Source organism: Clupea harengus, chromosome 4 (genome assembly GCF_900700415.2).
Source record: "Clupea harengus chromosome 4, Ch_v2.0.2, whole genome shotgun sequence".
Lineage (NCBI taxonomy): Eukaryota > Metazoa > Chordata > Actinopteri > Clupeiformes > Clupeidae > Clupea > Clupea harengus.
Genome location: NC_045155.1, coordinates 22,328,088 through 22,387,211, shown reverse-complemented (window position 1 = coordinate 22,387,211; position 59,124 = coordinate 22,328,088). Strand labels below are relative to the sequence as shown.

Genomic DNA, 59,124 nt, shown 5'->3' with positions numbered 1-59,124 from the left:
AAATAATATGTATTTATATAGCACCAATAACAATTGAAATGATCTCATGGCACTTTAAAGAGCCCAAACACTGAACCCCCAAGAGCAAGCACTTAGGCGATGGTGGCAAGGAAAAAACTCCCTTTTAACAGGAAGAAATCTTGAGCAGAACCCAGCTCATAAAGGGGGGCGCATCTGTCTGAGGCCAGCCAGGTAGAGAGATAGAGAGAGAGGTAGATTCTATCCCCTCTTGAGTATCACAATGCATCAATTTAAAAAAATGCCCTGACAACTGTTTTAGACACAAGTTAAACAAGCACTCATTTAATCTAATCTTTAATCTTGGATAACCACCCTTAGAAATCTGGTGCTTAATTTCGAACACCTGATCAAATTAGACACGTCTCAGAGAAAAAAAATGCAGAACTCGTCACCATTGCACCCTGTTCACTTTACAGGCATAAGCAATCGATTTGAGACGATCAGAGGCTAGATCTGGCACACTTGCTTTGATGGGTGACTCTGACAGATTTCATTATTTCATGGTACGTGATATATCAGTGATCATAAGATAAATAAATTACAGGATAAATAAGTGAATGCATGATGATCAATGATATCAAGTTTAAATAAATTCATTGAAATAAAGCAATTATTTCACATTTTAATTAATTCGTTTTGAGGGGCTTCGAGCTGACTTTTATTTTGGTACACTATAGTCTAAATTTGGCCGGAAGTTGGACTTTTGAAGGAAGCTTTGGTTTCACTCGAGCAGGTAACTGACTAGCGAGCTAGTTACCCTATTTCTGTAGGCCAGTTATGTTTGACATGTGTGACTTCAATTGAAGTACATGGTTTTTACAGTATCTCAGATAACATAAACAACCTTTGAATTACCAGTGTAACATTGCCGAGGATCTAATTTCTCCTGGCTCTTTTAATAGCATCGCAATTATGATTGAATAGCTAACGTTAAGTTATCGCTGGCAGTCCTCATCTCTGTCAGCTGTGACATTACAAAATAAAATATGCCTCTGATGGTTCCTCGACCAGTAACGTTATAGGAATAACGTTAAATCCTGACATCCTGAGGAATTCCAGAGCGAGGTTAGTTAAGTCAATTGTATTGTGTCAGATCAAAGCATGTTAATGTTAATGTTTTGTAGCCTCTTAGACGGCTAATGTTAAAGGAGAAGTCCGCGATTCTAATCCAATATGTTACACTTTGTCAAATTCAGCCAATTGCTACTCATAGTCTTCTAGATTTCCGTTTAGTGCGTGCGCTGAAAACCCCCGCTGTTAGTACACAGTCCTGGCTCTTTACAACATAGAGGCTCGGACCGAGCCATAAGCAATTCCAGCCAATCAACACCTTGCTTCACCTCCACAGAAGGGAGGGGTGTAACTCGATTGGCTATTGAGCTGAGGTTTCAACTACCTTTCCCCAGAATCGCACACTGCATCTTTACTATTAGCTAAATAGGTGTGTAGGCAGTGTTTACAAGGAATTGACATATGGCAAGCAAATCCCACAATGTTCCAAAATCCTAAAATGTTTCAGAGCAAAGACCATTGAATGAATCAGGCCCTTAGTTGCCACTAGAGGTTTTCACAGGTCCTCCTAAACCAGAAAAAAACAGAGATATGACCTGCCTAGGTTTGGGTCTGTTATTTTGACAGTGCCACTGACATGGGTCGGGTAGGGTATGCGCAAACACTGTAACCCTAAAAAAAAACAGGCTGCTTTAACTTTCATTGTAAATGGGAATTAGGCGTTAGGTATTAAAATGTGATTGTGATGCTCAAATGTAGACATACACATCTCTCCCTCTGCCTGCCCATATCATATGCGCTCACACAAATACACACATCTGCAGTTGAATGCTACAGTGAGGGAGGGCAAAGGGCCCAATGCTATTAGGATGGAGTCAACAACAGAAATGACTTTTCTGACCTCCTGGATGAGTCGTCAATGCACTCTTGGAGGAATTTTGGTTGGCCAGCCACTCCTGGGAAGGTTCACTACTGTTCCAAATGTTCTCCATTTGTACATAATGGTTCTCAGCGTGGTTTGCTAGAGTCCCAGTGCCTTAGAAATGGCTTTGTAACCTGATGGATGTCAAAGACATTGTTTCTCATCTGTTCTTAAATGTCTTTAGATCGCGACATCATGTACTGCTTTTTGAGACCTTTTAGCCTACTTCACATTGCCAGACAGATCCTATTTAAGTGATGTTTAGATTCAACAGGGCTGACAGTAGTCATGCCTGGTGCACCTGGGGGGAAAGCTGATCACTCACATGATACTGGGGGTTTCCTAAATTGTGTCTAACTTTATGGGGTTATCAAAGATTCAGTGTAGCCATTAATACTTGGAGTACACATACACCCTCAGTTTTGCATATTTTATTTGATTAATTCCATTTTATTTTCATATATCAACTGTGATTAATGGGAGCAGAGATTGACCGCACCTGTGTATTAATAAGTATTGATAAGAGGTACATCATATATACTCACATCTTTCTCTCTCATCTATCTATCCCTCTCCAACTCTTCTTGTCATACTCTATCTCTGTCTCACTTAGAGGCCCATTCAGGGATACTTGGTATTTTTCGCTAAAGTTGCGGAGTATAGCTAAGTTTTATACCACTGTCATAAATACAAATCGCCCTTCAAGACCCCTAATGGACAGTGTTCATATGTATTTGTTGACCAGGTGAAGGCTCTGGAACCGGCAAAGACAACGGCAGAAGCCAAAGAAGCATGTAGACTGACAAGGTAGAGTAATTTGTACACAAATATGACTCTGAATAGTTGTATTTATTGTGACATCGGAGACGAACGCAAACATAACCAAAGAATAACAATAAAAAGAATAGCAAATTTAAATTTAGCTGAAATGCTGCTCACGTTTTCAGCCCATATACATTGCTTTCTAAGCGTTTGAATGTGGAGTAATTGTAATCCAATATAATGTTGTTGGCGACATGTTTAATATAGTGTAACAATGTAATTTGTTAGGTTTTCAGGGTTGCAAACTTCCAAGGCTTATTGGTGTGAGATTGACGAAGACTGATCAAACTTTTTGACGTGAGATACATTTATTTGGATGCTAGCCTGAGACAGGACAAGTCGATCTTTTGTGTTGGCTTTGTGTTGATGTGTGATGGGGTGTTAACAGCACCCTCTGCATGGTTCAAGGTCATTAGATAGCTTTTGATGCTACAATGACAGGGTCCTAAATGTTAGATGGAGATTTGTTTGTTCATATATGAATAGATTGATTAAGAGCTTTGATCAATCGAGACAGTCCGGGATGGGATAAATGCAGAAGATAAATTCACAAACGACCTCAGGCCTGCGTGTGCGTGTGTGTGTGTCCTGTGTCGCCTCCATGTATTCACGTGTGTTGCAGTGTGTCGCTTGTGCGATTAAAGTCTGACAATTATTATTATTTAATGCTTATAGCACACCCAAGACCTTAGAGAATCACCTCAAGTGACCAAAACAGTTTGTCACTGGGGTGCAGTATGTTTTTGCACATATTCCAGCAGTACTTTTCACAGGATGATTAGTTGATAGGGATTTTAGAGAAAAATACAAATACCATATTTTCCCGACAGTTAACTACACCGTATATAAACAGCTTTAGAGTATTTTATGTAATTTTATAAAACAAACCTGTGCATTGACCACACCCGTGCATTAATAAGCGTTTATTTAATGTTACATCTTCCTGTCAGGTAACAACAGTAAATGCCATGTAGCTGTGGTGCGAGTGCTACTAGCTATTTAAAAGTTGTATGGGATGAGCATTTCAAGCAAAGATGCTACACCCTCTCCTCGCATGCACGCACATGCAACCATAGGCCACCTCATTCCCACTCACAGTGAAAACCATGCATTTATTAAGCTTTTATTAAGCGTTTATTTAGTGTTGTGGTTTTGTGAGGGACTGGACACTAAATGTTTATCCCCTGGCAACCACTAAATGAACATGCTCAAGAGGAGGGGGGAGTTCAGCCCCTTCATTCAATACCCTGATATGGTAGTAAGCCCTGGCTCCACTGATGTCCCATTATATCTCTCAGGGTTGTTTAATGTCTATGTGAAGCCATTTCCAACCCACCATCATCCACAAGATGTTGGGATCCCTCTGAACCCAAGACTGCCTTTTATTGGTGAGCTGATTTTGAGAAATAGACTTTGCTTCAGGTCATGCGGTCTTATTTGGTTGCTATGGTTGCCTAGTTGCTATGCTAGCCTACTATCTTGCCAGCAAAACTTTTAAAAACCTTAAATTGGTTTATATGGCAGAGTTCCATTTGCATGACATGATAGCTAGTTATCTAGTTGATGTTGCAGTCTCCTCTAAATTCTAATAGGAAAAGGTAGAAACCCTCAGGGTGCCTGTGCAGCTTCATATTAACATGAGTTCATATTCACTTCATATTCAAATAAGAGTTACACACGTTAGCAACTACTAACTGTTAAGATGGTTCCCTAAGCTAGAGATGGCAAGAATAGTTCATAGCTGACTTAACTGGTGTGAGACCTTGCATGTCTCATACACCTCTCGCAGAGGTCTGAGCTCCATAGCACCCCGTTAAATAGGCTGCAGTTGGGTGGGAATACACACACCAGATTCTTTATCGTTATGGATGTGAAAATAAGTTCTATCCCATGTTGTTTTTACCTGAATCATTAATGGGATTGACGTGTGAAAGAGGGAGAGAGACACATTCTACAGAGTTGGCAGAGGTACTGTGCGTGTTACTCATTCCCACGTGTAGACCGCACCTGAGTAGGGCGCAGGGCTGCAGACATTTGACCAAATCAATGTAGAAACCGCAGTTAAACTACTAATATACCATTGGACCTGATCTTCTAAATAAACAAGTACATGCAACACCGCAGTTAAACTACTAATATACCATTGGACCTGATCTTCTAAATAAACAAGTACATGCTCACCCAGTTAAACTACTAATATACCATTGGACCTGATCTTCTAAATAAACAAGTACATGCTCTTTTGGAACCCGTGCCCCAGACCCCTGGGGGTGAACTCTTATCTGTCTTGATGTCCTCATCAGGTCTCTCTCTCTCTCTCTCTCTCTCTCTCTCTCTCTCTCTCTCTCTCTCTCTCTTTCCTGTGCTCTCTCGATCTCACGGTCTTTACACAGCTCTCTCTCTCTCTCTCTTTCCTGTGCTCTCTCTATCTCACTGTCTTTACACACCTCTCTCTCTCTCTCTCTCTCTCTTACTTGTGCTCTCTCTTTCTTGTGCTCTCTCTATCTCACTGTCTTTACACACCTCTCTCTCCTCTTCCTTTTTGCCTTCCGTGTCCTTTGTCTCGCTCTACATGCATTGAAATGCGTTAAATGTTCTAATCTTTTACTTAGTTTCTTTTGAATTTAGATTTTTTTTTACTTCACATGCACTGGTATTTCCTTCAGGAAATGTATATCTAGTTTAATTTCATATGTATTTTAAATCAGTAAAACACATTAATAGTGAGGTCTGATTAAAGGTTTTGGTGATGGTCAAGTTGGCCCTCTGTGTTGTAATATTGTTTCTAATAGAGTATCAGATACAAGTGAGGATTATTTTGTCTGGGAACATCAGAAATATCCCTGGACTTATAAAGGACAAAGTATATACCTTAAGTCAAAAGTGTACTAATAAGACATAAAAAAATCATTGTGATATTTCAAATATGGAATTTTAGTAACTAGGCTATGTTTTTGTTCTACATGTAAGCTTCAGTACTTATTTTTGTGATGCAGCTCTGTTATGCCTTTCTTAAACAAAGAATAAAGTTCACCCCAAAAGCAAACATGTCAGTGTATTTGAAACGGCCGGAGAGCATGTGTGCCTGTGGGCTTTAGGCACAGGCTGAACAGACCTGTCCAGGAAAGAACAGGGCCAAGGTTGGACATTTGCTGGATTCCACATCTCAGAATGAGAAGGATGGAGCAGAACATAGCATGGCAGGAGTTTGGTAGGCTCTATTATTTCCACATTCTGAGAGAAGAAAACATATGGGATGCTCTATACGGGAATCTAGACTTAGAGAATATCTTAACTAGCTCAGGTAATGGATGATATATGTTCAAACTTGGTTATTGCCATGGCCAGAAATGGCTATACCAGGCTGATTTTAAGAATATTCTTGGGGTGTTTGAACTGCTTGTTAGGATTCGATAATCAGATTGATCAAATTCTGCATGTTTGTAGACTTCATACTGTACTCATGCTCTTCTTTGATGAAGAAAACAAACATTCAGACCAGTATAGTGTGGAACTACTTTTGTTCGTAGAACAGTGTGATAGGTCAGCGAGAATAAAGGATCAGTGCCATTCTGATCTTAATATGCCACATGTAGACACTTGGTGTATTGGTATCAGTGTCATTCTGATCTTAATATGCCACATGTAGACACTTGGTGTATCGGTATCAGTGTCAAGCTGTTGTACAGCTATATATTTAATAGTTCACACTTTCACCGTTGAGGTATTTATGTCAAATACAAATTTCATTTACATTTTATTCATTTAATATCACCATTAACAATTGACTTTGTTTCAAGACGCTTTATAGAGGCCTGAACTGTTGTTGAAATGTTCATGTCCATACATTCTCTGAAATGTCTGAAAAATATAACTAGAGAACTGTGTTTTTTAAGTTATTGTTATTATTCAGAAGTACAATCATAAGTAACTACTACTGTTAAAAGAAAATTGAAAATAAAATATATTTATAAATAAAATAGTTGACCTTACCTGGCCTCTTACTTCCCCTATATTCTACTTGTAGTACACAAATGACCCTTCAATCAGCATGGACCCTCGAGGGACTTCTTGTTTAAGCGCCATCTTTGTGCAAGACATAAGGTGTAAACATCAGGATGCAACAACGTGCTTTAAATTGTGCCTTAAAAAGTGCCACTTTTTACTTCACATATTTATTTCTCTAGTACTGCAACTAGACTGGGCCACGGCCACTGCTTTAGGGGGTCTCAAAGTGTTTACGACAGTGGTGTAATGTGAACAAAACACTGCTTTAGGGGGTCTCAAAGTGTTTACGACAGTGGTGTAATGTGAACAAAACACTGCTTTAGGGGGTCTCAAAGTGTTTACGACAGTGGTGTAATGTGAACAAAACACTGCTTTAGGGGGTCTCAAAGTGTGATTTGTATTTACGATAGTGGTGTAATGTGAACAAAACTCTGCAACTTCAGGGGGAAGTCAGTAGCAAAAAATACCAATTCTTGCATAATGGGGCTTTATGTTTGTATTGATAAGGTTTGGTTTTGTAGTTAAAGTTTGTATTGTCATCGTTGTTAGTGTGATTTGAAATAGTTTGTTTAAATGATCAGGGTATGGATACTGTCTGTGTGTGGACAACATCTCTATTGGGAGAGATTAGGACAGTAATAGTGCCTTCTGGTGTTAAACATGGTTGGTCAGAAAGGTTTTTGTAAAACTACTGTGATACACAGAGTAATGTCCCACATTTGGCACAAGACTTGAAATGATATACATTTTAAAGGGGACATCACAAAAATATGTAGTTTCTGGATCAATCTGGAGGATTAAGTTTTTCAGAAAAGTGCAGCAGAATGTCCTGGTATTTGCTTATGAGCTGAAGGTCAGCAGAGGGTGGTCTAGCAGCATGTCCATATATACATTTTTATAACATAGATGAAGATACACATACATAATCTTCAGATTATTCCATTATCAAAACAGTCATTAGTTGCAGCCTTAACTGAAAATATTACCATTTTCTGCATTTGTGTCTATGAAAAAAAAACGTCCCACCAAAGGGAATATACGAACTGACACCAACAACAAAACTGCATTTGCATTGTCAATTACAGTGAGAGGCTGTTTAGTAGTGTTTCAAACCTTTAAACCTTTTTTCTCTTCTTTCCTTACTCAGTGACCCCTGAACTGTATCTGGAAACTCCTCCACCATTCCTTGTTACATTCCTGAATCCAACGAGGCCCCGTAACTGGGGCTGTGTCCGGGGCCACCTGGTGGCTGGCAGCTGGCAGCAGCACAAGCGTTGCAGCATGGAGGTAGGAATGAGAGTGGTGCGCGGCGGAGACTGGAAGTGGGACAACCAGGACGAGGGAGAAGGACATGTTGGAACTGTAGTGGAGATCGGTCGGCAAGGGAGTACAACAACACCTGACAAGACAGTTGTGGTGCAGTGGGACAGTGGGACCCGCACCAACTATCGCACAGGTTACCAGGGGTCCTACGATCTGCTGCTTTATGACAATGCACAGATAGGTAAGAGAAACAAACTGAACAAACCCAAATATTCACGGTTCCAGTCTATAAGGGCAACAACTACAACAGGATTAGTAAACGTTTCTGTCCGAGCAGTGTGTGCATCTTGAACAACACAACCTTCTAATATGGTGTATGCTTCTCCTTGTCTGTTCATGCGAGGATTTTAACTGATTTATAACAGTAAACCAAAACATTATGACCACTCACAGATTAAATGAATAACATTTATTAGCTTGTAACAGTGCCTATCAAGGTATGGGATATGAGGGACTCAGATCCTTACATGTAAGGGACTTTGAGGGACTCTGATAGGACAGACTCCCCGTCATGCTTCACCATGAGCTTTACATTTGCATATAATACACCCATTTTCATAGCAACTTTCCTGGACATTGCCTTCTTGGTGTAATAAAATTACGAATTCTTCTCTTGATTTATCTTTAGTTAGAACTCTGTGTTTTTCTTTGGAATAACCTAAGATTTACCAGAAGTATAGTTTTAATGTTGGAAATGACAGCTGGGAACTGTGGATTTTTCTGATAGAATATCTACGTTGGAGTAAAAGGCCCACTAACTGCCACCATTACTCCTATGTTTCAATGGCATGTTATGTTGGCTAAACTTCAATTATAATGTTTAAAAGGCAACTTTGTGATAAGAAAATAGTTTGTGTGTCTGAAACTGTTGTGCTGTTCAAGGAGGCAATATAACTGGCCTTATTTGGCCTACTTGAGTATTTGTAGGATCAGCACTTTTGGATTTGATTATGGTGTAAAAATGGTCAGAAAGAAAGAAAGCTTTTCTTCATAGACACATCAGTCTAGGATTCTTCTAAGAACTAAAAAGAAATTGGCAAGAAACTTAAATCCTCATTATGTACGGATTGCTATTGGTTTTACAATTTACAATTTGGGTTGTGGGTAGTTCACTTTTAGACCAACGTCATAAATGCAAATGGTGGTCTTTATATGGACAGTTGTACATGTGCATTTGTTGACAAGCTGAATGATTTGGAACAGACTAAGAAGACTACAATCCCCAGTTCCAAAGTGCACAAGCTTTGCACAAGCATTCCTCAAGCATTTCATATAGTTAAAAATGGTAGGATTTGAATAACAAACACCTAGCTATAACATGAAGGTAGAAAGAGAGGGAGAAGTGGCCTGGCAGGGTCGTTTTACGTTCCTTGTGCTATTTATTGGGTACTTCCCAGTTTTGGGTTCGATTAAGTTCCCTGGTTTGGGTTAAGATAGACTGCGCTCCAACAGACCCTTAACTTGACTGCTGATCAATATAAGGCTTTAATCACCAAACTGACCTCTCCAATGAGAAATAGGAGCGAAGCAGGTGAGCGAGACCCAGAGAGCAAGCCTGTCTAGGCGAGACCTCTCCAAAAAGCCTCTCTCCCACAGCCTTCTCTCACACACATCCCACAGCCTTCTCTCACACACATCCCACAGCCTTCTCTCACACACATCCCACAGCCTTATCTCACACACATCCCACAGCCTTATCTCCATGGTGGTGCCGGAGGGTGGGAAACATTTAGTAAATCATGACTAGTTCCATGTGCACAGGAGGCTCAGCAGTGGTGTCTACAGGATGCACTAAAGAGGAATGTTGTTAGTCTAGACTTGAAGATGGAAAGGGTGTTCACTTCTCAGATGGAGACAGGAAGATTATTCCACAGAAGGGGGTCTTTAGAGCAAAGGTTCTGCACCATGGGAACAGAGGGGTCTTGGTGGGCAGTAGGGGACAATTCATTACTTGAGGTCATTTGGGACTAGACCGTTTAGAACTTAGTATGTTAGAAGGCATGTGAAGCCATTTAACATCATCCACAAGTGGTTTTGATCCCTCTGAACCCAAGACTGCCTTTTTATTGGTGAGCTGATTTTGAGAAATAGGGACTGCAGACTGCACATTTTGAAAATAATAGGCTGATTTAGCATCAGAAAGTGCTTTTTTTTAAACTTACAAGGCCATCCTTCCAGGTCAGGCAAAATACTAGTTTGGTTGAGTACCATTTTCTTTATAGTTTTTGAGTAGTTTAAGTGCATGGGTCTAGTCAGTGTACCATGGGGCCAGTCTTTGCTGTTTTCTTATTCTCTTTTTGTCAGCAGTGTGACAGTGTTGAGGGTTGTGACACTAACTTCTACTAGATCAACACGAAGTGGGGATGTGCTAGTACCCCCTTCTGGGAAATTCCACCCACTACTCAGGCACAGAAAAAGGCACTTGTTGACCTCAAGGTGGCGCTGCAATAATCAAGTTTACATTTTTGCAATTATCTCAAGAATGGCTTGGCCCAGACTCAAAATTCTTTCATCATTTCAATCTCTCAAATCCCCCAAAACGTTGCTTCAATGGTCTTCTGCTCTAAAAATGCAGAAACTCACAACTTTTTCTGGGCCAATTATCCCCAAAAAATTGTCAGGATCATCTTCAGGCTTCACTGACCTTAAGTCGTTACATTTCCATATGCCAATCAGTTTTGGTTATACAACCTCGATTATAGGAGATATTTGTGTAACTTGTAATTTGTAAACTAAAAACCAAAAACAGAAGACCATAGACAATAAAAAGAGAAGACAAAGTGAACCTTGGCCACCCTTGTGTGGCCAAACTGGCAAGTTCTCTCCTTGTGGAATGATAATATATATATATTTTAATTTCAAGATATTTTGTCTTATAGATGATGTTAGCAGAGAATATTTTTGTATAGGTTTCCCTAATTTATGTATAGATTTCCTCAAAAACTGGAATATTCTTTGACATACCCAGTATACTTTTAAATGTAATGAGTTTAAAAATATTCCTTAATCTTCTAAATGGCAGCATGATGATCGTTTTTCACATCCCTAGTTTCCTGTTATTTTTTCTTTTGTCTGTCCTCAATCCAGGGGTACGCCATTCCAATATCATCTGTGATGGCTGCAAGAAACATGGGATCATGGGTATGCGGTGGAAGTGCAAAGTGTGCTATGACTATGACCTGTGCACACAATGCTACATGAACAACAAACACGACCTTGGCCATCCCTTTGAGCGATATGAGACTGCACACTCTCTACCGTGAGTATGGAACCATGAGTGTGTTGAATTATATCACCACATGTATTGGTTTATGTAGAGTAATCATTTATTCTTTGGAGTGGAAGAACATAAAATCGTGATTGTATTTTTCGATTAAATGGTCATTATCAATGGAGAGATTTTCAGGAATGCAGTCAGGTCATTTTGCATGCATCTCTCTTCAGGCATTCTTACGGTATTGAAACTTGATCCTCTCAATGCTCAATGGGTACCACTTTTGTGTCCTTATATGGGGCATCACAACTAAATCAGTCCAGTGTTGCAAGATATGGCGATTTGAGACAAGAGTGTGTCAGAGACCGCTTTTCTTATTTAGCTGTAAATACATTCCCTAAATGCAGTGTAGGTGATATATCTCAGAAAATGTTTTTGTTACTTTTCTTGAAATCATCTTTACATCCCGATGTAAATGCTCTGACAATCTAAAGAAAAATATCTGTCGTCTATGGCAGCTTCAGGGCTGTACAAAGCCATCCCAAATGAAATGTTTGGATGGCCTATCTGTCTATCTGCCTGTCTGCCTATCTGTCTATCGGTCTATCTGCCTGTCTGCCTGTCTGCCTATCTGTCTGTCTGTCTGTCTGTCTATCTGCCTGTCTACAGTATACCTGCGCGCACTCTTCCAATGCACTCATTGGGCCTTGTGACTGCAGTCTTCCACAAGGCTAGGCAGACATATTGCTATAAAAGCTAGAGGGCTAGTTGCACAAGAATGGTACAGAATGTCCTAGTTCCACCTAGTTACACAAAGCATGAAACAAAAGAGAGAAGTACAAGGGATGTGTACTGAAAGGCCTCCATATTTAACAAACACAAACTTTGTTAAATACGATACGCTACTGATACATGGGTTAAGGGGGTTGTGCAGGCACAGTCCAACACCGCCTCCTCTCAGGCAGTCCACCCAGCCACAGAAGTCCTCAGGCAGCAAAGGAGATAAGGAGGAAAGGGTCTGAGGGAGACGAAGCCAGGCAGTGGTTTGTAGTTGGTGGTGTGGCACTTAGCATAGAGCTATAGCTTAGCTCTTCAACCCAACACCCTGGGAGATCAGGAGGTAAAGAAAAATGAGAGAGTTGAAGGGATTGAAAAGTGTTGCTATGGTTGCTGTATTTCTTTTGGACAGGTCATTTAAAATGTATAAATTAATTGTTTGTTTTTTTGTTTATTTATTTATTTATTTATTTATTTATTTATTCATTTATTTATTTATGGATTGATTAATTGATTGACATTTTTTTATTGTAGGTTAATTTATTTTTTATAAATAATTGTCAATGAGAGGGATGCCCCTTTTTTAACTTGAGCACCCCACACGATGCCTATGCACGGCCCTGGTTGTAACTGCATTTCAGTCAACGTTTCATTTCAATGTTATTGCATTTAGCCACCCCACTGGTCACTGATTGGTAGGCCTTTCAGAATGGCTCATTCATTTTGCGAACAGCAGTTCCTGACTATAGTCCCAGCAAAATGTTTGGAGCAGTAGGTGGCTAGATTTGGTATGCCCCACATTTGCTTTTAATGACAGCATGCATGCAAGCTCCAAAAGATTGTGCAAAACCTGATGACCTGTGGTATTGCAGCATGATCTGTCTTGATCGTGCAAAGAGTATTAGGCTTTCTGCTTTTGGCCTTCTGCATCTACACATCTGTCTATATATATATATATGGACTGTCTCCCCTGTGCAGTTAAACAGACTTCTATGCCCCTGAAGCAGGACTTAAGTCATTTAATACAGTTTTGCGTGATCTCGACTTGAATAAGATTGACACAAATCTCCAACCAATCAGGTGTAGAGAGCTGTGGTAACATTAGAAAGGAACTGAATAGAACTTTACTATTTATGTGCACATTTTGTAAAATTTCCTTTATTTTACTAGAGGCAACCTTGTTCGGGATAGTTGTTTACCTTATTCCAACTTTTAATGTGGTTTGCAAGAGACCGCTGAGACTGTGTTGATCAATGTTCAATGCATCTAACAGAAGTCTTTCCAGTCTTGATATGAGCCGAAAGTGAAGGCAGTGGGCAGATCAACACATCCTATCAACTTAAAGAGTGAGTGCGATAGTAAGCAGATTCTTTAACTTAAAATGTTACTATACAATCGAGTGGTAAATGGGAGCTTTTTGACTAAATGTAGCCTACCTCTGACGGTGTGGTATGTACTGATGTTTATAATTGCGCTGAAAGTCAGTCAGTCAGGGATGGGTGTGTGGTATCATTTGAGATATCATTTGAGCCAGCTCTCATGAGTCATTATCTCACCAGGCAACGTCACGCAAAATGCACGTACTCTTAACTGCAATTACTCATAAGTGAAGTATCGTAAAGCTGTCCTCATTAAAAGTACATTTTGATTCTTCAAATTCTCCCATAGGTCAAAGGTCATTTTGTTCAGAGTGCATTCTATTGTTGAATCAAAGGTCAAAGGCCATTTTGTTCACAGTGCATTCTGTTGTTGAATCAAAAGTCAAAGGCCATTTTGTTCACAGTGCATTCTATTGTTGAATCATAGGTCAAAGGCCATTTTGTTCACAGTGCATTCTATTGTTGAATCAAAGGTCAAAGGCCATTCTGTTCACAGTGCATTCTATTGTTGAATCAAAGGTCAAAGGCCATTTTGTTCACAGTGCATTCTATTGTTGAGTCAAAGGCCATTTTGTTCACAGTGCATTCTGTTGTTGAATCAAAGGTCAAAGGCCATTTTGTTCACAGTGCATTCTATTGTTGAATCAAAGGTCATAAACCACAAAATGCCTCAAAAAGCCAAAGTTGGTCTTCCTCTACTTTTCAGCAGTTTTAACAAGTCAACAAGGCAGAATAAAATCGACCACTTTCTTAGCAAAAATCTATACAATTATTAATATATATAAATATAAGATATATCTATTTATATATAGAGAGAGAGAGACAGAGAGATGAATATAAACTCTACGTGTACGCCAAAGTGCCAAGTCTGTAGAGAAGGGATTACTCAAGTCACTGTGTGCAAGCTGATTAACATGGCTATGTGGAGACGGCTGTTGTTGCTCAATCTTCTCTGTGCTCTTAGTGCAACATTGGTATATTTGTGTTTGTATATGTTTAGATTAGTTTATTTGTTAGGTGTACTATGTCTATTAGACTGTTCCATTCGTTCTATACACTTGTGTGCCATTTCTGCACATGATCATGGAGGTGTTTGTCAACAGTGACGGGTTTAGTGCACCTCTAGCACAGACAGCTCTGTTTGGAGAGCGTAGCCCGGACTATATTTAAACATCCACCCCGAGTGGCTTTGCTGTAGAAGAGGCTTAAGTGGGGAGGAGGTGTGGGACATACGTGATGTTTTTAATGACATGAGAGCGCGCATGTGTACATACATTTGAACTGCGTGGGGTGGAGCTCTTCTAGACGTTGAGGAGCGCAAAGCAGATCTACTTGAAATAAATCAGATGCACAGCTGCCAACATGGGAACCAGGAAGTTATGGATTTCTCTTTTAAGCCCCAAACAAGTCCTGTAACCATAACTGTTACAGTTCTTTTGTAGGCTGTTCGTTTTTAAATAACAAGGAAAAAGAGAACAAGGAACAAGCTGTTGAAGGCGGGAACAGATAAATCTGGCTATGTTTATCTGCTTTCTATTTCCACTGTGGAAGGCCAATGCAGGAAAAACTGTGGCCCTTTTGTTAACCAGGAAGGACCAGGAGCATTGACAGGAATTACAGATTTGTGTATAGTTTTGTCTCTTTGTGAAGAAGATATGGGAATAGGCAGCTCCTTTGCACCACCAAGATCAGATCAAATCTTTACTATAAGGTATGTTACTCCAGTGCTTGTGATCAGATCACATCTTTACTATAAGGTATGTTACTCCAGTGCTTGTGATCAGATCAAATCTTTACTATAAGGTATGTTACTCCAGTGCTTGTGCTGAAGGCATAGAACTGTTTGGAAATCGTTTACTAGCATGCTCATGTTCTCTACAGCATGTAGAGAGATTTACATTTAGTTTAGTTTATTCTCTTTTCAGTTTCTTCACTCTGTTCCACAGGATAGGATTTCCTCCCAGATATATTCCCAGATTAAAACATCTTAAATGACGTGACTAAATGGATATTACAGTGTAGATATTTTATTATTTGACAGTTGGAATAGATTCCCTTTTACTCCGAAAACAATCAAATGGGAATTCATTAATAAGGCATTTTGAAAGTTCAAAGACCGTTTGCTGTACCTATACATTTAGATAGAATTTGTTGTTTTTTTACAGTTCACAGTAGGCTGGGTGGTAACAGATGAGTCCACATGTAAATTGTCTTATTTGTAAGCATACAAATAATATGTCTGATTCAACCTTTTTCTGCCTGTATGTGCTTTAACAGAGTGAGCTTGGCACCAAGGCAAAATCTGTCGCGGATTATCCTTAAAGGCATCTTTCAGGGAGTGAAGGTTGTGCGTGGACCTGACTGGGATTGGGGCAGTCAAGATGGTGAGTCGGGCTTTTGAGAATGACACCACATGATGATTACCTCAAATTGTGCATGTGTTACATACAAATTGAAAACATTTCTGACATGGCATTCAAAATATTCAATTCAGAGTGTCAAGGCACTTGTTTTGTTGATAATATTGACCTGCAAAGCCACAGCTTTTACTTAAGTGTTCTAATGGTAAATTGTCTTTGAGTATCCTTAATTAATCAACTTTAAATGCTAACTGGTTATTAAAGGCATCTTTGTAATTGTGTTAGCACACTGAAAACTCAATATTGTTTGATATGAAGCAGGTAATGTTATATGAAGCAGGTAATGTTATATGAAGCAGGTAATTTGTCAGTCCTTGGGTGGTAAGGCACTGGCATTCCTAAAGATCGGTTCATTATTCAGAAATGGACACAAAAAACAGGTTTCCCAAGAAACTTGTCATTCTGTTGTTGTTTGTGTGTGTGTGTGTGTGTCAAACATTCAATCACATCTAAACCATATAAATGTCCAGGTGCATTTAATTGGGAGCCAACTCCGTTCAAAGTAAAGTAAGGTGTGTAGTGGCTGAGGGTTGGTGCTGATTTAAAGTAAAGTAAGGTGTGTAGTGGCTGAGGGTTGGTGCTGATTCAAAGTAAAGTAAGGTGTGTAGTGGCTGAGGGTTGGTGCTCAAAGTAAAGTAAAGTAAGGTGTGTAGTGGCTGAGGGTGCTGGGGGTTGATTTATTGTAAGTCCAGATTGGGGTGACAGTAATGTATGGGTAGCCTGGCCTGACACTAAAGTGAACAATGGCAGTTTGGAACACATGACGAGATTGACAAACCCAGAGGCCAAAGAATAACACAATGTTATGTGTGTGAGGTGTTTAGACACCGAAGGTATCACTTTGAAAGGTTGGTAATCATTGCTATGTGCCTGTGTGCGTACTCAGCACATTCAAATATCTCTGAGGAATGTCACAACCACCTCCTAAAGCAGAGGGGTTGGTGCTTGTGACCTGGTGTCCTTTTAAATCCTACTTTTACATCCATTTCTACTGCTTTTGTGGCATTTTGGGTTTTTTGCAACTTGCACATATTGATTTGCACTTTCTGACTCTTGACATAATGATGTGATTTTTCTTTCTTTAGCTGAATGGATACATTTAGGTGTCATCCACCACTCTTTCACCTTTCCATTTTAACCCTTCTTACCAAGACACACAGTTTTCTAATAGAATTTCTTGTCCTGCAAGTTTTCTTTGCAAGTGTTTCTGTGTTTGTGGGGGCCTATGTATGGATATTATGTGTGTTTGTGGGGACCTATGTATGGATATTATGTGTGTTTGTGGGTATGCCCTCACACCCTCAGGAGGCGAGGGCAAGGTTGGCAAGGTGGTGGACATCCGTGGTTGGGACACAGAGTCCGGGCGCAGCGTAGCCAGTGTCACTTGGTCTAACGGTACCACCAATGTGTACCGGATGGGCCACAAGGGCAAAGTGGACCTCAAATACGTCTCTGATGTGCAGGGTGGATTATACTACAAAGAGCACCTTCCAAATCTAGGTACTAATGTGGACAAAATTATTCTTTTTTTCTATATAATTTTGTTGTTTGCAACTTTCAATTGCTTCTTCCCTGAGCTCTGCCAGCCTTTTCACTATTTTGTTTTTCCTTCTGTGCTTGGGACTGTGTGTCTCCAGGGGAGCATGCAGAACTGCAGAGCCAGGAGAGTACAGATGGGCATGTCTTTCAGCAAGGAGACAAAGTCAAGTGTCTCCTGGAAGTGGACATCCTTAAACAAATGCAGGAGGGACACGGCGGATGGAATCCCAAAATGGCTGAGGTACATTCACCTGTTACCTTCACCTGTTACCTTTACCTGTTACCTTCACCTGGTGTGTTTTGTGAGGAAAAATGTTTAAGTTAGAAACCCTTGAAGCTTTTCATTATCAAAATGAATGAGTTTATTTCCACGTGTTGCATTGCATCCTGAGTAAGCACACTTATTTTGACTATTTACATTCATTTTCAGAATATAACTGAATGACAGCAGGCTGGCTATGGATCCTGGCTAGATAGCTATGTAGCAATTTATTCCACAAAGCAAAATTAGTTATGCTATGTGTTCCTGTGGCTGAACTGGTAGAGCAACTAGTTGAGCAAGATGCTAGCATCATCAAGAAAATGTACAGATATACATTTAAAGAAGCATTATGGAGTTTTGGGCTAGAACTAGCAAAAATCTATCTACTTAAAAAGCATGCAAAAAAGCTTGCTAATGTAATGGTAGCCAGTGGGAACAGTGCTGTGCAGTGAGTAAACCTCACTCACCGCCCCTTAAGAGATGTGCTAGCGAACGAGCGCATGAGTGCACTCATGAGTTTTACCCTCCTCGCTAGCACATCCTTCCTCCCATGTCCAGGATTGCTAGTCAAGGCCGGTGAAGGACTGTGCTGTCTACACAACACAGGCTACACTAGCATGATACATGCATATTTTGGCTGTATAGTTGGCGATGTTGTGTAGTGTGTTTTTGCAGGCTTTTTCCGTCCTGAACCATAGAACTACATAGTGTATATCCTGGACAGCTAATGGGAGTAACAGGTGTGTTTATCTGTCCTTCACATGACCATAAAAAATGTCTTGCTTCAGACAAAGACAAATCATATTCATCAGAGGAATAATGTGGTCGAGAGGGGGAATAAATCTGAATTGGATGGGTCATCATCAGAAGAGTTAAATGTGCCCTCTTTGGCGAATCAAAGACTAAACGCGTGCCGTATTCTGGATCATCTATGGTGTTCTCACCACACATGCAGCCAGGTCCGCTAGAATAATATCGCTATAGTATAGTCAAGAAATGACAAAGGCTTGTCCAAGGAGTTGTGTGGCATATTGTGTGAATTGTGAGAGTATAGTAATTTGAATAGTAATATAATTTGTAGGTGAAACGGGGGTTATTACATTAAGTTAATTAAATCAGTCTCATAAAATTTAATAATCATTACATTTAGTATTTAATATTTTATAATTAAACTACTAAACAATGGAAAGCTCTAGTTGTATCACTATGCTACAGTCTAAGTATGGTATCACAATACTAAAGTACTACAATATCACTACACAGTCTATAACACTTCATGAAACAACTAGAAAAGTGAAGGCATTTGAAGTACTTGATTGGCGGAAAATGGCTTTCAGTGTAATATTGGAACAATAACAGGCAAGACAATTGTTTAAGTTTAAAATAAACAATTTATTAAAAGTAACAAACGGTGATTGATAATAATATAAAATCAGGTATAATAACAATACACTGGAGTAACAAAATCGAGCAAGGCACAAAGTGGAGTTGGGAAATGAGTTACTCTGTTTCAGCAAGGCAGAGGAGGGTGCGTTAGCTTCCTCGTCTCTGTCTGTGTGTGTGTGTGTGTGTGTGTGTGTGTGTGTGTGTGAGCGGGTGCGTGCGTGTGTATGCGCAGTTGCGAGTAAACGCGGTCAAGCGCTCAATGGTGAGATGGGGGAAGTGAGAGGAAGGCTATGCGCAAGCGCACAGGTGAGGGATGCTTTGTGCGTGAAGTCAAAAGTGTCTCAGGCCCCAACTAGAGTTAGGATAGTCACCGGATGCGGCTGCGGGTCCGAGACAGGAAACTTTAGTTTGCTTAGGCGCAAATTTAGTTGCGGGGGAGGTGCACGAGTATAGACTGCCTGGAACAAAGGATTTTGCCTTAAGGACAAATCCGAGCTGGGCCTTAATTCAATACTAAAAACTTCAACAACACTGAGATTGCAATGTGTGCGTGTATATGTTCAGGTGGTGATGTAAAAGGGAGTTAGAGAAAGAGATGGAGAGATGGTGCATGCACAAACCTATCTAATTAGCAAAAGAACCAAGCAAGATTATCCACGGTCACAGACCGTGTAGATTGTGAATTTCAGTTTGCATTTAAATCTTAACGAAATAAAATAACAACACTTATCACATAGAATAAAACATACATATAAAACTAAGTTCTGCCCAGATAGTGAACCGGTCGCCTTCTTGTATTCAATAAACTGTTGGGCTGCAGTGTAGTACTACCGATGTAAACTCAGGTTGCAACTAACGATTTCAAGTAGATTGGAACTTTGATCAGAAGTTCTATGGGCTACGTCGTCGTGTCGTCCTTTGTCCTGATGAGAATTCTTCTGTAGGGTATCTCTATTTGTGAATGGAATTCACTGCTGCAAAAACCACCGCGCGCGAGAGAGAGATTTTCGTGTTTGGTGCCGTTTTAAAGGGGAAAATGCGTCACCCGGTTTTATGACCTTGTTGCGGCCAATGCAGAGTCAATGAAAGGTAGATAAGGAATGAAAGGTGATAAGGGACCTCTGGGTAATGTAGTCTATGGTTAGACCACCTACACATTCCATATAGTTACACAATACAGGCCATCAACACATTTTCGTTATACACAGAAAAAGATGTTAAGTTCCTTCATCTATTGTTTGAGGACTCCCCATAGCGGCCAATATTCTCACTGTCACATGCAAGTACTCGTACCCAACAACCTAACCAACATATATAACAACTGCTCAACCATGAGCAGCAGGATACAACAACAATGCACAACTGGCTCGTTTTTTCAGCAGCCTAAGATAACTCCTTTAAAGTTCCTTTGAGTGACCGTCCTCAAAAACCAAAATCCAACAGAAGTGTTTTGGTTAATTTAGCTATAAAGCTTCTAACACCTATCTCCACTGTCTTGTCTATAGAGCTTCTAACACCAACTTCATACACAGTCAAAGGCCATCTTGCACATGGCGTAAGCCCAAACTGCAAGCATCACAATTTTTGTTTACCAGTTTACTTCATCAATAGTACTGATGGCGTTATTGTACCACCTGCCTAAACTTTTAACAGGTTTTTCTACAATAGAAGGACCATCAATCATTTCATCCTTGCCCATTTCAGATGGTCGTTCAACTTCCTTAGATATTTCAAAACATCAGTCACTTCCTTACAGACATGATACCCCTTGCACAACGCACAACCTCTTGTATTTCTCTCCACCTGGGCGGGCCGTCGTCCATTGGTGAACCTCTCTAACTGGAGGTTCTGCTAGTAACATAAGCTCCTCATGCCTGTATTTAGCTCTTGAGGATACTCTTCTAGGTTCTTTCTTTTAACTATCAAACTATCACGTTGGTGGAACGAACTGCCTAGTACTACCAGAGCAGGGGCGTCCCTCTCTACCTTCAAGAAGCTTTTGAAGACCCAACTCTTCAGAGAGCACCTCCCTACCTAACTGGCACCTGACTAGCGCTTAACTTGCACTTCAGCAGTTACATTCCTGCACTTCTTTTTCCTTTTTTCTAGGTCGTTGTTTTTCGAATTCTCATGTAAAGTAGTATTTATTGTTACACCATGCTTTTTATTGCTCTTAGCTTGACTGTTCTCTCCCTTGTACGTCGCTTTGGACAAAAGCGTCTGCTAAATGACTAAATGTAAATGTAAACTTCATGTTTTCTCTTAAGTAAATAAAGACTTCACAAACTTAAATGGATCCTTGTAGAATGCAATCCTAGTTTGTTCTTTCTTCTTCGTCTGAGGACCTCCGCCCTCCTTAACGTAACTACTCTTTAAAGGCCACCGTATGCCCATTTTACCACAAGTTGATATGGTTCCTTGGGGTCTTAATAAAATGTCTGTAACATACTTTGGTCAAAATACCACAAGGATCATTTAAAACAGCTATGCATATGATAAGGGAATGGTAAATCACGCTCAAAGTTGCGTTCATTTTATTAGGGTACATACGTCGGCGTTTGGAGTTTGTTGTCTGTGCAGAAATAAGTATTAGGCTCCTGTGAAGTAATTAGGTTTCTTTAAAGAACGCCAGCCATGTTCACAAGCCATTGTCTTTGACAGATGGGCCATAAGCAGTGACAATGGGGAGGGGCAATCACAGGTCTGTTCACACCTAACTCATCAATATGCATTGTGTAGGGAATCTGGTTTTGGAGAATAAAAGGTTACTCTGAAATTACTAATATTAAGTAGTGAAACCACACATGCATGTGGCAAGGGTTGGAATGGGGTCCATAAGACATGATGGATGACTACGTTGAAGAAGGAGAATGAATGTAGCGATGCTCCAGTGTCCAGACAAGGTCACCCCCGTTTAGGACGATCGGAAAATTGGGCACTAATGGTGGAGGTGGAGATTCTTGAAAGTAGAAAATATTCCTCCTGTTTGATGCATTGTTGACCTTTTCTTGGTAGAATTCCTTTTGGCAGCTGTGACTGTAGAAGAAAAGGCTGATAACAGAGACAGAGTTACCAAGATCATTGGTTTCTCTGGATTTACGTCATTTTCATAGTTGTGTGAACGGTTAATGATGTCTGTTTTACCACTGTAAGAGTAATACAATTATGAAGGCACAATTAACTCAAAGTTGTGAATTTATAAAGCCTGTTTTTTATTTAATTTTAATGTTTACATTTTCCTGAAATACTGAAGCACTATGTTTTCATTCAGGCTTCAGAAATATGGCTTTAGCCTACGATATTTCTTTCATGTTTTTGATTTTTTTACCTTACAAACTAAATATTACACCCTGGACGTTTTCCTCTAGACCTAGTTTTAAAATATAATTAAATCTAAACATAAATTTAAATAAATTATTTTCTGAGCAATATTTCTTTTTGAATAACTTGTTTTTACATTTGTCAGTACATTTTCAGAATCGGAACCGTCCACAGGATCACAGAAAGGGGTGATGTTCGTGTACAATATACCAATAATATCCGCTGGACATATCACCCTGGAGCTCTTACCAAGGTGAGAGTCCTTTATTTTACAAGGTGATCATTGCAGTCTGTACCTCGTATGTTGATGTCTTTTATATGGAAAAATCATGTTGGTTTTAGATGTACTCTGTATCCACTCACATACAGTATTTATTTTAAATGTTGTTGGATCCGGGTATGTGAGAGTGTAAGCTGGAACACCACAACGAAAATGCAAGCAGAGGCACAAATGTGATGTTTTGATGAAGCTTTTGACTAAATATAGGCCACTTTCTAATGGCATTATAAAAAGGACTTTATCCCTGACATTAACAAACATTTATCCATTTGGCAGACCATTTATCCAAAGCATCTTACAATTTGATATGGAACCAGCATCACACCTTGGACAGGCACATCTGAGCTCGGCATCTGGGAGTGTAATATTGACCATTCAGTTATGAAATTGACAGCTCATATAACTGAAGAGAATATTTCACTGAATGGCTACATAGGCAATGAAGTTTGGCCCAATAAGACAAAGGGCCTTAGTTTCCATGCGCGCGCATGCGTACTGCTGCACCCAAGAGGAGATGGACAAAGGGCCTTAGTTTCCATGCGCGCGCATGTGTACTGCTGCAAAGGTGGCGCACTTTAGATTACCGCTGCTGGGAGGTATAAGGGAAAGTGGGTGTTCGTCGCAAAGAGATGGGAGGAGATGGGTAAAGTGCGCCTAATTATGTATTAGTAACGAAACAAGAGGTGTTTCAGCATGACATATCAGCTGCTAAATGAAAACTATGTGCCTGCGAGAAATTTGAAAAATCCGAACATCAGAATTTTTTTTTTTTTAATGTTTATATTTGATATATCATTTAATATAGGCATATACAAAATTGTCCCACCAGCTAGCTGTTCGGCCACGCTTTACCCAGAATCGCCGCTCATTGTATGGTTTACTTTAAACCGTAATTTTCACCCATAGTTCAAGCAAACCGAACGTCTGAAAATTTCAGTTTCCCCTGCCCTGTCCACGCTACAATCCAGTTTTCAAATGTATCTGCCTAGGGCAGCGTTTTTGAAAAGCATGGTTTTCAGTGTTGGAATGCGCCGTTTTAAAGTATGTCGTGTTGTGTCGTGTATTCCTACCAGACTATTTAACGGGATGCTATGGAGCAGTTAACCTGGCTAACTATCCTGGCTATCTCTAGCTTAGGGAACCATATTAACAGTTTGCAGTTGCCTGTGTGTGATTAACTCATGTTAATATGTGTGAATATGAACTCGTTAATATGAAGCTGCACAGGCACCCTGAGGGGTAACCATAGCAACCCAGAAACTCAATGTTCGCTGAAAAGTTTAATTTCCCAAAATCAGCTCACCAATAAAAGACAGTCTTGAATTCAAAGTGATCACAACTTTTAATGTGGACGGAAGGACTAAACGGAGAAATATTTATGAGTTTCTATATTTACCTGGGTTAGTTTGCTGTAACCTCGTGAACCAAAAGCTCTAATTCTAATTTTAGCTCATCATCCATGGTGGTACAATCAGACTCTTTCTTCCCTATTTTAGCGGAGCGCTAAATAACACTACTGAGCGGTGTTAGGCGCAGATGACACGACGAGGGTTCTTGTTTGATAAATAGGATGCAAAATACCGAGCGCTATATGCGGTTTGGCAAAGGCGCTGATTGCGCTGCGGTCGCAATGTTAGTAAATGAGGCCCTAAGTGGGCAGAGCCAGGCCCAAGTTCATTAGTGAAAGGTTTAGTTGAAGCTGACCAATGGCACTGTTGACAGTCCCTTTAAACTGAATACATCAGACACCATTACAATGTGAGGAGATAGTAATAGGGCCATGGGTTCTGGATAATGTTTGCCAGGAGCGCTTTTACAAGGAATAAACTGTAGGGCTTCTTCTGTTCACATTCTGTTCTTAATTGTAGCTTGTCAGACCTGTTTTAAAATGACCTAGCCACATCCCTTCTGAATGTTCTATTGTTGTATCAGGGTATGTGATGTTATTTTTGTTGAGATCAATGTAGCCTTGAAATAGAAATGTCCAAACTTGAGTAACATGTGATACACATTCAATTGAATATTCTTAATTCCTCTAATTAAACATATTTGCAACTCTGGAGCTAGCTACTGAAATGAAAACAAATGTATAGCTTAGGCTACATCTATGCTGAAATGTTAAATGCTTCAGCACACATCGTGGCAGTTGCTGAGGTGCGACTTATGAGAGCAGGAGAGGTCAACTCTATTCTATGGAAATGAAAGCTTTTGGATGGAAACCCATGTTTTCTTAGAAGACTACTTTCATTCTTTTCCCCAGTAGGATAGTCTACGTATGGTATGGTGATGCGAAAGAATAATCTTAATTTTTTATTGCAACATGGATAACTATGGTATTTGACGTTAATTAGATTGAAATTGTATCCTTTACATTGAAAAGTGTATTTGGTGCAGTTGATGCATCTGAGAACAGCCTGTCCAAGAGCTATTGTTCGTTGATGGCTTTAACACCAGTTCAGCATGACATCACAAAACTACAGGACATACATCATTAAATGAAGTGAAATGAAATGGAAGTCCAAATCAACTTGTTAACTGCATCTGCATAGCTGTTATGTTGTTTTTTCTGATTAATTGCAGGTGAACACATTTGGTGTGGGTGAGCTGGTCCGGGTGTTGGAAGACATTGAGAGTGTTAAGCGGCTCCAGGTTGGCCATGGCGAATGGACGGACAGCATGGCATCTGTATGTTAATCCCCTTCGACAAGGGCAAACCTGATTAAATCTCTGTTTTTCCTGAATTCCACACAATCATTTCCTTCAAGCTGTTCTACATAAACCTTAGCTAAAAATGAGTGTTAAAAAATTTAAATATTGAATCACAATTAATCGCAAATTTGTATCTATTCTAATTGTCCCTTCATTCCCTTCATAAGGACTCAGCCTATAGTGCAGTTAAACCATGGCTTAATATTTTCTTTTTTTCAAGTTTGCTGGGAACATAGCAGTCAGGTCTCTTATTTCAGAAACAATGAACCATAACAGTTAGGTAACCAATAAAAGGTAAGCCTACTACTTCTTTGCTTTCAGCCAGCTACTCAAACAGACAAGCCTGTTGACATTTTCAGACAACAGTGAAGCTCGCTTCTTTTGCACAACACAACTTTTAAAAGTAAACTTTCAATTCAGAAGCTTTTTATCATCCATTTCGCTGTATCGCGCTCACCATTCACTTAAACCGTAACGTTAGCCTACTACTATTGGCCGGCTTCCAAGCCCAAACGGCGTGCCTATTGTTTTGCTTCCGGTCTAGCTAGATCCAGCGTGGTGCTGTAGTTTTTCTAAGGTTACTAGTTGTTGCAACAGCAGTTGAAAAAAAACTACACAGTTTGCGAGGCCAAAAAGAACGTTAATCTAAAAAAAAATTAAAATGTTTAAATAAATAATAATAATAAAAAAAAAACTTTAATCTCGCGATAAAAAAATTGAAGTCGTTAAAATGGGTTTGCCCTAACGCCGTTAATAACGCATTAAACTGACAGCACTACTAAAAATACTATAAAGAGTTATTTAGATTTTAACGAAATGCAGTCAGTTGCCATAATGTTGTCAAAGCTGCTGTTAAACAATGTTCATGATTATGTTGATTTTTTCCAATGATTTGATTTATTCTAGTTATGCCTATTAGCATGTAAACATAGCTAATTTAAGTGTTTTACAAAAGTATCACTTTAAGAACTCGGATCAGTCTTAAATATGATGATATACCCTACAGTTGCAGTTGCTAGTCATTGCACAGGTGTACTCTCTTTTAGCTCATCAGGCTCTTTGTTTGTCCCATCAGGCCCTAGGGCAGGTTGGTAAGGTGTTGAAGGTGTACGCTGATGGGGACCTGCGCGTGGCCTTTGGCAGCCAAACATGGACATTTAACCCAGCATGCATTTGTGCCCAGCCAGTGGAAGTAAACGCCAATTTGATGACAACTGAGAACCCGAGTCAGTCAGGATGTAAGCACAGTTTGGGGAAGGGCACTTCTTCTTCATCTCCTTCTGTGATCCACATCATCTCTGCGCCTGTGCTAACACCCGTTGCTTCTGCAGCTTTCTTTTTCAGCATCATTTGGTTTCACATACTTTCCAGTGTGTCTTTTAAAATGACAAAATGCTAACTCATTTATATGAATGTCTTCTGTGGTGTGTCTTTCTCCTGTTGTGTAGCAGTCATGTGCATGCTTGCGTTGCGTCCTAAGAGTTATGAATGATTATTAAGTTGTTTGTTCATTGTTCACTGAAACGCCTCTCCTCAAGCTTCATGTTGTTGTTTGTTTGTTTGTTTGTTTTTTAATCTGTTGTCTTCTTTCCAAATGGTGCACATTCTTTTGTGTTTGTGTGAATCAAGGAAAACCTTGTGTTTTACTCATTCTGTTGCTTGCTGCATTCTGTTACATCTGTGGCCCTGCAATCCATGTATACACTTCTCAATGTTTAAAACAGCATTCAAACTTACCATTCTTTCTGTTATTCAAATATTAACTTTATCTCTTCTCTTTTCTTTCCTGGTATTCTCTGTGCATAGGCCGTGTCATCTCTGTTCTAGAGAAGCTGCTGTCCCAGTCGACAGAGCAAGACAACCCCAGCAGGCTAGTGATTGAGGCTGCACGTGGCAGTGCCACCAAAGTACAAGAGCTGCTGCAGAAATTCTCAGACAAGGTAAGCTCCATTGTTCCCTCTAATTTCTCATGCTAAATAATTTCTAAACATAATCCCACTGAACCCAGAACCCATACATGATACAGAGTCTAGAGTGGGAGGATAAAACACTAGTGTGGGATATTGTGAGGGACCGGGCGGTCACCCCACGTTGTTTTGGGAGGTCGCGACTGGACTGGGTGGTGTTGTTGAGAAGAAGGGTGCAGCAGATGGTGGCTTGTATACAAAAATATATTCTTATTTATTTCCCTGGGGATCCTTTTAGATCAACCCCGAAACAGGTCTATACAATAAACAAACATACATTTATAAACACAAAAGATGGCCACACTCAGAGTGCTACAGACATAAGGGAGAACTAGGCATATCATAGAGCATGCTAGGCACAGATTCACAGGTCACATGGACCATATTCAAAGGACAGGTTCAGAAGGAACATTCAATACACCAAGCACAGGTTCAGGAGGAACACATTGACAAAGCACAGGTTCAGGAGGAACACATTGACAAAGCACAGGTTCAGGAGGAACACATTGACAAAGCACAGGTTAGTATCCACACAGCTAGATACAATTACACTTCACCTCACAGCAGGCAAGTGTTTTCCACGCAAGCGCCTTTCACAGTCTCTCTCATGCCTGTTCGTTAAGTTCTCCCATGGCCATCTCAAGTGGTAAGAAAAGTCTGTCCTCATGAACATGAGGCGCCTTTTAAATAGGGGCCACCAGCTGAGTTCAATTGAGCCACTTTGGTCTTCCGGGTCCAGCCACTATGGCGGGGGTGCCCAGATCGAACCATTGTGGCGGGGAAGTCCACCCCCCACCAGGGCCAACTCCTCCTGAGACAGTGAGAAGGGGAAGAAAATGTCACCTTCTCACAGATATGTACATGATACAGTGGAGTCTAGAGTGGGAGGATAAAACATTAGTGCACATGTGGGATATGTACATGATACAGAGGAGTCTAGAGTGGGAGGATAAAACATTAGTGCACATGTGGGATATGTACATGATACAGAGGAGTCTAGAGTGGGAGGATAAAACATTAGTGCACATGTGGGATATGTACATGATACAGAGGAGTCTAGAGTGGGAGGATAAAACATTAGTGCACATGTGGGATATGTACATGATACAGAGGAGTCTAGAGTGGGAGGATAAAACATTAGTGCACATGTGGGATATGTACATGATACAGAGTCTAGAGTGGGAGGATAAAACATTAGTGCACATGTGGGATATGTACATGATACAGAGTCTAGAGTGGGAGGGGAGGAAAAAGACAACGTGAGTGGACAGACTAAGTTGCCTTATATGTGTATATGTAATTTAATACATATGTATTATTATATAACAGTGTTGTCACCGCCATCAGCACTTGCAGGTAAAAGACCTACCGTATGGGAGAGAACAGAGACAGATTAGAAATGGAATATCAAAAAAATTGTTATAAACACACTAAATAAATAAATACATGACATACTACACATTATTTAAACATCAAATTCATTGCACTGTGGCATCCCACAGGCCATCAAGGGAGGGGGTGATCCCCTCGGGGTCAGGGTAGGGAAAGGGACTGGGGCGCGTAGAGCCCTTGGGCTAAACCCGGATTAGGGTAAGAGAAAGAAACCCTAGAAAGCCTCGTCACCTTACGTGCTCAAAGAAATATGGCCCTTTCATCTGTATCAACGACAGTACAATATGATGCGTAGAAGGAGAGGGAGAAGTTGCCCGGCATGGTCATTTCAAATTTGTGTTACGCACAGGAAAATATGTTTCATTCCTCGTGCTATTTATTGGGGACTTAACCCAGGTTTGGGAATGTGTTCCAACAGCTCCTTAACTTGACTGCTGAATTTGTGTCAATGCCAATGGTAAATATAGGGTTTTAATCACCACACTGACATCACCAATGAGAAGGAGGGGCGAAGTAGGTGAGTGAGAGCGCGAGAGCAAGCCTGTCTGGGCGAGACATCTCTTTCAAAGCCTTCAAGGCTTATCTCACTCATCCCCACAGTGGAGCCAGAGGGTGAGAGGGTGGACCACCATTTGTAAATCATGAATAGTTCCATGTGCACAGGAGGCTCAGCAGTGGTGTCTATAGGATACACTGAAGAGGAATGTTTTTAGCCTACGCTTGAAGATGGAAAGGGTGTTCGCTTCTCGGATGGAGACAGGAAGACTTTTCTACAGGACAGGGTTCTGATAGCAGAAGGCTCTGCCTCTTATTGTGCTTTTTGATACTTGGAATTACAAGAAGACCTGCACCCTGGTAACGAAGGGGTCTAGGTTGGCAGTCGGTGACACTTTGTTGTTCGAGGTCATTTGAGCCTAGGCCATTTAGAGCTTTGTATGTTAGAAAGAGTACTTTGAAATCAATTTTATTTTTGACAGGGAGCCAGTGCAGATAGGCAAGTGCAGGTGAGATATGTTCATATTTTTTAGTTCTTGTAATTGTGTGGGCATTGCAGTAGTCTATTTGAGAAGTAATAAATGTGTGGATTAGTTTTTCTGCATCTTGAATGGATAGGACTTTTCTGATTTTAGCAATATTGTGTATATCTGTTTTATGTGCGAGTGAAATGAGAGGTCTTGATCGATAATTACACCTTGGTGTATACATATATATATTACACCTTGGTGTATACATACAGTGGGTACGGAAAGTATTCAGACCCCTTTACATTTTTCACTCTTTGTTTCATTGCAGCCATTTGCTAAAATCGAACAAGTTCATTTTTTTTCGCATTAATGTACACTCAGCAACCCATCTTGACAGAAAAAAACAGAAATGTAGACATTTTTGCAAATTTATTAAAAAATTAAAACTGAAATATCACATGGTCATAAGTATTCAGACCCTTTGCTGTGACACTCATATTTAACTCACATGCTGTCCATTTCTTCTGATCCACCTTGAGATGTTTCTACTCCTTCATTAAAAAAATTAAACTGATTGGACTTGATTAGGAAAGGCACACACCTGTCTATATAAGACCTTACAGCTCACAGTGCATGTCAGAACAAATGAGAATCATGAGGTCGAAGGAACTGCCCAAGGAGCTCAGAGACAGAATTGTGGCAAGGCACAGATCTGGCCAAGGTTACAAAAGAATTTCTGCAGCACTCAAGGTTCCTAAGAGCAGAGTGGCCTCCATAATCCTTAAATGGAAGAAGTATGGGATGACCAGACCTCTTCCTAGACCTGGCCGTCCAGCCAAACTGAGCAATCGTGGGAGAAGAGCCTTGGTGACAGAGGTAAAGAAGAACCCAAAGATCACTGTGGCTGAGCTCCAGAGATGCAGTAGGGAGATGGGAGAAAGTTCCATAAAGTCAACTATCACTGCAGCCCTCCACCAGTCGGGGCTTTATGGCAGAGTGGCCCGACGGAAGCCTCTCCTCAGTGCAAGACATCTGAAAGCCCGCATAGAGTTTGCCAAAAAACACACGGAGGACTCCCAAACTATGAGAAATAAGATTCTCTGGTCTGATGAGACCAAGATTGAACTTTTTGGCGTTAATTCTAAGCGGTATGTGTGGAGAAAACCAGGCACTGCTCATCACCTGCCCAATACAATCCCAACAGTGAAACATGGTGCTGGCAGCATCATGCTATGTTTTTTTTTTTCAGCTGCAGGGACAGGACGACTGGTTGCAATTGAAGGAAAGATGAATGCGGCCAAGTACAGAGATATCCTGGAAGAAAACCTCCTCCAGAGTGCTCAGGACCTCAGACTGGGCCGAAGGTTCACCTTCCAACAAGACAATGACCCGAAGCACACAGCTAAAATAACAAAGGAGTGGCTTCGGAACAAGTCTGTGACCACTCTTGACTGGCCCAGCCAGAGCCCTGACCTAAACCCAATTGAGTATCTCTGGAGAGACCTGAAAATGGCTGTCCACCAACGTTCACCATCCAACCTGACAGAACTGGAGAGGATCTGCAAGGAAGAATGGCAGAGGATCCCCAAATCCAGGTGTGAGAAACTTGTTGCATCATTCCCAAGAAGACTCATGGCTGTACTAGCTCAAAAGGGTGCTTCTACTCAATACTGAGCAAAGGGTCTGAATACTTATGACCATGTGATATTTCAGTTTTTATTTTTTAACAAATTTGCAAACATTTCTACATTTCTGTTTTTTTCTGTCAAGATGGGTTGCTGAGTGTACATTCATGCGGAAAAAAAATGAACTTGTTCGATTTTAGCAAATGGCTGCAATGAAACAAAGAGTGAAAAATTTAAAGGGGTCTGAATACTTTCCGTACCCACTGTATATATATTACACCTTGGTCTATATATATATACAGTATATATTACACCTTGGTGTCTACATATATATATATATATATATACAGTGCCCTCCGCAATTATTGGCACCCCTAGTGAATATGAGCAAAACAGGCTATAAAAAAATATGTCTTTGCTGTTTATCCTCTTGGTCTTTCACTCAAAATATTCACAAAAATCTTACCTTTTCATTGAAGTAAAACTATTGAAAGAAAAAAAAACTGTTGACATTAAATAAATATTTTCCCCCAAAACATGTGTGCCACAATTATTGGCACCCCTTAATTTAATGTTTTGTGCAGCCTCCCTTTGCCAGGATAACAGCTCGGAGTCTTCTCCTATAATGCGTGATGAGGTTGGTGAACACATGGCACAGGATATGAGACCATTCCTACATGCAGTATCTCTCCAGATCCTTCAGATTCTGAGGTCAACGTTTGTAGACTCGGCTTCAGCTCATCCCACAGATTTTCTATGGGGTTTAGGTCGGGGGACTGTGATGGCCATGGCAAAACCTTTATTCTGCGGTCGGTGAACCATTTTTGTGTTGATTTTGAGGTGTGCTTCGGATCATTGACCTGCTGGAAGGTCCAACCACAGCCCATTTTAAGCTTACTGGAGGGGGCTGTTAGGTTTTCATTTAATATCTGCTGGTATTTGATGGAGTCCATGATACCATGTACCCTAACAAGATGTCCAGGGCCTTTGGAAGAAAAACAGCCCCACAACATCAAAGATCCGCCACCATACTTCACATTGGGTATGGGGGTCTTTTCTGTATGGCTATGTTTCTGTCTACGCCAAAACCACCTTTGATGTTTGTTGCCAAAAAGCTTTATTTTGGTCTCATCTGACCATATAACTCGGCCCCATTGAAAGTCTGACTTACATTTGGCAAACTGTAGGCGCTTTAGTTTGTAGTTGATTGACAGCAGAGGCTTTTTTCTGGCAACCCTCCAAAACAACTTGTGGTGATGTAGGTGGCGTCTGATGGTAGTTTTGGAGACTTTCTGACCCCAAGACTCAACTCACCTCTACAATTCTCCAGCTGTGATCCTTGGAGATTCTTTTTCCAGTCGAACCATCCTCCTCACGGTGCGTGGGGTCAATGTACACATACGTCCGCTTCCAGGCTGATTCTTAACATCTCCTGTCGCTTTAAACTTCTTAATTATTTCCATGATAGTGGAAATGGGTATTTTCAACTCTTTAGAGATTTTCTTGTGTCCATTTCTTGATTTGTGCAGCTCCACAACTTTCTGTCACACATCGTCACTGTGTTCTTGGGTCTTTCCCATAGTGATGAATGACTAATGGAATTTGGCCTGTGTCACCTCATATTTGTACGCCAGTGGAACAGGAAGTCATGGTTGACCTCTTAAGACTTCCTTATCAAACAGGTGAACTTAAAAATGTAAAAAATGACTGTAAATATACTTCAGTTAGATTTTAATTATAAGATTTGTCTAGGGGTGCCAATAATTGTGGCACACATGTTTTGGGGAAAAATATTTATTTAATGTCAACAGTTTTTTTTTCTTTCAATAACTTTACTTCAATGAAAAGGTAAGATTTTTGTGAATATTCTGAGTGAAAGACCAAGAGGATAAACAGCAAAGACATATTTTTTTATAGCCTGTTTTGCTCATATTCACTGAGGGTGCCAATAATTGCGGAGGGCACTGTATATATATATATTACACCTTGGTGTATACATATATATATTATACCTTGGTGTATACAAACCGTAAATCCTCAAATAAAGACCAGGATTCAATTAGAGGCCGGGCTTCAGATAGTAGCCGGGGGCGTGGTCGATACGGACAAATAAAGGCCGGGCCCCGAATACAAGCCGGGGGTAAAAAAAGGTACCGGTAGCATATTGTAACAAATCAACAAATATTACAATATTTTACTGTAGCCTACCAGAATCAGTCCATCAGCACAAAGCAGACATCACAATTTAATTGAATGCATTTCATAAATACATGTTCTCCTCATGTTGGCTAATTTCATGGCTGTTTGCAATAAAAAAAAAGAAATGTTTCAGCCTACAAGGCGAATTTGTTATTATACAGTTACTTGCCTAAACGATAGAAGACATTCCTCCAAAATACCTCTTTTTAATGATTTTGTTGCCGTTTCTGATTTCCGCTGAGAAAAAGATATTCTTCAGGCGAATAGAACTTTAACATTCCAGGTGTTGCGTAGCAATCCATTACTTGCTGAGTTACAATGACTTTCCGCTACGTTAAATGACCGGACTTCTTGCGGAATGATATGAAAGATGTGAATTAGAATTGCCAATGACAGCGGTCATTAACTTTTCGCAGTGGTGAATATCAAGAAATGATAGACCTGCTAACGTTGGGGTGCCCCATTCAAATCAACTGAACTTTTTTGAACATTCTGAAGAGCCGTAAGAAATAAAGGCCTGCCCCTAATACAAGCCTGCCCCAAATACAGGCCGGTGCGCTGTGCAGCCTAAGTAAATAAAAGCCCCGGCCACTATTTGAGGATTTACGGTATATATATTACACCTTGGTGTATATTTATATATATATATATATATATATATATATATATATATATATATTACACCTTGGTGTGTACATATATATATTACACCTTGGTGTGTACATATATATATATTACATCTTGGTGTATACATATTTGACGCTTGTGCTGGATGTTTAGGTCCTACAATCATAATCTCAGTTTTATCTGTGTTAAGGAGCAGGAAATTATTATTATCATTCACGCTTTGACATCTTTCAGACAAGCTTCTATCTTAGGTTGTTAGGATAGGTATAGTTGGGGGCAGGGGCGGACTGGGGGGAAAAAGTGGCCCGGGAGTTACTGTCAGACCGGCCCACTCAATACACGGCGTGCGGCCCACTCAGTACACGGCGCGCTGCTCACTCAATACACGGCGCGTTGCCCATTCAATGCATCGCACGTATCGACCAGTCAGTGTCCTACTTGGAAAAATACCCATACACTTAACATTATTTTACATTTACATTTACATTTAGTCATTTAGCAGACGCTTTTGTCCAAAGCGACGTACAAGGGAGAGAACAGTCAAGCTAAGAGCAATAAAAAAGCATGGTGTAACAATAAATACTACTTTACATGAGAATTAGAAAAACAACAACCTAGAAAAGAGGAAAAAGAAGTGCAGGAATGTAACTGCTGAAGTGCAAGTTAAGCGCTAGTCAGGTGCCAGTTAGGAGGGGAGGTGCTCTCTGAAGAGTTGGGTCTTCAAAAGCTTCTTGAAGGTAGAGAGGGACGCCCCTGCTCTGGTAGTACTAGGCAGTTCGTTCCACCAACGTGGAACTACAAATGAAAATAGTCTGGATTGCCGTGCTTGCACGGACGGCAGTGCCAAACGACGCTCACTAGACGAGCGCAGCGTCCTGGGTGTAACATTTGCCCTTACAAGAGCATTTAGGTAGGTGGGAGCAGAACCAGTAAGCACTCTGTAGGCAAGCATAAGTGACTTGAACTTAATGCGAGCAGCTACTGGCAGCCAGTGGAGCTCGATGAGTAGCGGGGTGACGTGTGCCCTTTTCGGTTGGTTGAACACCAGACGCGCCGCCGCGTTCTGGATCATCTGTAGTGGTTTCACCACGCAAGCCGGCAGGCCCGTTAGGAGGGCGTTGCAGTAGTCAAGGCGGGAGCTCACCAAGGTTTGCACCAGCAGCTGGGTGGCATACTGGGTTAGGTACGGCCTGATTTTGCGGATGTTGTATAGCGCAAAGCGGCACGACCTGGAGACAGAGGCGATGTGGGCCGTGAAGGTCAGTTGGTCATCAATAATGACCCAGAGGTTTCTTGCTGTTTTGGATGTTTTGGATGATTACAAATAAATTACATCATTTATGGGTTTTTTTTTAACAACATTTGGATCCACCAATTTGCCTGGGTGGACACATGGAATAAAATTATACTGGCTATTGTAACACTCCAAGGTTGGTATAGTTTGCTAGATGAATAGGCTTAACTCTGGGCTAGTATCAGATGGATACGTATAACTACAGAACATTAAGGAATGAATATCCACACAATAAAGAAACTGGAATCAGAGGGTAGAATTAGTATGAACTATATTGTAGAAATGAACAGAATAGAACATACGATGGGGTGTGAACATCAGTGGTATCAGTAGTGTTGCATGCTGGGTGTGCGATTGTGTGTGTGTGTGTAGGGGTGTTGAAGGTGCATAACAAAACAATAAGTTAAGTAACAGAACCTAAACTAACTCTGCTGGCCCGGGTGCATTATAGGACATGATAATAAAAACAATATCAGTATACTCATGTGTTATTATGACCTCACTATCTAATCTAGATAACATATTAACATTGTTTATAATGTTAGTGTTGTGTGTAACACGGTGATCTTAGCATAACAAGCTAGCTGGTTACCTTATTTTACATAAGTTATTAGAAATTATAAGATTGCCCTCTTTACAACTACCACCATGGATTGCTTGCTCATTGATTGTAAACAAGTGACTACGGCTAACATGTTTAAATAGATCATCTCGATGATGACAACAGCGCCAGCTTGCTTATTTTACCAGATCATAACGTCTCAATTTTGGACATTTATCTACCTAACATTAGCTAGGCTAGTTGGTAGTGAACGTTACCTCATCTGTGAAAAGCAAGCTAACATTGGCCAAGTCAACGCCACAACTTACCTTGTATCACTGTCACTGTCACGCGAAATAACAGTCCTAAATGGCCCAGAGTTTTCTTAAATGCAATTCCTCAAAACTACCAGATGCCCCACGGGCTGCTCGTGTTAGAAGGGCTGACGGCACACGTCACTACGGTAGCGTGCCCTGGCGGGGCGTGTATGCAAATCCAGGTGCGTTTAATTTAAGAATCCTCATCCTCAATCCGCACAGCTGAGAACACTTCGGCTGTGTAAGAACCCATTTTCAGGTGTTCATTAATAAGGTGGAGATCGTTTCTTACGTTGAATTTCTGAATTCAGAAGACACTTCAGAACATTTTCGAAAAATAGGCACCATGAGTGTGAATACAGATCGCGAGGAGGAGTATAAAAATCAGTCAGTGATTCAATTATTTTAGATAATAGAGGAAATTATACGGGTTCTGAGTAGTATGGAAAATCGTTGAAGGTGCCGGCGGTGTAAGTTGGAAGGCTGGTTGGTGATGGCAATAGGCCGGTATTTTGGACCATCCCAACCTCGTCGGCCCACCGGGGATTCCCCCGGTATCCCCGATGGCCAGTCCGCCCCTGGTTGGGGGTCATCAGCATAAGAATGGAAGTTATTGCCATGTTTCCTTATGACAGCACCTAAGGTTAGCATGTACTAAGAGAAGAGCAGAGGACCAAGCACTGAGCCTTGGGGAACCCCATAACTTACCTTTGTATGACTGGATGACTCATTATGGACATGTACAAACTGAAGACAGTCAGGAAGGTAAGACCTAAACCAGGATAGGGCACAGCCTTTGATACCAACATGGTGTTCAGTCTCTGTAGTAAAATATGATGATCTACAGTGTTGAAAGCAGCAAGAAGAACCACTATTGCATTGATCAGATTGGCACTCTGAGATTCTTTGGAATGAAGAGTGCGTTACAAATAAAATGCATTATTATTATTATTATTATTAATGAGTAGATACACATTATGAACATTTTTAGATTTTTTTTGTGCAATCTGACTTGTGAGCAATTTCTGAGAACTCCAATTTCATTGTGATTAAGTGGAAATAAAATGTCATGCCTTGAGTAGTCCTCTATTATTGTTTAAAGAAAACTGAACAGAAAACATGATTATTCAAAATTTGTTGACCATTCCTGGCCTTACTTCGCGATATACGATATACTATTGAACTCATATTACCCTTCAATAGGCCTATGCATCAATTTAGGAATGGCCTTTTATTTTGAAATGCCATCTCCGCAAAACAAACGGCAGAATAAATAGTTGGACACAGCAGCATCATTTTTATTATTATCGAACACTATTTGCAATTTCACAACGAGGCAGAATCATTTTTTTTTAATTAGGGTAGTTCATTTAACTTTGAATGAGAAATAAATGGGAAATGAAGCAGTGGCAGTGGTTGAGACAGACTGAACGTGACCTTCTACCACCATCAGGAGGCCAGAAGAAGCATCAATAAGTTGCACTTTAGCATCAAGGCTGATTCCCTGCAATTTTATGCACAATGTAAGCGGTAAATAAGGAAATAGGCAAATCTTGGTGGGCAATAGGGGACGACTAATTCCTTAAGGTAGTTTGGAGCCGAGTCGTTTAGGGCTTTGTATGTTAGGTGTAGTACTTTGAAATCAATTCTACTTTTGACAGGGAGCCAATGCAGAGAGGCCTTAATGACTGTAATGATGTGTCTATTCTATTTATATGCATGGTCTTTTACAGTTTAACACAATTCTGTCCGTTTTTATGTGCCCTGCCTACATTCTCAAACATTTTGAATGATAGACATTTGTGATATTGGAATGATTGTGTGTGCAGGTTGATATACAGAACCAGGGGAAGACGGCACTGCAGGTGGCGGCCCATCAGGGACATGTGGAGGTGGTGAAGGTTCTGCTGCAGGCCAACAGTGACATCCAGCTGAAAGATGAAGATGGAGATGCTGCTCTACATTACACAGCCTTTGGGTAAATACAACCAGAAAGTTCCATTTATGTCTCTGGGGTTATTGTCCCTTGCTTAAACAAAGCAAATGTTCATGATAGATACACATATACAGTCTAAAAATCACATATAGAATCTCTGATTATGCTACTGTCTAGTCTGTGCGACAAGGTCTAGTCAAGGAATCCAGTTTTGAAGTTATAAGCATTGGAGTAATATATACTGTGTGTATATATTTATATATGTATATACTTACTTTTATTTATTTTGAATATACAGTACATATAAATATATAATTTCTAATTACTAAGTCAAAAGGTGTCATCATCATTATTCTCATTATTAGCCTTGTCTTGTGCTATTAGCTATTAACTTTCTCTCTTGTCCCATCAAACCTTTTAATAGAAAAAATTGTGTTGTTCTGCATCAAGCCAGGTCACAGGCAGAGATTTCAAGGACTGTTGCTAATGATGTTAAATCAGATTCAGAATCTGCTTTCTTGCAAAGGGGCGGGATAGCCCCCCGAGGTTACAAACCCGGACTAGGGTACCGAAAGAAACTGGGATACGAACCCTGGTCACCTTAGTCACCCAAACAGAACAAGTAATACGGCCACATCAACAGCATCAACAACATCGCACAATATGATGTAGAGATAGAGAAAAATAGGTTGCCTGGTATGGTGCATCAGAAGTATTTTGCTGCAGGTGCCGGATCTTGATGCATTATTTCTAACTATGGGATGCAGTAAAGGGGACATGTTTTGTCTAGACTTAGTAGGATAGTGGATAGTAGGGAACAAGTCATTCCTTGAGGTCATTTGGAGCTTTGTATGTTAGGAGGAGTACTTTGGAATCAATTCTACTTTTGACAGGGAGCCAGTGCAGAGAGGCAAGTACAGGTGAGATGTTCATATTTGAGCTCTAGTAATTGTGCAAGCACAGTGTTTTCTATCAGTTGGAGGCTCTTTAGAGAGTTGGTGCTACATCTGAACAGGGGAGCTCTGCGGTAGGCTAGTCGCAGACTACCACACACAGTCATATGGTGTGTGTGGGTTGGGGGTCTGACCACCCACCTGACCTTCCTCTGCCTACAGCTTTGAGCTGAAGCTAACACATTAGTCTGGTCCACAGTGCGTATGCAGGTTTCTGGTTCATTAGTCCTGACTAGCTAGTAATTTACCTTTGTCAGGTCATAACCGCTAAAGGAAGCTGTGGAATAACTAAATATCTGACATGCTGGGCATTCTTGAGTAGTCAGCTAGGAAGCTTAGTATGAATTAGCAGAAAAAAACACGACAGATATTGAAATATATATTATCACAAAAAAAGTGATACATGTGTTACAAGCAGTTGTAATGAAAACTGTCAGTAAAAATAAAGTGAAGTTAGTATCCAAGGCTAGACTGTGGCGCAAGCTAATATCAGCAGTCCAACAGCAAAATCAACCAAACTGGAAGTGATGCAATGCGCTGATTCAGGCACAAACAAATCAACCCATGAGGGCCCTATGAGATTTGTTTGAATTTTTGGCAAATTCCATCTTAGCGTTTCCATGTTTTCTGAGAAACCTTCTGGTGTCAATATAAGCCACTTGTGTTATCTTAGTATAGATTTAAGTCTAAAAATGTTGCCTATAATGCTGGTGAATGTTTTTTGTAATTTCCACTTGAATTACTTAATTCCGGTATTCCATCTGTTTTCATAGGGCCCTGTTAATCAAAACTAAAAATATTCTCTCACCAGGCCCCAACTTGAATAACCTTCGACTTGTCTAACAACCAACATATGCCACACATCATTCATGTCATGACCACACTCCACTCACTAGCCATTATATTTTTATTATAAAATGTATACACACAAACTTGCCTGTTCTGGGGTAATTCAGTGCTACCATGCTTCAGGTCAGCCATGCATTGTAGGCTAATTCAGCAATCACCAATCTACCAATTCCTCACCAATCCAAAGATGCTTTCCTAACTTTCTCACCTTTTCCTCAACCAGCAACTGTGTCCTTGGCATCCCCTTAGCCCTCTTTAGCCTAATGGGAAGTTGACCAAGTCTTTGGTTATCTAGGTAGCACCATTGTAAAATGAAAGTATGTTTTTATCATTGATCAGATGGTACCAACATCAACAATCAAATTAATTTGACAGTACCACAAAATGATGTAAACCACACCACCTTGTTGGTGTCATGGATTGGTCAATTCCAAGGAGTGATTGTGTCAGCTAATGGAAGTCTGTGGTACAAAGAGAGAGTCATTGGAGAAATAAAGGTCATTCCAATCTAGTGGAGAAGTTTTTGAAGAAACTTACGGTCACTTTGTGTTTTGTCATCATAATAAAAGAACAACAATCAGACTTCATGACACTTGTTTGTATGTGTGTCCCAATGTGTGTGCAGGAACCAGGTGGAGGTTGCACGGTTGTTGTTGAGTAAAGGGGCAGATGTAAATCTTCTGAATAACTCCATGTGTACCGCCCTCCATATCGCTGTCAACAAAGGGTTCAACGAGGTGGTCCAGGTTTTAACTGAACACACAGCGGATGTCAACCTTCAGGTTAGTCTTTGCGTGTCTGTTCTATATATGCATGTGAGAGCTACCTCAAGAGTCAGCCTTATTTGTGTAGCACATTTAGAAACACGGTGCTGGCAGCATTGACCGGTCACTGAACGGACTCTGGACCTCCCTCTAGCAGTACTAGCCAGTTTTAGCACACGGCCTCAAGAATGACCAGTTTGAGCTACAACCCCCTCTCGAAATAAACATACTCAAATAGAGTTATGTCCTATACATTTAATCTTCTTTGGATAAGCCACCTCACAGAACATTGTTAGTTCTCTGATATCTGATTCTATCAATTCCATGAATAACATGCTGTTCAACTCAATCTCTCAACTCCAATACAGCGACATAATAACTGGATTTTCCTGGTGCACATATCCTTCCTTTTCCACTACCCATTCAAAAACTTGTGAACCATTGTCGGTTAAGCTAAAATGTGCTATCGACATTCTACAATGTAGGCGTACCACAATTTGATATTTGATAATCTTTCCTCTACACACCGGTAACCTCCTTCCCGACACAAATGTCATGCTGCTGTTACTATTGGTTATTTTCACACTATGCCATGCACACAGACATCATTGATTCTGAGTAGGTGATTTTGAAAATGTGGGCATGTCTTTGTACTAGGGAGAAACAATACAAACAAACAAGCAACAGAAGACTCCTGTAGCCTAAGACTATGAACATTTTATGTTCTTCCCCCCCCCCAAGTACAGGACAGTCACATATCCATCTAAATATTCAATTACTCTGTGATTGTGTTGAAGGAGTCTTTGCTTTAGAATATTTTTTTTTTATAATGTTTTATAAGCATAGATGTTTATGTATGCTCATTTAAAAGAGTTCATTCTTATTTTATTGTGCAACAATGCAATAACAATTAAGGCTATAGGGCAGGCCAACCAGTATTGTACTTTACACCATGTTTCACTTAACACGTTTGTGTGGTTGTCATAAAGTAGGCTATAAATTCTTACTTATAGGTAGGGATGGGTATCGAGTAGTGGTACTAACTAAGTATCGATACGCTCCTGGAGAAACGGTGCTGCTATCTGTATTTATGTAACGTTGATTCACTCTAACATAGCTGACATTTTGAGGCATTTATTTGACACTCTGCTCTGTGTAACAAACTACTTTTTTGTCATGCTTTTTATCATAAAATTAATGGGGTTTTTTTCCGTCTTTTAAGCGGTGCTTGTTTCCAAAAAGTAACTAGCTAGCTAGAAGGAATGTATGTAACATCTATCTATTAGGCTACCTGTAGATTCTGTCTACCATTTGTATCCGTAACGTCTTAACTATGTAGGTTTACGTTATGTTCTCCAACTATTTAAAGATGTGAAGAACCTCATAGGCCAGGCCTGCAACTCGTTCATTCACTTACCCAGCTGCTGTAGTTAATCAGTCATATCACTAACCATCCCTAGTGTATGGGACATTTCAAGCATGTTCGGGCTAAATGGGCCTGGGATTTCCCACTTTTGTGACAGCCTATTTTATTTGTTCTGTGCAGTGCTAAACATTTTGAAAGTCATTTAACTGAGATTTTATACCTGCTTTCATGTTCCGTATGTGCAATACACTCTAATTTAATAAAAGCTAGGTAAATTATATTCTTTATAGGTAAATCAATATTTTGAGTCTTAATATGGTTGTCACATGTGCTCTTCTCCTTGAACAGGACTCTTATGGAGACACCCCACTTCACGATGCCATTGCTAAAGACTTCCAGCATATTATTGAGATCCTCACATCAGTGCCCAGTATTGATTTCACCCTTCAGAATAACCGTGGTTTCAACCTGCTGCATCATGCTGCTCTGAAAGGCAACTTGCTGTAAGTTATGAGCCCACACTACACACTGTTTGTTATTTGAAGGAATGATATCAAGTTTCATTTCAACTGATGATTTGCCGCTGCCAGTCTAGCAGTGTAAAATCTAACAATGTTCTGTGCATTTTTCAGCTCAAAACGTTTAATGTAAAAACTTAATTTCATAGGTCTGGTAAATGACACTTGGGGTGTGTCATTTTTCTACACTTAATATTTTTAAGATATTTAAGTCAAAATTGAAATGAATGGTGAAATCAGTGTGACCTCAAACTTCTATAATTGCCCGTAGAGTGTGGGAGTGACTGTCATATTTTTTTATGCGGTGGATTAGTATTTTTGCACATTCCGGTTTTAAAAAGAAAATGAGGGAATGAAGTTGTGGAAAATTGACAAGATAACACCCATGGCAGTTAACTAGTTTAACCTTAGCTCTGTTAAGCTCTGCTTAGCATTATCAAACATAACTGGACACTACGCAGATATACCGCAATGTGGTCACATTCAGTCATGGAATTTACGTACATGTGATTACCTGAAATAGTCTGTAAATAGATGTGACAGCATTTACATTTGTGAATGACGTGACATTTATTTGTGAACCACAAAATCCCTTTGTGAATCACACGATTTGGGAATTTTGAAACTATTCGGTAGAGCGCATACCTCTGCTACAGGCAAACGCTAGCGAAAGTGAAACCAAATTTGGGCTGGCATCCCATGAGTCAAATCCGTTCTAAAATGTAATGGGTTCTTCCTTAGTCCATATTACACCTTTCCATGAAAATCGGGCCAGTAGTTTTTGCTAACAAACAAACAGACATGGCTGAAAACATTACCTCCTGAGCGAGGTCATTATAAGATACACATGAGAATAAAGTACATAAGAATAATGATTATAAGATACACATGAGTATAAAGTACATAAGAATAATGATTATAAGATACACATGAGTATAAAGTACATAAGAATAATGATTGTGATACATAACTCTTTCAATCTGGGATGCCACACACCGCTATTGAGCCTTCTGGAGGTGTTATAATTAAACAAAACACTGGTGAAGTGCTGACAAAGGTGTCTTTGTTGTTGCTGTTGTTAAGTATGGTTGTTGTGGTGTACCTTACTATGTTATAATACATAACCTAGGCTGTTTGGTATGATTAAGAGGTTTGTATATGTGTGTGTGTGACAGCAATGAGATTATGTGTTGAAACCTCAGAGGAGTTTTTCTTTGTAGCCCATTTCATGAGGCTAAACTAGAGTAGGGGTGATTGGTGAAAGTTTTACACTAGCTTTTGTGCACACTCAGTTTTCACACTGGATGCGAGTGTATGATGTATGATTCTAACTGCTAATACAAACAATAGCATTTTTCCAGTGTAATCAGTGTAATTATTACTATTTGCTTTTTCAAATTCAACATTTTTCATTTAAACTTAAAACTTCCAATCCTGAGAAAAGTTCTGAATATAACTAGATACTATACTACATTCTACAATATACATGAATGAAAACTGTATATTCATTAATATACTATCATTACTGAACATGAGCATGGGTGTGTTTGTGCTGTAAGGGCAGCTTATGTTTACCTGCTTGTTTCTTTATTTATTTACAGTGCAACAAAGACTATACTAGAACGGGCACGGCAACTAGTGGATGTGAAAAAGGATGATGGTTTCTCAGCATTGCACTTGGCTTCCCTCAACAACCACTGTGAAGTTGCTAAAATTCTCATCAAAGAGGTCAGGCACACATTTTTTTTTTTTGTGGGTGACAATGACTATTTCCTGTTTCCATAATATTCACACATAATGCTTGCCATTATAGTTTTATCACATTCTAGACTTAATTATAGTAGTAGTAATATACATACTAAATTGTATTTTTGTATATTTAATAAACAATGCTGCAAGCATAATAAGTAATAAGAACATTATCTACCACTTGTGTGTACAGTAGAGAATGAAGAATTAAGGCAAGGTAGCATATATATTTGTTAACTATAAAAATAAACTTGCTTGAGACCAACACTAGGCTAATGTTGCCAAATGAAAAAGGGCCGATATACATTAGCAAAGTTGGCAATAAAACGTTTCATACATTGAAGTGTAAAACTAGCTGCTAAATGAATGAGAGAGCCTAGACTTCACCATGGCCAGTGTTCACATATTTAAAGATGCTATGTGTAATTTGGGTTTAAAACAGTAAAAAATACAAATAGCAACAGAATATAAAAAAATAACAATTTTGATGTAATATCAAAAACGCTGTGTTGCCCAGATATCTACTAAAGTTTGCATTCTAACCAGCTAACCCAGTTGTCTCAGCCTCTCTCATAATACCCAAAATACCACTTTGTACTGCAAGAGGCAATAGCAAGTCACTGGAGTGAAAACAGCAAGGGGGCCCACACTGTCAGGAATGTTTTTTATTAGCTCAAAGTCCTAATCGAAGGCTAAAACGATAACAGTTAAAGTGTTCGTGAATGTGTTTTATAAGCTCAAAGTCCTAATCGAAGGCTAAAACGATAACAGTTAAAGTGTTTGTGAATGTTTTTTATTAGCTCAAAGTCCTAATCGAAGGCTAAAACGATAACAGTCAAAGTGTTTGTGAATGTTTTTTATTAGCTCAAAGTCCTAATCAAAGGCTAAAACGATAACATTTAAAGTGTTTGTGAATTCCTGGAGAAATTTTATTAGCGCAAAGTCCTAATCGAAGGCTAAAGCGATAACAGTTAAAGTGTTCGTGAATGTTTTTTATTAGCTCGAAGGCTAAAACGACAACAGTTAAAGTGTTTGTAAATGTGTTTTATTAGCTCAAAGTCCTAATCGAAGGCTAAAACGATAACAGTTAAAGTGTTTGTGAATGTTTTTTATTAGCTCAAAGTCCTAATCAAAGGCTAAAACGATAACATTTAAAGTGTTTGTGAATTCCTGGAGAAATGAAGCACTACATTTTTAGCTGCAGCGTGTCAATCCATTCTCACAGAAACAGGCCTAAACAAACTTTTAATTACAATGTGCAACTATTAAAACTAAACAAACAGTCTGCACCTACCACTGGTCATCAAACTTACCACTCCAGCTCCCCGGGCCCTGGATAGCATGAAAGATGAGCCAAGGGCACGAACAGAAGAGTACAGAACAGGACTGTAGGACACACTGGCAATGCCCAGTGCCCACTGCAAGCCCAAACATGAAGCAGAGGAGTACGTTCAGTGGAATTACACACACAGAGCTGTGCAATGGGCAGACTCATGAGCCTTTGTCCCTAAGGCCATTAGGCCATTGTGTCATTTCACAATCATTTTGCACTGCGGAAATTATTTATTTACTCTATCAACAATCTCCTTTAGTACAGGACCTTGTAGTTTAAAGTGTTTGGTATCTTATGTGATAGTTCTATTCTTATTGTTTGTATTTCATTTTATGTCGTATAAAGCTACTGGATAGCCACATTTCTTAATAAGCGTAGTTGCACAAATTTCTTTAAGCAGCACAAATCCGAACAAAGTTCAAAGTACTTTATTTGTCATTGTCACTAAAACAACGAGACAGTAGAGGCAGCAACAGACAGCTAAAAATGTAGGTTGCTGTGGACATTAACTGCCACAGCTAAATAATAATAAATAACAATCAATGAATAGATAAATAAATATTAAATTAAATTAAAAAAGAAATATATACATTGAGGTGCATCAATAGTTGCAGGGTGGAGTGTTAAGAGTGCAGTCTATGAGGGCGGGCCGGGCCGGGCCGGGGGGGAGGTGGGGTGGTTTTGGGTGAGCTGTTGAGAAGCCTTATTGCACAAGGGTAAAAGCTCTTTGCCATTCTGGAGGTGCGCGCTTTTGTTGATCTGAACCTTTTCCCTGACGGGAGTAGCGGGAACAAATAATGGGCAGGGTGGGAAGGGTTCGTGAGGATGCGATTTGAACGCTGCAGGCATCGGGAGGAGGAGATGGAATAGATGTCGGGCAGCTCTGCTCCGATGATCCTGCCTGCTGTTTTAATCAGCCTCTGGATGGCTGCCTGCTCCGCCTTTGTGCAGCTGGAGAACCATACGTTCAGGCAGTATGTCAGCACACTCTCTATAGCGCAGCGGTAGAAGTTGCTCAGTAGTCTCTGAGGAAGGTGTTCTTTCCTCAACTTCCGGAGGTAGAAGAGGCGTTGCTGGGCTTTCCCCAAGACGGAAGCTGTGTTGTTGTCAAATATCTTTGTTAACAGACAGTTGCACTTAAAATGGCTGCTGCTCTCCTTCTGTAGGGTCGCTGTGAGGTCAATATCTGCAACAACCGCCACCAGACACCTCTACAGCTGGCAGTCACCCAAGGTCATTCAGAGCTGATCCAGCTGCTGGTGGTAGAAGGGGCAAGCGTGAACATGGAGGATGAAGAAGGGGACACCGCCATGCACGTAGCGCTCAGCCGAGAGACACTGGCAAATGTCATGATCACCGCAGACGGAGAGGGTTCCTCCTTGCTCAGCCTGGTGAGTTTACAGGAGATGGAGATTGATCTTGATATTGATCACATGGAAGAGATTGATATTGATCACATGGAAGAGATTGGAGCCTCATGTATCAACGGTATATACACTAAAATAGCATTTTTCTATGAATAATATGATATTTATGAAAAGATCCTTGACAGGAAAACCTGCATACCTCTACGCATGATCTGGAGGTGGCATACACATTATTTGTGTGACACCAAGAGGGACTAACTATGATCAAAAGTAGTGCACAGCCCTAAGATGAACACATGGGGCCCTTCTTATGATGAATTACATTACCCCTGATGTCAGATGTGAATAGATGTCTTTTATTTAATGTATTATATTACATGATACATTATAAGTGTATTGTATCATACAGGTATGAGTCTTCACTGGATTCATGATTTTGTTTTGATTATGATTAAAAAGGTAATGATTCAATTATAAAACAATTATCGATCTTGGATCTTGTCCTCCATATTTGTATTTATTAATACTAGGACTAAGTATGGATTTCAGCTTTTATTAAACAGCTGTTTTTAGGGAAAATTAGAATGAGTCACATTACTCAGCCTCACTAAATATGTGTGATGCATTATAAATATTCTATTAAAAATAATTGCATTTTATTGATTGAATAGGCCCTATAACATAAAAAAGACCGCCTCCTGTGAGATCAAATAAGATCATACATACCACAAGGTAGTTTGAACAGAAATGTATATGCAGCTTGTAAAACATATTTAAAGAACAATTGAGTGTATATGGCTAATATGACATCAGAGGAAGTTATAGCAAGTAGAGTACTAGCATAATGATAGCTAGTAGGGGTGTAAAAAACCCCCGATACGTATCGATATCCGTTTTTAGCGTGTAAGATACGACTACATCGATGCGTGACGTCCCGTATCGGTATTAAAATGGCATAAACCGGTCTTTGCCCGATTTAAAAGTTATGAACCGGTTCACAATCGTTTGTCTCTCCGTTAACTTGCTACGCAAAACACTAAACACTGGCTGACCTGTTGCATTTGATCTCAGTCAGAACAATGACAGCCTGTCATTGGCCAAAGCCCGCATAGCATAAACCAATCAGGCTGTATTCTCACAAATAACGCCAAGCCCTGGAGAGAATGACAGATTACAACTCCCATTCATTTTAACGGCCAATGCTATGCTAGCTACGCCATTCATTTCGATGGCCAATGCTATGCTAGCTACTTCAGCCAAGGAAGATACATCGTTGTTGATTGCGTGATTCTACAGACATCCTCGGATTTAAATAATTATAATAATAATAAATAGGAGAATATTTGTATCATTAACAATTATGTTTAACATTTATAGTCATGATTCCGAGACCGAGCCATCATGATGTCCTAACATAAATAAAAGCACTATATTGTAACGTGCCGGCATAGTCGCCCCATAATGCCGTGCGGCGGGCGCATACTTTTCTCTATGTGATGCACTAGCGCAGACTGTTCTAATAACTTGTACCAGGGCATAAACCCCGTGCCATTTTTATATTGTGTTGTGTTTAGTGTTTAATACAAAGCCATAACAAATATTCCGCACTTCCGTGATTTGTTACAATATGAACACTGGTAATGACAGTGAATAAGTAAATAACCACTAAACTTAATCGCGTGGATATAGCCATTGTGGAATAGATTTGACATATCTACATTCTGCAACAGTACCTCCACCTCTGCCCTGGTGAAATTAGGTCTGGGTTTACCAGTGCTTGCTTTGAAATGATCAGTCTCTGAAGTTGCTTTCGCGTTGCCTGTGGAGTGTGGCATAATAGCATGCCCTTATAAGGAGCTGGCGGGGCGTTTCTGTATGCAAGTTCAGGTGCATGAGAAAGCGCATTCAATTAAGAACACATTTCCAGGTGTCCATGAATCCAGCGGAGATCTTTTCTGAGGTTGGTCTTTTGAGGTTGGTAAGAAGATATTTAATAAGACAAGTAAGAAAATGTTTCGAGAATGAGGTCCATTGTTTCCTCACAACTCAGTGTTTTCAATTATTGAACTGCATCGAATCGCATCGAATCGTACTGAATTGTTTTTAATCAACATGCATCTTTTCTTGTATCGTATCGTGCCCATGTATCGAGATACGAATCGGATCGTCTTTGTCATGAGAGATTTACACTCCTAATAGCTAGCAAAGCTATACTAAAGCTGCGTGTACATTCACTGATGTGATGACCGCACAATACAAATGCATTTTAAATATTATCAAACAAATGTTGTAAGTACTTGGCTACCGTCACATCACCCTATGATATGTGTTCAGGTAGGATGTATTGCCAGTGTTATCTGTAAGTTAACTTTTCTTAGTTGACTAATTGTCTTATGGTTTTCTTGTTATATGGCTCTTAAGAATACTGCAGAAAGTTCCATTGAATTGAATGGGCCATCCCAATGTTAGGAGCTCGGATATTGAATGGGCCATCCCAATGTTAGGAGGTCTGATATTGAATGGGCCATCCCAATGTAAGGAGGTCTGATATTGAATGGGCCATCCCAATGTTAGGAGCTCTGATATTGAATGGGCCATCCCAATGTTAGGAGTTCTGATATTGAATGGGCCATCCCAATGTTAGGAGCTCTGATATTGAATGGGCCATCCCAATGTTAGGAGGTCTGATATTGAATGGGCTATCCCAATGTTAGGAGCTCTGATATTGAATGGGCCATCCCAATGTTAGGAGGTCTGATATTTCTTGATAATGAGTGCTGAAATGAATAATGACAGCTGCTATTGCCAACAGGTTTTGTGCTTCTGAGTCCCATCTTTAATATCAACATATTATCCCAGTACATCTTACATTTGGGAATGGCCCAACGTCTTACTTGAAAGTTTATTCAGAAATGTTCGGGAAAGATAATGCCGTTGTGTACATTTTGTTGTGTGCAAATCCTAACTTGATTGTGTTTGGATGTGGTAAAGCTAAGCAGATCTGGACTGGTGGGTAACACAGAGCTGAATCTGGGCACTGCCATCGCCTGCTTCCTAGCACAAGAGGGCGCTGACATCAATTATGCCAACCACAAGGGCAAGAGTCCACTTGACCTGCTCACCAATCCCACTCTTCTGCAACTCATCAAGAGCTTCTCTGAGAAACACAGGTATGTTTACATGTGTGATGGTGCTCGACACACTATTTATCATAGGGTTCCCTTCTGTCATACAATATCAGGTCAGAGATCTGCATGAAAACTTGTTTGTTTCACTGCTTTTCAGAATTTGAACAATGTATTTTTCTAAACATGGCTAAATATTAATTAATTGTAAACATAGAGATAATGTGGATATGTAGGCTACAGGAGCCCTAAGAGACACTTCAAATTTGAATTAGTACACGTTACAGCAGACCTATAATCAAGCAATGTGAGGTTTGGAAAGTATAATAAAAAGCTGAAAAAAACCATAGACATGCCATCTCACCTAGTTAGTGTATTAAAGTCTGATAATATTGGATAATTTTGAGACGGACATCAATGGCCAACTTTACAAAGGTTATTTAGCCTTTGTTTTTCTGGTCAACATATAACCCTAAACACTTATTAAACAGAGCTTGTAGGCACACAGCTAAACAGCGATGATGAATACAATTTACAAACGATGATTATTGCCCATTTAGTAGTCCACGTCTAACTTGTCTAATTTTCTGAAACTTTATAGCACCACTGTATGTATTGCCTACAAAATTAAGTTTAGTTTAAAAGAAATCAACTTGTATAGATTGTAGTACTCCTTTCTTTAGTCATGGACAAGGATAATATTGGATAGTTTGCTTGACTACGGTTGTTTCCACGGCTACGGTTGTTTCCACTGTTCGAATCCTTTGGATTGCTAACTGACTAGTTCGCTATTTCTCCTCATAACAATGTTTTTTAAATTCCTCGGGTTTATACCCAATGACAAAATGAGAGAACAAACTCACCAGAAGTATCTGTGGGTAGTTCTACAGTGATTAAACTTCTGACCGGAGTTGCCTCTTGGGTGTCCCGATATATAGAAATATCGGACACCTGCTGTCATCGGGGTAGTTAAAGTTAGAGACACTGAGCAGAGATCAGTTCTTTTTACTGTTTGCTGTTGCTTGCCTTGAATAGACATTAACAAATGAAATTCATATGACATTCACATACAATTCTCGGTATCTCCACTAAACTAGAAGTTGGTGGAAATTCACAGAAATTATTTTGGTTGTGCTTTTTTCTCACACGAACACACACACACACACACACACACACACACACACACATGCAGTGTAAGGTCTTCTGAAGCCTAGGCTGTTAAATGTTAAAATCATATTTAAATGTTTGATTATTACTGTGTATGTATGTATGTATGTCTGTGTCTGTCTCTGTCTGTGTGATAGGTTGCAGCAGCTCCAGGCAGTCACATGTGGTACCAGTGGCAGCACTAGCAGCTTGAGAAGGGTTCATACCACACCTAATACCATGACCAACTTGGCCATGCCCTGTACTCCTGGCCCAAGTGAATGCCTCATTTGTTCTGAACTGGCACTCCTTGTGCTGTTCTCCCCCTGCCAGCACAGTGTGGCTTGTGAAGGTTTGTGTTCACACATCACACCTTAATTGGTTCCAGATTTGTTTGTGATGTTTCACAATTTCAATTAACCTGAAGTAGACTTAAAAAAAATGATTTGTAGTACCATTGCTATTTACAGTTGGGTCCATACATATTTGGACATACATTGTGTTTTTGTTATAAAAATGACATTATATATATATATATTAATTATATGAATATGGATCAGCACCTTTGGTCTTTCATAGTAGTTAACTACTTCAGGACGTATTGGCAGAACCATGGGCAGAACCATCCTGAATCGCACATTTTCCACTTTTAACTCCGTGATCCTATCATTAACATAGAAATGGTATCTCCCCGACCAGTAATAAAGTCAGCATTTCATCAAACATGAACTGCTAGCTATGTAGGATTCTAAAACCATTAACTAGCCAGGTGGCCGTATCCATGTCAACAAGGCAACATTTCCGTCATCTAATCAGAGTTAGCAAAGAAAACTTTAAACGTCTGCACCATTTCCAAATTTTGGTTTGGTTACACTGTGCTTTTATGCCATTTTATGTCCAGCGACTATAAATTGGCCTTTAGTGTTCTTGGATCCTGGGGTTTGGGAGAATAAGGTTTAAATGGATGGACAGTGACCACCTGGCTTGGCGAGGGTTTAGGTGCTTGGCCTTTTTGTTTTATTCCAAGATCTTGTGATCAGTGACCGTGAATGGATGAGTGACCACTCTAACTACAGACCTCTAATGCTAATTTGATGGGCAGCTTGTGGTTTCATATCATACCATAATTCTGTTCGGCACTGGAGAAATGTTGAGGGAAGAAGGCACAAAGCTTAACCTTAACATCCCGCTTTGACTTCTGGGAAAGAATGGCTCCCGTCCTCAAGTCTGTGGCATTCACTGCCACAAGAAAAAGTCAATCTGGATTATCCAGTATGGGGGCAGTGGTGAAACTATGCTTCAACCCCTCAAACACAGCCTAAGCTACAGTTGTCCAACCCTGAAGAGTGCCCCTCTAGGTAGTGCAGTAAGGGGAGCAGCTACCAAACTGAAGCTGCTAATAAACCTTCTGTAGAACTTTGTGAATCCTTGGAAACACTGTACCTGCTTCAGACTGATTGGGACAGACCAGTCAACGATAGCTCTCACCCTATCAATGCCCAAAGAAATGCCTAGGCCACAGTGAAGGACTTGATCTTGAGGGGACTAAGGCCTGATCTTTAGGGGACTAAGGCCTGTTAGACTTTTTTTAAGGTAGTCTGACATGCATTGATGTTTTTGTATATTAACTAAAAACATTGATGCACAAGTGGCATATATGTACAAGATTAAAGGTTTCTAGGGGTGTTCTTTTTTATGATTCTAGGACAAAAACTAGCAGGCATATTGACAACAAGAACAGAAAACGGTGGGAAATAGACCGGTGGGAAATAGACCTTTGAGGATTAATAATGGTTAGTTACCCACACATGCATGGCGATGTAGACTCTAGGACTCCCTGGCCATTGCAGCTGACATGATAATATCAGAAAAATTGCAGAAATAGTAGGGGTGGCCAGATCATCCATTTAGTACATTCTGGAAAAGAAGGAATGCAGTGGTGAGCTTGGCAATACCAAAAGGTCTGAACCATGGATGATATGCCAAGAACACTCTCCAGGAGGTAGGCCAAGGTCTGAGAACCTGGGATCAGTTGGAGCCTCTGTGGTCAATTTGTACAGCATCCGGATAGTACAGCATTGCAGTAGACTAGTCTTGAAGTGACAAACACATGCATTCGCTTTTTGGGATCCGTTTTATGTCAAGTGACAGGTCTTGATTAGTGCTGAACGATTAATTGCATTTGCGATAAAATTGCGATATGATAAAACGCGATTTTCTAATCGCAACCTTCCACGATTACAGCGTGGTCTTACCATTCTTAAGATGGTACATTTTGCACACAGTGTTTAAAAAGTGCATGCCTTGTGTTTATACTTACAATGACTTTGTTTAAATTACTTAAATGCACAGTGGCAAAGCCACCGATTTGTTGTTCTTGTTTCTGTAATGAGCAATTAAATAAGAATATTTTACACTAAATGTATCTAATATTGTGCTGGTCATATTTAAATTATTCATTAAGTTTTGTATGAATCGCATATTAAATCGCAATCGCAATATTCGGGGGGAAAAATCGCAATTAGATTATTTTCCCAAATCGTTCAGCCCTAGTCTTGATGGATTATTACACCAACATTCTTAACACTGAGGTTGGTTGTCAAAAAATGAATGTCAAAAGACCAATGAAGACCAAGTCCAAGACTAAGAAGCAACTGAAGCGAGCTGCAGTAAGAGTCTACTAGTGCATCACTGGGGAGGAAACCCATGGAGGATGTCCATGGGTTCTGTGCCTCAGCCAGTCATTGTCATTGTATGAAGTAATCAAAAGATCTTATGTACATGATTCTCTTAGTTTGTATAATTACCTTTGAGACACTTGAAAATGGGAGACTGTATAAAAAAAAAACTAATTTTGAAACATGCATTGAACATTATATCATAAAATATCAGATCCATTATATTGGCTTACAGAGCCAAAATTGTGTCACCGTCCAAATACTTCTGGACCTAACTGTATGCTGGCTTACTGAAATTCAAACGGTCATGTTCTACAAATCCACTAATGTGGCTGATAAAACTGCTTTTACCTTCATTGTCTAGAATGCGCTCATCGAATGAAGAAATGCATTAAATGCCAAGTCACCATCACTAAGAAAATTCGTCAAGGTACGTCTTTTAGAAATGATTGGTTTGTCCATTCTGTCTTCCAGATTGTGTTATGTGCACACCTTTAGAAGCACACAAACATAGACTGTATCTCTTTTTCTTCCAGACCAAACGGAGGTGGACTTCAGTCCCGGCTCTGAGAGCTCCGAGCAGCACAACCTGCTGGAGCAGCTGCAGTCCCGCTACCGCCAGATGGAGGAGCGCATCACCTGCCCCATCTGCATCGACAGCCACATCCGCCTTGTATTCCAGTGTGGCCACGCCTCCTGCATTGACTGCAGTGCCGCGCTGAAAACGTGCCCTATCTGCCGACAGACTATCCGGGAGCGCATCCAGTTATTTGTATGACTACGCTATGACTCTGCTGTCTCTCCGGTCATGGTTGTACATATCTCCTATTTGCTTAATGCAGTAGACATTGTGACGGTAGGTATTGACTGGCCTTCAGCTTGTGATGGAAGTCAAGCATCTGCTTTTGCCCTAGTCAGATATTTAAATGAAGGGTGAGGGTAGGTGGAGGAGTTCATGTACACGCTGCACCTCGTCACTCCTCCCTGCTTCTTACGGCCTGTGTGTGCGCACGCGCATCTGCATCCCTTTTTGAATGTGTATATGTTGTCATCTGCATCCCTTTTTGAATGTGTATATGTTGTCATGTTTTTCCGCATATGTACAAGTGTGTCTACCATGGGAACTGTTGCTGTTGTTACAAACCAGAGCAAGAACAAACATGCCAATGTGACTCTCTAATCATGTCACATAAAGGTTATAAATCCTACTTTAAAATGCCAGGACACCTCAAAACGGCAAAAAACAAGATTGAGTTTGCTCTAGATTTAATATACTCTTACAAAGTCCCATCCTCACCTATCAAAACCTTTCCACAAGAAATTGCCATGATCACTGTAACTCCCACGTTTAATCTACTTGCTAACATAATTATTAACAAATCATGTATATATTTAAGGTGTATTTAAGAAAGAGAAAGGTTAAAGTCATTCAAATGTTTGCAGGTTACACTCAAGGCATGTACAGGTATCCTAGTCATTCTCTGATTAGATTAGTTAAAAGTACAGTCCACGATTTGAATCCAATTCAGCACATTTCTCCCCATGGTCCTCAAGCTGTCGATTCTCTATTTGTACTAAAAAAAAACTCTGGTGTTTGTACACAATCCTGTGTTTGTAAATGGGAAACAAACAGTGTGGCTAGGAGCAAGCCATCCACTATTCCAGCCAATCAACACTTCTTCGGGAGCACAGAAGGGAGGGTGTCATTCTATTGACTGTTGAGCTCAAATATCATCAACTTTTCACGAGACTCACAGACCACCCTCTGATGTGTCTCACCCCAGACTCACAGACCACCCTTTGATGTGTCTCACCCCAGACTCACAGACCACCCTCTGATGTGTCTCACCCCAGACTCGCAGACCACCCTCTGATGTGTCTCACCCCAGACTCACAGACCACCCTCTGATGGGTCTCACCCCAGTTGTAATATGGAATTGATTGCCCAAATTAGTTTTTGTTATCACAGCCCTTTTTGTCCAGACTCATGCTTAAGATCCGTTGTCTGTAGTGCTTAATCAAATTTACCAGTAATGGTAATTTAACAGTAGTTTAATTTTGGGGGAAACAATCCCCTTTCAGTTTTGCATCCGAATAGGAACTGTAATTTGAACAATTGTGATTTACCACATCATTTAAGAGATACATTCATGAAAACATGAATTGGTATTCATATTCAATTGGTATCGGTCGTCTCACACCTGCATCAGACTACAAGAAAACACCCATTCTTGTTCTCTCCTTCCCCCGTCCCTTGCAAAAATGAGGATTGTACTCATTCCAGTGAATTTAGCCCACATGTTTTATGTTTGTCTTATTTAATGGATGAATGTATTCAGTGAAACGGAAAATTTGGTATCCGTTGCATTATTGTATTTCATAAAAGATATAATGATAAAAGGTATTCTGGTGGCCAGAATGAGGAACACATTTGTGGGGCACTACCAAGGTGCTAATATAGACTTTAATGTTGGGGATGTGGCTGGCCATCACACCTGAGGGAGACAGATGTTTGAAACTCTAACATCAGTGCCAAAACCTTTCCATGGGTAGGGCTTGATAGACTTTTGATAGACAGTGCATCCTAGATTGTTCTAGATGCAGAACTGTCTGTGAATTTTCAGTTAATCTTTTTTAAGTGAAGCAGTTCAAATGTCATATTGGATGTTTGCATAATAACAAGACAAATATTAAGTCATATCGTAAACCAGAGATAAAACAACACATTTTATTTACATACATATGTGGTATACAACTTTTCTGAATACGTAGCAAGACTGTTAGTAGAAAAGGGGGAATCTGGGCATCTAGTACATTTAAGTAACGAAATTAAGATATATATTATGAGTGTGTGTAAATTTGTATTTCATGCTTATTCATTTTAGCACTTGGAATCCTCATATGGGCCTTACTGTTCGTTTCAACTATTTTAATGGTTGTTGAATTATTGTTGACTTGGTGATCTGTAAAATATTTTCAAATAAATATTTCGTTTTTTTTGTAAGGATCCGCATTCTCTCTTCTCTACCCAGAGTCAAATGTAGTTTCAAATATAGCCTCAAGCGGTGGGGTCCAAGCACAATGTGTAGGCTCCCCAAGCGGTTCAATGATTTCATAGCAACAGGTGAAAGAGGACAAATGTAATTTTGGAAATGTTATGTAAGTATTTAAAGGCAAAAATCATTTTGAAGATGGACCAAACCAACCAAGAGCAGAGGAGGAACATGGCTGATTTGTCTGGTTAAATGGCATCTATACCATTTAAAATGAGCCTATACAATTTTATGAAGATCAGCCATTCACACATTGACTGCTAAGATTTGATTGGTTGTTGGCGGCCATGTTGTTGAGTGAGCCATTTGTCTTTTTTAGAAATGTGAGCAAATGTTGCCAAATCTAGGTACACCAAATTTCATGTTTTTAGTTTAGGCCGTTGTTGAGATATTGAAATATGTCAGCTATAATGCCTCAGAGCTATTGAAATGTGTCAGCTATAATGCCTCAGAGATATTGAAATGTGTCAGCTATAATGCCTCAGAGATATTGAAATGCCTCAGCTATAATGTGTCCGCTATAATGCCTCAGAGATATTGAAATGTATCAGCAATAATGCCTCAGAGATATTGAAACGTGTCAGCTATAATGCTGAAAACTACACCAACAGGTGATCATACAATCCACAGCTATGAGGTGGAGTTAATAGCTACAGGAACAGGTGATCAATCCACAGCTATGAGGTGGAGTTAATAGCTACACCAACAGGTGATCAATCCACAGCTATGAGGTGGAGTTAATAGCTACACCAACAGGTGATCAATCCACAGCTATCAGGTGGAGTTAATAGCTACACCAACAGGTGATCAATCCACAGCTATGAGGTGGAGTTAATAGCTACACCAACAGGTGATCAATCCACAGCTATGAGGTGGAGTTAATAGCTACACCAACAGGTGATCAATCCACAGCTATGAGGTGGAGTTAATAGCTACACCAACAGGTGGCACATGCCACACATGAGCTGACAGAACTACCTAGAATCCACAACTGTACAACAGGAAACAATCAGGAGAAAGACAGCAGCCTGGCTTCAACCAGCAGGTGAAAGACAAGTGAAGCACTTTCATCTTCAACTGGCAGAAGTTTGGAGGATTTGACAGCTTCAACAGGCGAAAGAGGACAAAGGCACTTAAAGAAATGTGAGTAAATGGGGCCGAGTAAAATCACACCAAATTTCACATTTGTAGGTGTCAGCCATAGTGCCCCCTTTGGATGAAATGTCACAAAACTTGGCGTTTGATCTAGAAACTGGAAAAATGGAAATTTCCTTCGGAAGATTCAACACAAGGAATTTTTAAACTGAGGTATTTGAGACTGTAAGGTGCAGTGGCAGTTCTCAGCATAAGATCGTTGTGATTTGCAAGTCAAAGATTGAGACAAGATGCAACCTGGTGGAACCTGCAACCAAAGACTGAAAGACAAACACCTTACAACTGAGCCACTGTAAAAGGAATTGGAAGAAATATAAAATTGGACACCGGAGGCGCCTAATAATACATACTCCTTACGGAAAGAATAGGGCCTTGCACCTCTGGTGCACACGGCCTTCGGTGCTCAGGCCCTGGTAAAAAAAAAAAACTGCCAAAACCAATAGGGAAACACAATAGGGATCCAGCTTGGACCTTAAAAATAGGCTATTATGGTAAATCAAAACAATTAAGATTAAGCGAAGACATCCATGAGTTAAAAATCAACTCTATAGGAGTTAGTTCAACCCTTTTAATTATAGCCATATTGTGTATGGGGTCCGTGGCTGGCTGTAGGCTGTACGCAAATGCACCACAAGCCCAAAACATTGAAATGAAAAGTTAATTAATTAGTTTTGAGTCACTCAAAACTATATTTTAAAAGGTAACCGGGGGAAAAAATGGATAATGGAAGTTGCAAACCCATTTTCATTCTGATTTTGAATTGAACAGAGAACTGCCAAGTGTTACACGGACCCAAGAGCAGCGTGATGAT

The 59,124-nt window shown here is 40.1% G+C and overlaps 1 protein-coding gene across 4 annotated transcripts; it reads left to right on the top strand.

Annotated features, from left to right (window-relative positions):
* The first annotated feature begins 735 nt into the window (after nt 1-735).
* On the top strand, nt 736-57,109 carry mib2 (MIB E3 ubiquitin protein ligase 2). 4 transcript variants are annotated; one of them, XM_012820780.3, is made up of 20 exons: nt 736-1,086; nt 2,700-2,761; nt 7,932-8,288; nt 11,195-11,366; nt 15,755-15,861; nt 17,203-17,397; nt 17,535-17,677; nt 22,551-22,658; nt 25,266-25,370; nt 26,470-26,632; nt 27,201-27,334; nt 38,151-38,299; nt 40,685-40,841; nt 42,538-42,692; nt 44,309-44,435; nt 46,956-47,180; nt 50,148-50,326; nt 51,586-51,779; nt 54,470-54,535; nt 54,642-57,109. In XM_012820780.3, exons 3-20 carry the CDS (start codon nt 8,066-8,068, stop codon nt 54,881-54,883), a joined length of 2,844 nt encoding a protein of 947 aa, XP_012676234.1. In that variant the 5' UTR covers nt 736-1,086; nt 2,700-2,761; nt 7,932-8,065; the 3' UTR covers nt 54,884-57,109. The 4 variants fall into 4 exon arrangements, with proteins under 4 accessions (XP_012676234.1, XP_031422654.1, XP_031422653.1 ...); XM_031566794.2 differs by lacking the exon at nt 2,700-2,761; XM_031566793.2 differs by lacking the exons at nt 736-1,086; nt 2,700-2,761 and adding an exon at nt 5,519-5,987.
* Nucleotides 57,110-59,124: the final 2,015 nt, after the last annotated feature.

Coding starts and splice junctions, on each gene's coding strand:
- mib2 (XM_031566793.2), top strand. CDS start 5,948: ATGAGAAGGATGGAGCAGAACATAGCATGGCAGGAGTTTG. Junction 38,300..40,684: donor CTACATTACACAGCCTTTGG/GTAAATACAACC, acceptor ATGTGTGTGCAG/GAACCAGGTGGAGGTTGCAC. Junction 54,536..54,641: donor CACTAAGAAAATTCGTCAAG/GTACGTCTTTTA, acceptor TTTTTCTTCCAG/ACCAAACGGAGGTGGACTTC.